The sequence below is a fragment of the Salmo salar genome, chromosome ssa20, assembly GCF_905237065.1.
Source record: "Salmo salar chromosome ssa20, Ssal_v3.1, whole genome shotgun sequence".
Lineage (NCBI taxonomy): Eukaryota > Metazoa > Chordata > Actinopteri > Salmoniformes > Salmonidae > Salmo > Salmo salar.
The window spans coordinates 86,903,781-86,970,423 of record NC_059461.1 but is presented as its reverse complement, the minus strand read 5'-3'; the positions used below and the strand labels follow the sequence as shown (position 1 = coordinate 86,970,423).

At 44.1% G+C, this 66,643-nt stretch overlaps 2 protein-coding genes and 1 pseudogene across 2 annotated transcripts; 2 read left to right on the top strand and 1 right to left on the bottom strand.

Annotated features, from left to right (window-relative positions):
* Positions 1 to 18,021: 18,021 nt before the first annotated feature.
* On the bottom strand, positions 18,022 to 22,357 carry LOC106581336 (extracellular calcium-sensing receptor). The gene is made up of 6 exons (XM_045704044.1): positions 22,028 to 22,357; positions 21,430 to 21,730; positions 20,256 to 21,044; positions 19,824 to 20,051; positions 19,468 to 19,591; positions 18,022 to 19,328 (listed from the first exon to the last, which is right to left on the bottom strand). The coding sequence occupies exons 1-6, from the start codon at positions 22,291 to 22,293 to the stop codon at positions 18,412 to 18,414; spliced, it is 2,625 nt and encodes an 874-aa protein (XP_045560000.1). The 5' UTR covers positions 22,294 to 22,357; the 3' UTR covers positions 18,022 to 18,411.
* A 26,355-nt stretch (positions 22,358 to 48,712) lies between these two features.
* LOC106581470 (extracellular calcium-sensing receptor) lies at positions 48,713 to 54,311 on the top strand. The gene is made up of 6 exons (XM_045704042.1): positions 48,713 to 49,042; positions 49,341 to 49,641; positions 50,099 to 50,887; positions 51,006 to 51,233; positions 51,652 to 51,775; positions 51,915 to 54,311. The coding sequence occupies exons 1-6, from the start codon at positions 48,777 to 48,779 to the stop codon at positions 52,829 to 52,831; spliced, it is 2,625 nt and encodes an 874-aa protein (XP_045559998.1). The 5' UTR covers positions 48,713 to 48,776; the 3' UTR covers positions 52,832 to 54,311.
* Positions 54,312 to 62,260: 7,949 nt separating this feature from the next.
* Positions 62,261 to 66,643, top strand: part of LOC106596638 (extracellular calcium-sensing receptor-like) — a 7,807-nt pseudogene continuing 3,424 nt past the window's right edge.

Genomic DNA, 66,643 nt, shown 5'->3' with positions numbered 1-66,643 from the left:
TCTAGTTACTGGGTAGGATTAGTAACCAGATTAAATCAGGTACATTTTTTTTATCCAGACGTGCAAATGCTGCCCCCTAGTCCTAACAGGTTAAATGATGGATGACATTTTAGCTAATCGGGTTGAACAAATAGAATGCCAGAGTTAGAGATACCAGAACAGGTAGACATAGAAGTTGAAGAAATACTATCAGAGCACATGAGAAGACTGTTTGTTAACCAAACTCGTATGTCCTAGATATTGTGTCCAACAGGTTAATTACAGGAGAAGGTGATTCACTCAATCCAACCAGGAGACTGGGTGTGGATCCAGTCCCTGAGGAGAAAAGACGGGAAGCAGCCCCGTTGGCAAGGCCCATACCAGGTTCTGTTAACCTCTCACATCTAGACATTCCGCTAGCGGAACACCTGCTCCAATATCCAATGATGGGCGTTGCGCGAAATACAAAGTCCTCAAAAATCCGAAAACTTCAATTTTTCAAACATATGACTATTTTACACCATTTTAAAGACTCTCCTTTAGATAACCACACTGTCCGATTTCAAAAGGGCTTTACAGCGAAAGCAAAACATTAGATTATGTCAGCAGAGTACCCAGCCAGAAATAATCAGACACCCATTTTTCAAGCTAGCATATAATGTCACAAAAAACAAAACCACAGCTAAATGCAGCACTAACCTTTGATGATCTTCATCAGATGACACTCCTAGGACATTATGTTATACAATACATGCATGTTTTGTTCAATCAAGTTCATATTTATATCAAAAAACAGCTTTTTACATTAGCATGTGACGTTCAGAACTAGCATACCCACCGAAACTTCCGGTGAATTTACTAAATTACTCACGATAAACGTTCACAAAAAAACATAACAATTATTTTAAGAATTATACATACAGAACTCCTTTATGCAATCGCTATTTCCAATTTTAAAATAGCTTTTCGGTGAAAGCACATTTTGCAATATTCTGAGTAGACCAAGTTTGGCCCTCACCAAAGTCAGATTTACTATAAGAAAAATTGGATTACCTTTGCTGTTCTTCGTCAGAATGCACTCCCAGGACTTCTACGTCAATAACAAATGTTGGTTTGGTTCAAAATAATCCATAGTTATGTTCAAATAGCGGCGTTTTGTTGTGCGTTCCAGACACTATCTGAAGGGTGACGAAGGGTTACGCGCCCGACGCGTTTCGTGACAAAAAAATTCTAAATATTCCATTACCGTACTTCGAAGCATGTCAACCGCTGTTTAAAATTTTAATGCGATTTTTCTCGTAAAAAAAGCGATAACATTCCGACCGGGAAACCCTGTTTTCGTTCAAAGACGAAAAAATAAAAACATGGTGTCGCCTCTTGCACGCGCCTCCAGTCTCATTGTTCTCTGATCGACCACTATCCAAATGCGCTACTGTTTTTCAGCCTGGGACACCAGAGTCATCATTCACCGTTTTGCCGCCTTCTGAGAGCCTATGGGAGCCGTAGGAAGTGTCACGTTACAGCAGAGATCCTCAGTTTTCAATAAAGAGAGTGTAGAAGGCCAGGAAATGGTCAGAGAGGGCACTTCCTGTAAGGAATCTTCTCAGGTTTTGGCCTGCCAAATGAGTTCTGTTATACTCACAGACACCATTCAAACAGTTTTAGAAACTTTGGAGTGTTTTCTATCCAAAGCTAATAATTATATGCATATTCTAGTTTCTGGGCAGGAGTAATAATCAGATTAAATCGGGTATGTTTTTTATCCCACAAATGACAGGTGAAAACTGGGCTACCTAAGTGTGACTCCCAATCAGCAACAACGATGTTCCTTATTGAGAGCCATACCAGGCCAACACAAAGAAATACATAACATAGACAGCACATAGAAATACAAAACATTGAACATAACCAAAAACCCCGAAATACTCTAAACAAACACCCCTCTACATAAACACAAATCCCAACACACCCCGAACCACATAAAACAAACACCCCACTGCCACATCCTGACCGAACTACAATAACAAATAACCCGTTTACTGGTCAGGACGTGACAACTACCTTCTCCTGCTGGCCCCCCCTCCTTTTTCCTGCTACTCCCCAACCCTCAAGGTTTCGGCAGTGCGGGGATGACTTCTCCATCTGTCCTTCCTTCTATCTGTCTGTCGCTCTTTCTCATAACAGTCAGTGATAAATACTGGTTGTTTCCCAATATTAACTAAATGTCTCACTGTCTCCCTGGTTGCACTCCTGGATTTTTAGAAAAATCGACATGTCTATAGTCTTAATATCAAGATTATTCCATAGCTACTTATACTTGCGTACTATTGTTTGTACAGATGAACGTGGTATCTTCATGCATTTGGAAATTGCTTCCAAGGACGAACCAGACTTGTGGAGGTCTCCAATTTTTTTTCTGAGGTCTTGGCTGATTTCTTTTGATTTTCCCATGATGTCAAGCAAAGAGGCACTGAGTTTGAAGGTAGGCCTTGAAATTCACCCACAGGTACACCTCCAATTGACTCAAATGATGTCAATTAGCCTATCAGATGATTCTAAAGCCATGATATCATTTTCTGGAATTTTCCAAGCTGTTTAAAGGCACAGTCAATTTAGTGAATTTCAACTTCTTACCAACTGGAATTGTGATACTGTAAATTATAAGTGAAATAATCTGTCTTTAAACAATTGTTGTAAAAATGACTTGTGTCATGCACAAAGTAGATGTCCTAACTGACTTGCCAAAACTATAGTTTGTTAACAAGATCTTTGTGGAGTGGTTGAAAAACAAGTTTTAATGACTTCAACCTACGTAAGTGTACGTAAACTTCCGACTTCAACTGGTCTTGGCATCCTTGCACTATACAATGGAGAGCGATGGAGCAGAATATTCTGTTTTTCTTTTCAAAACTTGTTGATTACTATTTTTAACCTGTACGCATGTGCAACTAACCCCAGGTGAGTTAAGTTACACAGTAAATGTAACGGCTGTCGTAAAGAGGGGACCAAGGTGCAGTGTGTTGAGTGTTCATAATTAATATTTATTTTAACTCAGAACACTAAAGCAAAAATAACAAACGGCCAGCAGTTCTGTCAGGTAACAGAATAACAAAATAGAAAATAACTACTTACAAACACAGGTGGGGAAAGGCTGCCTAAGTATGATTCCTAATCAGAGACAACGATAGACAGCTGCCTCTGATTAGGAACCACACTCGGCCCAAAACAGAGAAATACAAAACATAGAATGCCCACCCCACACCCTGACCAAACAAAATAGAGAAATAAACCGTCTCTCTCAGGTCAGGGCGTGACAGTAAACGAGTATCATTGCTTCCAACCAAATTACTTTGGACTTTTTCATTTCTATTGGTCCTGTGCACTTTTAAATCAAATGTGAACACCAAATGTTTCCATTTCAACTTCAACTTACTTTACAATAAATAGTGAATCATGCAAAGATGGCCAATATTTGACAGTATCTGTATATGATACTGTGTCCCTGGATGGGGAGCTGCTACTGTTGTTGTTGTATTAGAGGACGAGCTGGGGGCCTTGATGTGTTTCCTCCCCTGGGGTTGAGCTCTGTGGCATTAGCAGCAGCTCCTCTACCTGTAGAGAGTCATCCTACTGTCTGTCTGTCTGTCTGTCTGTCTGTCTGTCTGTCTGTCTGTCTGTCTGTCTGTCTGTCTGTCTGTCTGTCTGTCTGTCTGTCTGTCTGTCTGTCTGTCTGTCTGTCTGTCTGTCTGTCTGTCTGTCTGTCTGTCTGTCTGTCTGTCTGTCTGTCTGTCTCTCCATGTTGTTGAGCAGGTGCTGCAGTACCTGAAGGAGGTGAGGTTTAGAGTAAAGACAGGAGAGGAGATCTGGTTTGATGCTAACGGAGATGTGGTGGCGTGCTACGACCTAGTGAACTGGCAGCAGGAGGAGGATGGGACCCTGCAGTTCCATGCTGTGGGGCTGTATGATTCCTCGATGCCCCCTGAACAGCGCTTTACCTTCAACCAGGGAAAACTGGTCTGGGCAGGGGGCCAGGCAGAGGTACGACTAAATACATCTTGACTATGTTGCAAAAGCATAACACATGCAAACCTCAAACCACTGCAAATGTAAAACATGTATTCCATAATGTATACTTAATCCACATAGTCTATCTCAATTGTCTTGTTTTGTAGCTTTCCCTGATGCTCAGTTAGCTTTCCCTATGGCTCAGTTGGTAATTGTATAAAATACACCGATATTCAGATGCCCTGTGATTTTGTTTACATACAGTATTAACATCTGAGGTAGCCTGTCCGTCTTCGACAATGTCCTCATGTTCATGTTAGAATATCAATTATTTGACAAAAGGCAATAATCAATTCTCTTGTTGAATGTGAATTATTTAAATGCACACAACACTGAAAAACACAGTACTGACTTATATTATATTCTTCAAGGTGGAAACACGCAGCAGCTGTTGTCCTCACAGTTCATTACAGAACATTTCAGATATACGGTCTCAGTTAGTAGGCATTTTCTGAAATATGTTAATAACGTTATAATGGTATATGATATAATGTCATAATGTTATAACATACATCACTGGATGTCTTCCCCATTATTTGTTTCTTGGTGTTTTGCTCTGGCCTCAGCAACATAATGAAACATTTAGGAGCAAATATGCAGATAAGTTAACCAAAACTGGAGGCTAGAATAGCAAAGATCTCCACGGCTACAGTGAACTTCCCAGGAGAGATAATATAAGCTGGGATAAAGGTTATCCAGACTGCACAGAATATGAGCATGCTGAAGGTGATGAATTTGGCATAATTGAAGTTATCAGGCAGCTTTCGAGCCAGAAAATCCAGCACAAAGCACAAGACAGCCAGGAGTCCTATATCCACAGGCACCTGCAATGAAGCGTGGGTGATTTACTTTAGGGACCAATGTGACACAATCAACTACTCTGCATACTGTTACAAATGACAGCCTACAACACCTATCATGCATTTACAAAATTCTGTGTCCATACTAAGTAGCTGTTGTTGATAGTATTTTGCCTGTCTGCAGGTAGCGAGGCATCATAGAGACCCATAGTAACTCACTCCACACTGCCATCCTCCTTCAGATGCCAGTTGACAATGTCATAGCTGGCAGTCATGATCCCATTCTCATTGAAATACACTTCCTCGCCCGCCTTTGTCTTGAAACACTTTTTTCAATTGCTTGAGAATACTACCAAACCAAATACCACTACCACCATTAGGCCCTCTGCAACTAGGTCTATTACTACTACCACCACTACTACTACTACTACTACTACTACTAGGACTACTACTACTACTACTACTACTACTACTACTACTACTACTAGCACAACATTTTTTTTATATTTGACATTTTAGTCATTTAGCAGACACTCTTATCCAGAGCGACTTACAATTGTGAATGCAAACATTTCATACATTTCATTTCAAGCATTTTTTTTGTGTATTGGCCCCCCGTGGGAATCAAACCCACAACCCTAGTGCTGCACACACCATGCTGGCGTTGAAACACCACAATCTACCAACTGAGCCACAGGGAAGGCCTGCTACCACTACTACCACTAGGCCTACAACCACTACAACTACCACAAGTACTACTATCACTACTACCCCTACTACTACTACTACCACTAGGCCAACTACCACTACTACTACCACTACCACTAGGCCTACTACCACTAGGCCTACTACAACTACAACTACCACTACCACAAGGACTACTACCACTACTACTAATATCACTACTACTAATACCACTACCACTGCTACTAATACCACTAGGACTACTACCACTAGTACTACCACTACAACTAGTACTACCACTACAACTAGTACTACCACTACAACTAGTACAGCTACCACTACAACTAGTACACCTACCACTACAACTAGTACCGCTATGCCTGCTACCACTAGGCCTACTACCACACCTACCACTACCACTTGTACTACTACCACACCACTACTACTACTACTACAACTAGGCCTACTACCACTACTTCCACTACTACCACAACCACAAGTACTACTACCACTAGGCCTACTACCACTACTACTACTACTACCACTAGGCCTACTACCACTAGTACTACTACCACCACTACCACTACTACTACTACTACTACCATCACCACACAACTACTACTACTACCACTAGGCCTACTACCACACCTACCACTACCACTTGTACTACTACCACTACTACTACCACCACCACACCACTACTACAACTAGGCCTACTAACACTACCACTAGTAGTAGTACTACTACTACTACTACAACTAGGCCTACTACTACTACTACTACTACATTTACATTTTAGTCATTTAGCAGACGCTCTTATCCAGAGCGACTTACAGTTGTGAATGCAAACATTTCATACATTTCATTTCAAGCATTTTTTTTGGTGTATTGGCCCCCCATAGGAATCGAACCCACTACCCTGGCGTTGCAAACACCATGCTCTACCAACTGAGACACTAGGCCTACTACCACTACTACTACTACTACTACTACTACTACTACCACTAGGGCTACTAACACTACTGCAACTGATACTACTACCACCACCAGTACTACCACTAGGCCTACTACCACTAAGCCTACTACCACTGCTACTACTACCACCACTAATACTACTTCCAATAATACTACCACTACTACCACCACTACAACTACTACCACTACTACTAACCAATACTACCACTAGAACCACTAGATCTACTACCACTGCTAATTCCACTACTACCACTACCACAACTACCACTAGGCCTACTAGCATTACTACAACTACCACTACTACTACCACTACTACTACTACTACTTCCACTAGGCCTACTACCACTACTACTACCACTACTACTACTACTACCGCTACCACTTCTACTACCACAACTACTACTATCAATACTACTACAAATACAACTACCACTACTAACCCCACTACTACTACTACTACCATTATTACTTTAACCACTACTACAACCACTACTACTACTACCACTACTACTACCACCACTACTACTACTACTACTACTACCACTAGGCCTACTACCACTACTACTACCACTAGGCCTACTACCACTACTACTACCACTACTACTACAACCACTACTACTACAACCACTACCGTTACTACTTCTACTACTACTACCACCACTACTACTACTATCACTACCACTACTACAACCATTAATACTACTACAAATACTACTACCACCACTACTACTACTACCATTACTACTACAACCACTACTACTACCACTACTACCACTACTACCACTAGATCTCCTACCACTACTACTACCACTACCGCTTCTACTCCCACTACCACTACTACTACTACTACCACTACAACTACCATAAGCCTACTAGCATTACTACTACTACCACTACTACTACCACTACCACTACTACTACCACTACTACTACTACTACTACTACCACAACTTCTACTACCACAACATCTACCACTACTACTACTAATGCCACTACTATTACCACTTCAACAACAACTAGGCCTGCTACCACTACTACTACCACTACTACCACTACTACTACTTCTACTAATAATACTGCTGCTACTACTACTACTACCACTAAATCTAGCACTACTAAAACAAGTACTACTACTTCTACTACTACTACTACATCTACCACTACTACTACCACTGCATTTACATTTACATTTATGTCATTTAGCAGACGGTCTTATTCAGAGCGACATACAAATTGGTGCATTCACCTTATGATATCCAGTGGAACAACCACTTTACAATAGTACATCTATATCTTTTTTTGGGGGGAGGGTAGGGGGGGGATTAGAATGATTACTTAATCCTATCCCAGGTATTCCTTAAAGAGGTGGGGTTTCAGGTGTCTCCGGAAGGTGCTGATTGACTCCGCTGTCCTGGCGTCGTGAGGGAGCTTGTTCCACCATTGGGGTGCCAGAGCAGCGAACAGTTTTGACTGGGCTGAGCGGGAACTGTGCTTCCATAGAGGTAGGGAGGCGAGCAGGCCAGAGGTGAATGAACGCAGTGCCCTTCTTTGGGTGTAGGGACTGATCAGAGCCTGAAGGTACGGAGGTGCCGTTCCCCTCACAGCTCCGTAGGCAAGCACCATGGTCTTGTAGCAGATGCGAGCTTCAACTGGAAGCCAGTGGAGTGTGCGGAGGAGCGCGGTGACGTGAGAGAACTTGGGAAGTTTGATCACCAGACGGGCTGCGGCATTCTGGATGAGTTGTAGGGGTTCAATGGCACAGGCAGGGAGCCCCGCCAACAGCGAGTTGCAGTGATCCAGACGGGAGATGACAAGAGCCTGGATTAGGACCTGCGCCGCTTCCTGTGTGAGGCAGGGTCGTACTCTGCGAATGTTGTAGAGCATGAACCTACGCACGTGGTGCGGAGACGGATTCTCGCCACGCCACCTAGTAGGAGCGACCTGTCAGGTAGGACACAATCCAATGGTGAGCCGCGCCGGAGATGCCGAACTTGGAGAGGGTGGAGAGGAGGATCTGATGGTTCACAGTATCAAAGGCAGCAGATAGGTCTAGAAGGATGAGAGCAGAGGAGAGAGAGTTAGCTTTAGCAGTGCGGAGAGCCTCCGTGACACAGAGAAGAGCAGTCTCAGTTGAATGACCAGTCTTGACACCTGACTGATTTGGATCAAGAAGGTCATTCTGAGAGAGATAGCAAGAGAGCTGGCCAAGGACGGCACGCTCAAGAGTTTTGGATAGAAAAGAAAGAAGGGATACTGGTCTGTAGTTGACATCGGAGGGATCGAGTGTAGGTTTTTTGAAAGGGTGCAACTCTCGCTCTCTTGAAGACGGAAGGGACGTAGTCAACGGTCAAGGAAGAGTTGATGAGCGAGGTGAGGTAAGGGAGAAGGTCTCCGGAAAAGGTCTGGAGAAGAGAGGAGGGGATAGGGTCAAGCGGGCAGGTTGTTGGGCGGCCGGCCGTCCCAAGTCGCAAGATTTCATCTGGAGAGAGAGGGGAGAAAGAGGTCAAAGCATAGGGTAAGGCAATGTGAGCAGGACCAGCGGTGTCGTTTGACTTAACAAACGAGGATCGGATGTCATCAACCTTCTTTTCAAAATGATTGACAAAGTCATCCGCAGAGAGGGGGGGAGGGGGAGGAGGAGTCAGGAGGGAGGAGAAGGTGGCAAAGAGCTTCCTAGGGTTAGAGGCAGATGCTTGGAATTTAGAGTGGTAGAAAGTGGCTTTAGCAGCAGAAACAGAGGAAGAAAATGTGGAGAGGAGGGAGTGAAAAGATGCCAGGTCTGCAGGGAGGCTAGTTTTCCTCCATTTCCGCTCGGCTGCCCGGAGCCCTGTTCTGTGAGCTCGCAATGAGTCAACAAGCCATGGAGCAGGAGGGGAGGACCGAGCCGGCCGGGAGGATAGGGGACATAGAGAGTCAAAGGATGCAGAAAGGGAGGAGAGGAGGGTTGAGGAGGCAGAATCAGGAGATTGGTTGGAGAAGGTTTGAGCAGAGGGAAGAGATGATAGGATGGAAGAGGAGAGAGTAGCTGGAGAGAGAGAGCGAAGGTTGCGACGGCGCAATACCATCCGAGTAGGGGCAGAGTGAGAAGTGTTGGAGGAGAGCGAGAGGGAAAAGGATACAAGGTAGTGGTCGGAGACTTGGAGGGGAGTTGCAGTGAGATTAGTGGAAGAACAGCATCTAGTAATGATGAGGTCAAGCGTATTGCCTGCCTTGTGAGTAGGGGGGGAAGGTGAGAGGGTGAGGTCAAAAGAGGAGAGGAGTGGAAAGAAGGAGGCAGAGAGCAATGAGTCAAAGGTAGATGTGGGGAGGTTAAAGTCACCCAGAACTGTGAGAGGTGAGCCATCCTCAAGAAAGGAACTTATCAAGGCGTCAAGCTCATTGATGAACTCTCCAAGGGAACCTGGAGAGCGATAAATGATACGGATGTTAAGCTTGAAATGGCTGGTTACTGTGACAGCATGGAATTCAAAGGAGGCGATAGACAGATGGGTCAGGGGAGAAAGAGAGAATGTCCACTTGGGAGAGATGAGGATTCCAGTGCCACCACCCCGCTGGCCAGATGCTCTCGGGGTATGCGAGAACACGTGGGCAGATGAGGAGAGAGCAGTAGGAGTAGCAGTGTTATCTGTGGTAATCCATGTTTCCGTCAGCGCCAAGAAGTCGAGGGACTGGAGGGTAGCATAGGCTGAGATTAACTCTGCCTTGTTGGCCGCAGACAGGCAGTTCCAGAGGCTGCCGGAGACCTGGAACTCCACGTGGGTCGTGCGCGCTGGGACCAGCACGTTAGAGTGGCAGCGGCCACGCGGTGTGAAGCGTTTGTATGGCCTGTGCAGAGGGGAGAGAACAGGGATAGACAGACACAAAGTTGACAGGCTACAGAAAAGGCTACGCTAATGCAAAGGAGATTGGAATGTCAAGTGGACTACACGTCTCGAATGTTCAGAAAGTTAAGCTTACGTTGCAAAAGTCTTATTGACTAAAATGACTAAAATGATACAGTACTGCTGGCTGGTGAAGTAGGCTAGCTAGCAGTGGCTGCGTTGTTGACTTTGTTTGAAAGTGTAGCTGGCTAGGTAACCTCGATAGTTTCAGTACTACACCTTAATCATGGTACAAAGGCAACTATGTAGCTAGCTAACATAACACTACTACTACTACCACTAGGCCTACTACCACTACTTCCGCTACAACTACTACTACCACTACTACTACCAATAGGCCTACTACCACTACTTCCGCTACAACTACTACTACCACTACTACTACCACTAGGCCTACTACCACTACCACTACCACTAGTACTACTACCTTTACTACTACTACTACTACTACTACTACCACTAGGCCTACTACCACTATTATTACTACTACTACTACCGCTACTCTTCCTCTTCTACTACCACCACTACTACTGCTACTACCACTAGGCCTACTACCACTGCCACTACCACCAGTACTACTACCACTACTACTACTGCTACTACCACTAGGCCTAATACCACTACTACTACCACTACTACTACCACTAGGCATACTACCACTGCTACTACTACTACTACTACTACCACTAGGCCTACTACCAATACCACTACTACCAGTAGGGCAACTACCACTACTACTACTACCTCTACTACTACCACTTCTACTACCACTACTACTACTACCACTTGCTCTACTACCACTACAACCACTCCCACTTCTACCACTACTACTACCACCACTACTACTACTTGGCCTACGACCACTACTTCCACCAGTACTACTACTACTACTACTACTACTAACACTACCACCACTACTACTACTTCCACTACTACCACTTCTACTTTCACTAGGCTTACTACCATTACTACTACTACCACTACCATTACCATCACTACTACCACTACTTTCACTACCTACTACTACTACCACTACTGCTACTACTACCACTACTGCTACTACTACTACCACTACCACCACTACTACTACCACTACTACTACCACGACTACCACTACTAGTACTATCACTACTACTACCACTAGGCCAACTACCACTACTTCCGCTACTACTACTACTACCACTACTACACCCACTAGGGCTACTACCACTACTACTACCACTAGTACAACTACCTTTACTACTACTACTACTACTACCACTAGGCATACTACCACTATTATTACTTCTACTACCGCTACTCTTCCTCTTCTACTACCACCACTACTACTGCTACTACCACTAGGCCTACTACCACTGCCACTACCACCAGTACTGCTACAACTACTACTACTGCTGCTACCACTAGGCCTACTACCACTACTACTACCTCTACTACTACCACTAGGCCTACTACCACTACTACTACTACTACTACCATTAGGCCTACTACCACTACCACTACTACTACTACCACTACTACTACCACTTCTACTACCACTACTACTATTACCACTACTGCTCCTACCACTACTGATACTACCACTACTACTTCTACCACTACTACTACTACCACTACTACAATCACCACTACTACCACTACTACTATTACCACTACAACTACTATCACTACCACTACTACTGCTACCACTACTACTACCACTACTACTACTACTACTACTACTTCTACGACTAGTCCTACTACCACTACTACTACTACCACTGCTACGCAAAACACGTCTCAACGTCAACAGAGAACTTCCGGTTTGGAGCGAGCAGTCGCACTACGCTTCGCTCCACAGGTAATATTACACTTCACTACATTACAACGGCTTGATTTGTTTGATCTGAGCAATTCTTCTTAGCTAGCTACATAGCTGTCTTTGTATCAAAGATAATTGTGTAGTTTAGAGTAATTACAGTAATTATTGAGGCTAGCTATCTTCGTCCTCCTAACGTAGTCAACACTGCTAGCTGCTAGCTAGCTAGTCATCACTGCTAGCTAGCCAACTTCTACCGACTAGCAGCACTGTAGAAACTATTACATTACAACGTAACGACTTGATTAGTGTGGTGTTAGTGTTAGTTAGCCAGCTACATAGTTGTCTTTGCTGTCTCTGTATCTAAGATAATTGTGTAGTTTGAGTAATTATCGAGGTGAGCTAGCCAGCCGCGGCGCCAGACTTAGTCAATACACCTAGTCGTCATTAACCCACTGCTAGCTAGCCAACTGTTACCAACTAGCAGCGCTATAGATACTAAGACTTTACAACGGAACGATTTGACTAGTGCAGTGTTAGCTAGCTAGCTACTTAGTTGTCTTTGTCATAGCTTGATAATTGTGTAGTTTAGTAATTATCGAGGTTAGCTAGCCAGCCATCGAGGTTAGCTAGCCAACTATTTCCATCCCCCGCGACGCCATTTTTCCTAACCCAGCCAACTATTACCGACGAGCAGCATTGTAGAAACTAAATACATTACAAGGAATGTCTTGATTAGTGTTATGTTAGCTAGCTAGCTACAAAGTTGCTTTGTATCATGACAAGGTGTAGTACTGAAACTATCGAGGTTACCTAGCCAGCTACACGTTCAAAGTCAACAACGCAGCCACGGCTAGCTAGCCTACTCCACCAGCCAGCAGTACTGTATCATTTTCGTCATTTTAGTCAATAAGATTTTTGCAACGTAAGCTTAACTTTCTGAACATTCGAGACGCGTAGTCCACTTGTCATTCCAATCTCCTTTGCATTAGCGTAGCCTCTTCTGTAGCTTGTCTACTATGTGTCTGTCTATCCGTGTTCTCTCCCCTCTGCACAGGCCATACAAACGCTCCACACCGCGTGGCCGCTGCCACTCTAACCTGGTGGTCCCAGCGCGCACGACCCACGTGGAGTTCCAGGTCTCCGACTGCCTCTGGAACTGCCGGTCTGAGTTCATCTCAGCCTATGCTACCCTCCAGTCCCTAGACTTCCTGGCGCTGACGGAAACATGGATTACCACAGATAACACTGCTACTCCTACTGTTCTCTCCTCGTCTGCCCACGTGTTCTCGCATACCCCTAGAGCATCAAGCCAGCGGGGTGGTGGCACTGGAATCCTCATCTCTCCCAAGTGGACATTCTCTCTTTCTCCCCTGACCCATCTGTCTATCTCCTCATTTGAATCCCATGCTGTCACAGTTACCAGCCCTTTCAAGCTTAACATCCTTATCATTTATCGCCCTCCAGGTTCCCTTGGAGAGTTCATCAATGAGCTTGACGCCTTAATAAGTTCCTTTCCTGAGGATGGCTCACCTCTCACAGTTCTGGGTAACTTTAACCTCCCCATGTCTACTTTTGACTCATTCCTCTCTGCCTCCTTCTTTCCACTCCTCTCCTCTTTTGACCTCACCCTCTCACCTTCCCCCCTACTCACAAGGCAGGCAATATGCTTGACCTCATCTTTACTAGATGCTGTTCTTCCACTAATCTCATTGCAACTCCCCTCCAAGTCTCCGACCACTACCTTGTATCCTTTTCCCTCTCGCTCTCATCCAACACTTCTCACTCTGCCCCTACTCGGATGGTATTGCGCCGTCCCAACCTTCGCTCTCTCTCTCCCGCTACTCTCTCCTCTTCCATCCTATCATCTCTTCCCTCTGCTCAAACCTTCTCCAACCTATCTCCTGATTCTGCCTCCTCAACCCTCCTCTCCTCCCTCTCTGCATCCTTTGATTTCCTCTGTCCCCTATCCTCCAGGCCGGCTCGGTCCTCCCCTCCTGCTCCGTGGCTCGACGACTCACTGCGAGCTCACAGAACAGGGCTCCGGGCAGCCGAGCGGAAATGGAGGAAAAGTCAACTCCCTGCGGACCTGGCATCCTTTCACTCCCTCCTCTCTACATTTTCCTCTTCTGTCTCTGCTGCTAAAGCCACTTTCTACCACTCTATACTCCAAGCATCTGCCTCTAACCCTAGGAAGCTCTTTCCTACCTTCTCCTCCCTCCTGAATCCCCCTCCCCCCCTCCTCCCTCTCTGCGGATGACTTCGTCAACCATTTTGAAAAGAAGGTTGACGACATCCGATCCTCGTTTGTTAAGTCAAACGACACCGCTGGTCCTGCTCACATTGCCCTACCCTATGCTTTGACCTCTTTCTCCCCTCTCTCTCCAGATGAAATCTCGCGTCTTGTGACGGCCGGCCGCCCAACAACCTGCCCACTTGACCCTATCCCCTCCTCTCTTCTCCAGACCATTTCCGGAGACCTTCTTCCCTACCTCACCTCGCTCATCAACTCATCCTTGACCGCTGGCTATGTCCCTTCCGTCTTCAAGAGAGCGAGAGTTGCACCCCTTTTGAAAAAACCTACACTCGATCCCTCTGATGTCAACAACTACAGACCAGTATCCCTTCTTTCCTTTCTCTCCAAAACTCTTGAACGTGCCGTCCTTGGCCAGCTCTCTTGCTATCTCTCTCAGAATGACCTTCTTGATCCTAATCAGTCAGGTTTCAAGACTGGACATTCAACTGAGACTGCTCTTCTCTGTGTCACGGAGGCTCTCCTCACTGCTAAAGCTAACTCTCTCTCCTCTGCTCTCATCCTTCTAGACCTATCTGCTGCCTTTGATACTGTGAACCATCAGATCCTCCTCTCCACCCTCTCCGAGCTGGGCATCTCCGGCGCGGCCCACGCTTGGATTGCGTCCTACCTGACAGGTCGCTCCTACCAGGTGGCGTGGCGAGAATCTGTCTCCGCACCACGTGCTCTCACCACTGGTGTCCCCCAGGGCTCTGTTCTAGGCCCTCTCCTATTCTCGCTATACACCAAGTCACTTGGCTCTGTCATATCCTCACATGGTCTCTCATATCATTGCTATGCAGATGACACACAATTAATCTTCTCCTTTCCCCCTTCTGACAACCAGGTGGCGAATCGCATCTCTGCATGTCTGGCAGACATATCAGTGTGGATGACGGATCACCACCTCAAGCTGAACCTCGGCAAGACGGAGCTGCTCATCCTCCCGGGGAAGGACTGCCCGTTCCATGATCTCGCCATCACGGTTGACAACTCCCTTGTGTCCTCCTCCCAGAGTGCTAAGAGCCTCGGCGTGACCCTGGACAACACCCTGTCGTTCTCTGCTAACATCAAGGCAGTGACCCGATCCTGTAGGTTCATGCTCTACAACATTCGCAGAGTACGACCCTGCCTCACACAGGAAGCGGCGCAGGTCCTAATCCAGGCACTTGTCATCTCCCGTCTGGATTACTGCAACTCATTGTTGGCTGGGCTCCCTGCCTGTGCCATTAAACCCCTACAACTCATCCAGAACGCCGCAGCCCGTCTGGTGTCCAACCTTCACAAGTTCTCTCACGTCACCCCGCTCCTCCGCTCTCTCCACTGGCTTCCAGTCGAAGCTCGCATCCGCTACAAGACCATGGTGCTTGCCTACGGAGCTGTGAGGGGAACGGCACCTCCGTACCTTCAGGCTCTGATCAGGCCCTACACCCAAACAAGGGCACTGCGTTCATCCACCTCTGGCCTGCTCGCCTCCCTACCTCTGAGGAAGCACAGTTCCCGCTCAGCCCAGTCAAAACTGTTCGCTGCTCTGGCACCCCAATGGTGGAACAAGCTCCCTCACGACGCCAGGACAGCGGAGTCAATCACCACCTTCCGGAGACACCTGAAACCCCACCTCTTTAAGGAATACCTGGGATAGGATAAAGTAATCCTTCTAACCCCCCCTTAAAAGATTTAGATGCACTATTGTAAAGTGGTTGTTCCACTGGATATTATAAGGTGAATGCACCAATTTGTAAGTCGCTCTGGATAAGAGCGTCTGCTAAATGACTTAAATGTAAATGTACTTCCACCACTACTACTACCACTACTACTACCAACACTACTACCACTACTACCACTACTACTACCACTACTACTACTACTACTACTACTGCTACTACCACAACTGCTACTATTACTACTACTACCACTAGTACTACTACTACTACCACTACTACTACTACTACTACTACCACTCCTTCTTCTCCTCCTCCTCCCCGGGAAAACATAGTGTTCTTTGGCTGTCTCCACAGGAGACACCGCTGCTACCTTCTGTTGTCATCATCTATTCATAGTGACTTTAATAACTTTACCTACATGTACCTATTTCCAAAGCTAACCGGTGCCCCCGCACATTGACTCTGTACCGGTACCCCCCTGTATATAGTCTCACTATTGTTATTTTACTGCTGCTCTTTAATTACTTGTTACTTTTGTCTCTTATTCTTAGCTGTATTTTTTTAAACTGCATTGTTGGTTAGGGGCGCGTAAGTAAGCATTTCACTGTAAGGTCCAGACCAGTTGTATTCAGCGCATGTGACTAATAAAATTTGATTTGAATTGATTTACTATTACTATTGTTTCTACTACTACTACATACAGATACATTTGGCAAGTCACACAATTCATAGAAAATGACCATTCTAGTTTTTTAATTTATTTGTGTCTTTCTCTAGCGTTGTGATAATTCAAGTAAGACTGGAGATCCAGAGATATTAGACAGCTGAATGTTTTATGACAACAACTGTAATATTACATGAAGGGTAGCCAATACATTACACAATACATGCAGAATACACATATATTCATTATAACATTTTTCACTGACACCTTGCTTTGTGTTGATGGTGGTATGAATGCCACATGCCCATTGGTGTATTGACAGACACTGGGTTGTGGCCCACAGGCCTATGAGGAGAGGTTTAAGAAGTCAATGTCGTTTTTGATGAGATAGTAGACCATGCTTGTCCAGAGCAGGCCTGTGAGACAGAGGCTCAGTAAGGGGCTTGTGTGTAGGCTCCTGATCTGGACCTGGACAGCAGCTGTCACTGAGGGGGTCACTGAGGGGGCCTGTGGAAGCACACCAGGCTGTCAGTGGCCACTGGAGTAGAGCAGTGAGAAACATAGGCTATGTCAAAAAAAAAAAAAATCTTTCTGCTTCATTATTGTCTTGACTCTCATAATGTGCGACCACACCCATGTAGATATGGCTGCTTGGCATAATGTGCTGTTGGATGTGTGTTCAGGACTTATTGGACTTATTGAACATCCATGTACCCATGACAGATCTGGTCCACCAGCCAGATCTTTCTCTTTCGAACCGTCTCTCACAATGTCTCATGAAGAGACAGGAAAGGAGCCCATGTCAGGAGCGGATTTACATTGGCTGATATCTCAGTCCATCACCGTCCAACAAAACCCTTAGAACCTACCATCTACAAACGAATTAGGTTAAACAAGGAAGAGAGTTTGGGAAGTCAGAAAGTATGCACCTAGTTCTCACATGTAAACTTCATATTTTCTTTCTTTTCACCCCAGTATCTCTACTTGCACACTCATCTCCTGCACATCTATCACTCCAGTGTTTAATTGCTATATTGTAATTATTTCACCACTATGGCCTATTAATTGCCTTACCTCCCTTATCCTACCTCATTTGCACACACTGTATATAGATAGATCTTTTCTATTGTATTATTGACGCCATGTTTGTTTATTCCATGTGTAACTCTGTGTTGTTGTTTGTGTCGCACTGCTTTGCTTTATCTTGGCCAGGTCGCAGTTGTAAATGAGAACTTGATCTCAACTAGACTACCTGGTTAAATAAAGGTCAAATAAATAAAAAAATGAACATGCCCAAACTCAGAATCAGTTGGGGCTTCCTAAAAGTAATATGATCATTGTGAGATTTTCTGCATTTTTTAAAGTCAAACTGTGGCAGGATCTCTCTCTCCTGCCTTGATTTGAACCCTTCCCCTTTCAAGTCCCACTTCATTGCACTGTGTTTCCAGGCTCCATTTTTTGGTATCAATTGAGTCTGGGGATGAGGTTAACCCATGAATGACTTTGAAATGATGTGTCCGTATTTATTATAGAAAGACTTTGAATAGGCCAATGGTCAGTATTCATCCTAAAGGGCTTTGGTTGACGCCTTTCCCAAATTATGTTTCTTTAATATCGTATGTCATTGGATGTCTTCCCCATCATATGTTTCTTGGTGTTTTGCTCTGGCCTCAGCAATATAATGAAACATTTAGGAGCAAATATGCAGAAAAGTAAACCAAAACTAGAGGCCAGAATAGCAAAGATCTCCACAGCTACAGTGAACTTCCCAGGAGAGCTGACATAAGCTGGGATAAAGGTGAGCCAGACTGCACAGAATATGAGCATGCTGAAGGTGATGAATTTGGCCTCATTGAAGTTATCAGGCAGCTTTCGAGCCAGAAAAGCCAGCACAAAGCACAAGACAGCCAGGAGTCCTATATACCCCAACACAGCCCAGAAACCAACAGCTGAACCCACATCACACTCTAGAATGATCTTTTCCTTATAGGTCTTCATGTTCTTGTAGGGGAAAGGAGGTGAGACTGTTAACCAAAGAACACAGATCAGGACCTGTATGAGAGTGAAAGCCAGAACACTGAGTCTCTGCTGTGGAGGACCAAACCATTTCATGACATTACTGGCTGGAAGTGTAGCCCTGAAGGCCATCAACACCACTATTGTTTTCCCCAGAACACAAGAGATGCAGAGGACGAAGGTGATCCCAAACGCTGTGTGACGCAGCGTACAGGACCACTCAGAGGGCCGGCCAATGAAAGTAAGAGAACACAGAAAACATAGAGTCAAGGAGAAAAGCATCAGGAAGCTCAGCTCAGAGTTGTTGGCCCTGACGATGGGGGTGTCCTTATGAATTGAAAACACAACAACTACCAGAGTAGTAACACCGGACCCCAGTAAGGAGAAAAATACCAGAACTATGCCCATCATTTCTTCATAGGAGAGGAATTCAACTGGTTTCAACACACAGCGGTCCCTTTTTTCATTTGACCAATACTCCAAGTCACATCGATAGCAGCCATTAGAATCTGTAAGGAGATTAGAACGTCATTCATTCCATGAATCAGTGTGTCACCGTGACATTTGTTTTTTGATATCTATTAGTCCTATTGGGCAGTGACAGAGCTTGAAAGTATTGTAGGTAGCCCTAAATGCATTATATATCACCTGTGATATTGCTGATCTCTCCCTCCGCACATGGTACACAGTCATAACAGCATACAGGCTTTCCTTTCTGTACAGCCTTACGAGTGCCTGTGGGACAGCTCTCACTGCACACTGCTGCAGGTGCCTGTAGAGAAATACAACACATCTGAATATTGGTGTATTTTATATAAATAAACGTGCAGAAATGTTTTAATGTTACTACTTGTGGAAGTGCTTTTACCAACACAAAACAAGACAATTGAGATAGACTATGTGGATTATGTATACATTATAGAATGCATGTTTTACATTTGCAGTAGTTTGAGGTTTGCATGTGTTATGCTTTTGCAACATAGTCAACATGCATTTAGTCCTACCTCTGCCTGGCCCCCTACCCAGACCAGTTTTCCCTGGTTGAAGGTAAAGCGCTGTTCAGCGGGCATCGAGGAATCATACAGCCCCACAGCATGGAACTGCAGGGTCCCATCCTCCTCCTGCTGCCAGTTCACTAGGTCGTAGCACGCCACCACATCTCCGTTAGCATCAAACCAGATCTCCTCTCCTGTCTTTACTCTAAACCTCACCTCCTTCAGGTACTGCAGCACCTGTTCAACAACATGGAGAGAGGGAGAGAGAGAGAGAGAGAGAGAGAGAGAGAGAGAGAGAGAGAGAGAGAGACACACACAGGGAGAGACACAGAGAGAGACACAGAGAGAGACACAGAGAGAGACACAGAGAGAGACACAGAGAGAGTGGGATGATTCATATGATATGTTATTTATGTTTTGTTGTATCTGGAGTTTGCTCACCTGCTGTGGTGTGTAGACTAGTCTGTTGCCGCTGTCTGTGTTATTCTTTAAGTCTGTCAGTAGGTTGTGTAGAGCATGTGCAATGGCATATACAGCTGTGTACACTTTACTGGATATTCTCAGCTCTGACACATCAGTGTATTGGTTCTTAAGCTTTGCTAAGCTCTCTGCTCCTGTGCACAGCGTGCTGCTGCCCCCTTCATAGGAGCACTGGAACACAGTCTCCCAGAACTCCCTGAGCAGGGTGTTGTCTGGCGCCTGGGAGGGGTGCACCTTGTCTAGAAACCCTTCTAGACCATCCAGCCTGGCATTCCTGATGGCAAAGCCCACCGCCCCCCTCAGGAAGCCGTAGGCCTTGTTATCCGCCAGCACTCTGGCTGTGATCCAGGCCTCGCTGCCCACCCACTGCAGCCCTGGGTCTCCCTCCAGAGCCAGCTCATTCAGCAGGGGGATGAGGTCCCCCAAGCCCAGGAACAGTACCACCACCCTGGCTGTTGCCCTCCGGATCACCCTGACAGTTTCCAGGAGCTTCTCTCGGGGGTCTGTGCGGTAGATGGACTCTTGGTACTCTACACAGACCCCTTCATGCCACGCTGCCTCCATGAATGTGGCCATGCCATTGTTTCCATAGTCATTGTTGCTGTTCACCACTCCCACCCAGTTCCATCCAAAGTGTTTGACCAGCTTTGCCAGGGCTCTGCTCTGGTTGAAGTCACTGGGGATGGTTCTGAAGAAGGAAGGGAACTTTTCTCTGTTACTCAGACAAGCACAGGTGGCGAAGTGGCTGATCTGTGTGGAAGAAACAGGAAGATTTGAGTTGATCTTTCATACATAGCTGACATTGACTATTCTACCTCTAAAGAGCCAAAACCAGAAGGGAAGATTTGAGTTGATCTTTCATACATAGCTGACACTGACTATTCTACCTCTAAAGAGCCAAAACCAGAAGGGAAGATTTGAGTTGATCTTTCATACATAGCTGACACTGACTATTCTACCTCTAAAGAGCCAAAACCAGAAGGGAAGATTTGAGTTGATCTTTCATACATAGCTGACACTGACTATTCCACCTCTAAAGAGCCAAAACCAGAAGGGAAGATTTGAATTGATCTTTCATACATAGCTGACACTGACTATTCTACCTCTAAAGAGCCAAAACCAGAAGGTGTCTCACCACAGGGATGCTGAATGGTCCGACCAGGGATGATATTCCGATGGTGGATGTGGAGGTTGATTCTCCTACAATGCCCAACACGGCTGGAGATCTGGAGCAGGAGGAGGGGTCTCCCAGGCTGTTCTCAGGCCCAGGGCTGTTCATCATGGCCAAGGCTGAGTGGATGGCCAGGGTGGCAGAGCCACAGGAGTCATAGACCTGGTAACCCAGAGACAGCCCTGGCAGCAGATCACTGCTGTTGTTGATCTCCTCCAGGGCAAAGATCAGGGTCTGTGCAAACTGGAACTCACGTGGGTTGAAACTGGACAACGGTAACAAACCAAATAAATTAGTTCGTTGACGCCAGGAATCACATATGCCACAATCACATATGCCAGCAAAACTGATATACTCGGTCGAGATTAGTTGAGTATTGTGTTTAGCATAACAGAAACAATTTGTATACTTGATTTGTCCAAGAATAAATTCACAGATCGTCTACAGTAGTGTTATTAAGCACTGTGCCTAATTTCAGTGAGAGACAAAAAAAATCTATCCTGATGAGAAATATTCGCAAACAGCTAAAAGTTCCCACAGATAGTTGTTTTTCAACACCTACCTGATACAGGGTGTTTTCTCTGGTCTGGAGGTGAACGGATGGACCTTGAAGAGGGCATTCCTATGTAGAGCGAACACTGCTCCAATGTTGATGTCCCCCTCAGCAGATAGGAGAGGCAGAGCGGGTTGGCCCAGCAGAGAGCAGATTGTGGCTGGAGCAGCCATACCCCTCATCACCACCACCAGCAGCCGGAGAACCACGTCTGTTCTCAGTGCCATACCACTCTTCAGCAGGGCAGCTGTGTCTGAAAGGGCAGATAGAAGCATTCCTCTTTTGTAGAGGTGAAAATGCCCCCTAAGACGCTGGAACTGCCCATACACTCCCTCTCAACGAGTGGGATGTGGTTCTAGTGTTTATTGTGTCCCCGGAGTACAGGATGAGAGAAGGAGGTGGGATATTGAAAGAGGCTGGGATATGCTGCTATTATGAGCAAGCAGTGGATAGATAAGTGCAGGCTTCTGACATTGTGGATATAAAACATCATATCCGTCATGCTTTCCCATAGGTTTTTTTTCTATGACATTATAAACTCATACATATAACAATAGAACAATTACATTTTATTTCAAACAGAAATAATACAAAATAATATCTGTCATGCTTTCACATGTTTTTTTGTGTATGACAATTTAAACACATACATAAAACAATAGAACAAGTATGGTATTGAAATAAATAATTCATTGTTTTATTATTTTACATGTGTGTTGAAATTGTCATCCCCAAAAAAACATCTGGAAAAGCATGACACATATACATTTTCATTTCCACAATGTCAGACGTCTGCACTTATCTATCCACTATTTGCTCATATTAACAACATAGCCCATCCTCTGTCAGTATCCCAACTCCCTCTCTCATCATAGACAAGGTCTAGCTCCTGGTTTGTCCCGGCGACGTAACCTGAAGGTCGCAAAGAAGGCCCTGATTGGTGAACCACTCATTCACATCACCACTTGTTGCTGTTGCAAGGCCCTGATTGGTGAACCACTGATTCACATCACCACTTGTAACTGTTGCAAGGCTCTGATTGGTGAACCACTGATCCAGCCCTTTGTCTTTTGGTAATCCTAGGGACAAGCCCACACAGTGCTTTAACATAGTGTTTTCAAACATATTTGACTCACTTCAACAGACAGTACCAGTCCAAAGTTTGGACACATCTATATATTCAAGGCTTTTTGTTTATTTTGACTATTTTCTAAATTTTAGAATAATATTGAAGACATCAAAACTATGAAATAACACATATGGAATCATGTGTAGTAACCCCTAAAATTTTTGTAAACAATATATTTTATATTTGAGGTTCTTCAAAGTAGCCAACCTTTGCCAGTTGTTTCCACTTCTGGCAGTTGTTTATTTGGCTCCTGAGTGCCGCAGCGGGCTAAGGCCCTGTATTTCAGCGCAAGAGGTGTCACTACTGTCCCTGGTTCGATTCCAGGCTATATCACATCTGGCTGTGATTGGGAGTCCCATAGGGCGGCGCACAATTGGCTCAGTGTTGTCTGGGGTAGGACGTCTTTGTAAAAAATATTTTATTATTAAATGACTTGCCTAGAGTTAATTAGTCGACAAATTCCAGGGATATTGGAGGGCGCGCAATTCAAATAAATATTTGTAATATTAAACATGAATTAACATACAAGTGTCTTACATCATTTAAAAGCTTAATTTCTTGTTAATCTAACTGCGTTGTCAGATTTCAAAAAGGCTTTACGGCAAAAGTATACCATACGATTGTCTGAGGAAGGCGCCCCACATCAACATCTTTTTCAACCAGCACAGGCTTCACAAAATCACAAATAGCGATTAAAGAAATCACTTACCTTTGAAGATCGTCCTCTGTTTGCAATCCCAAGGGTCCCAGCTACAACATTATTGGTAGTTTTGTTCGATAAAATGCTTCTTTATATCCCAAAAAGTCAGTTTAGTTGGCGCCATTGATTTCAGTAATCCACTCGTTCAACATGCAGACAAATGAGTCCAAAAAGCTACTGGTAAACTTCGTCCAAACAACTCAAACGACATTTCTATTTAATCCTCAGGTACTCTAAAATGTAAATAAACTATAAAATTTAATAATGAAAGTAGTATGTTCAATAGGAAAGGAAAATTTGTCAGGGTGCTCCCTCTTCCTCGTGAGCCGAAAGACTGATTTTTCTTCAGGTGGTCTTCTAACAAAAACTCCAAATACTTGTTTGTTTTTCAAAAAATCAGCCTGAAACCTTGAATAAAGACACTTGACATCTAGTGGAATCCATAGGAATTGCAATCTGGAATACAGATGTACATGGAAACAATTGATTTCCATAATAAGATAAAATAACATTCTTGTCGGATGTTCATCGGATTTTTGCCTGCCATATCAATTCTGTTATAGTCTCACACATTATTTTAACAGTTTTAAAACCTTCAATGTGTTTTCTATCCAATGCTACCAATTATATGCATATCCTGTTTGGGATAGGGGTCAGTATTTTCACGGCTGGATAAAAAACGTACCCGATTTAATCTGGTTACTACTCCTGCCCAGAAACTAGAATATGCATGTAATTAGTAGATTTGGATAGAAAACACCCTAAAGTTTCTAAAACTGTTTGAATGGTGTCTGTGAATATAACAGAACTCATATGGCAGGCCAAAACCTGAGAAGATTCCATACAGGAACTGCCCTGTCTGACAATTTGTTCTCCTTCAAGGGCATCTCTATCAAAAATGCAGCATCTCTGCTGTAACGTGACATTTTATAAGGCCTCCATTGGCTCTCAGAAGGCGCCAGAAAGTGGAATGACGTCTCTGCAGTCTCTGGGCGAAAAAAAGCAGGAGTTTTTGTGAGTGGTCAGGCAGGGAACAATGACACTGGAGTGCGCGTGCACGAGACGACTCCATGTTTTTCTTTCAGTCTATGAATGAATATAACGTCGCCCGGTTGGAATATTATCGCTATTTTACGAGAAAAATAGCATAACCTGTTGGGGATAGGGGGCAGTATTTGCACGGCCGGATAAAAAACGTACCCGATTTAATCTGGTTACTACTCCTGCCCAGTAACTAGAATATGCATATAATTATTGGCTTTGGATAGAAAACACCCTAAAGTTTCTAAAACTGTTTGAATGGTGTCTGTGAGTATAACAGAACTCATATGGCAGGCCAAAACCTGAGAAGATTCCTTACAGGAAGTGGCCTGTCTGACAAGTTCTTGTTCTTCTTGGCTCTGTTTATTGAAAACTGAGGATCTTTGCTGTAACGTGACACTTCCTACGGCTCCCATAGGCTCTCAGAACCCGGGAAAAAGCTGAATGATGTAATTCCAGCCTCTGGCTGAAAAACATTAGCGCGTTTGGATAGTGGCCGGTCAGAGTACCATCAGACTGAGGCTCATGCACGAGGGGATCCCATGTTTTTATTTTCTCTCTCTTTGGACGTAAACACGCTTTCCCGGTCGGAATATTATCGCTTTTTTGCGAAAAAAATTGCATAAAAATGGATTTTAAACAGCGGTTGACATGCTTCGAAGTACGGTAATGGAATATTTAGATTTTTTTTGTCACGAAATGCGTCGTGCGCATCACCCTTCTTTACCATTCGGATAGTATCTTGAACGCACAAACAAAACAGAGGATATTTGAACATAACTATGGATTATTTTGAACCAAACCAACATTTGTTATTGATGTAGAAGTCCTGGGAGTGCATTCTGACGAAGACAAGCAAAGGTAATAACATTTTTCTTATAGTAAATCTGACTTTGGTCAGGGCTAAACTTGGTGGGTGTCTAAATAGCTAGCCCTGTGATGCCGGGCTATCTACTCAGAATATTGCAAAATGTGCTTTCACCGAAAAGCTATTTTAAAATCGGACATAGCGAGTGCATAAAGGAGTTCTGTATCTATAATTCTAAAAATAATTGTTATGTTTTTTGTGAACGTTTATCGTGAGTAATTTAGTAAATTCACCGGAAGTTTGCGGGGGGTATGCTAGTTCTGAACGTCACATGCTAATGTAAAAAGCTGTTTTTTGATATAAATATGAACTTGATTGAACAAAACATGCATGTATTGTATAACATCATGTCCTAGGGTTGTCATCTGATGAAGATCATCAAAGGTTAGTGCTGCATTTAGCTGTGGTTTGGGTTTATGTGACATTTTATTAAGCTATCTTGAAAAATGGGTGTCTGATTATTTCTGGCTGGGTACTCTGCTGACATAATCTAATGTTTTGCTTTCGTTGTAAAGCCTTTTTGAAATCGGACAGTGTGGTTAGATTAACGAGAGCCTTGTCTTTAAAATGGTGTAAAATAGTCATATGTTTGAGAAATTGAAGTTATAGCATTTTTAAGGTATTTGTATTTCGCGCCACGCTCTACCATTGGATATTGGTGAGGCGTTCCGCTAGAGGAACGTCTGTCCCTAACAGGATATCCTGGCGTCTGGGCCTGAGTAACAGGCAGTTTACTTTGGGCACGTCAGTCAGGCGGAAATTCAGGAAACTCAACCGTATCCCAGAGAGGTTTTAAATGTAAAACAAATACGTTTTACATTTCCTTGATGACAGCTTTGCGCACTCTTGGCATTCTCTCATCCCCTAAGTTCCCACATACTTTGAGCATGTGTTGGCTGCGTTTCCTTCACTCTGCAGTCCAACTCATCCCAAACCATCTCAATTGGGTTGAGGTGGGGTGATTGTGGAGATCAGGTCATCTAATGCAGCACTCCATTGCTCTCCTTGGTCAAGTAGCCCTTACACAGCCTGTTTTGGGTCATTTTCCTGTTGAAAAGCAAATGATAGACCCACTAAGCGCCAACCAGATGGGATGGCGTATCACTGCAGAATCCTGTGGAAGCCATTCTGGTTAAGTATGCCTTGAATTCTAAATTGAATTCTAACACCATCCTACTTCCTCCTCCATGCTTCACGGTGGGAACCACACATGCGGAGATCATTCATTCACCTGCTCTACATCTAACAAAGACTCAGCAATTGGAAACAAAAATCTCAAATTTGGACTCATCAGACCAAATGACAGACTTCCACCTGTCTACTGTACATTGCTTGTGCTTCTTGGCCTAAGCAAGTCTCTTCTTCTTCTTGGTGTCCTTTAGTACTAGCAGCAATTCGACCATGAAGGCCTGATTCACACAGTCTACTCTGAACAGTTGTTGTTGAGATGTGTCTGCTACTTGAACCCCGTAAAGCATTTATTTGGCTGCAATTTCTGAGGCTGGTAACTCTAATGAACTTATCCTCTGCATCAGAGGTAACTCTGGGTCTTCCTTTCCTGTGGCGGGCCTCTTGAGAGCCAGTTTCATATTGACTGACCTTCATGGATTAAAGTAATGATGGACTGTTGTTTCTCTTTGCTTATATGAGCTGTTCTTGTCATAATATGGAATTGGTATTTTACCAAATAGGGCTATCTTCTGTATTCCACCCCTACCTTGTCACAGTTTAACTGATTGTCTAAAATGCATAAAGAAGGAAATAAATTCCACAAATACATTTTTAACAAGGCACACCTGTTATTAACTCAAATGCATTCCAGGTGACTACTTCATGAAGCTGGTTGAGAGAATGCCAACAGTGTGCAAAGCTGTCATTAAGGCAAAGGGTGGCTATTTTGAAGAATCACAAATATAAAATATATTTTGATTTGTTTAACACTTTTTTGGTTACTACATGATTTTATATGTGTTTATTCATAGTTTTGATGTCTTCACTATTATTCTACAATGTAGAATATAGTAAAAAATAAATAAAAACCCTTAAATGAGTAGGCGTGTCCAAACTTTTGACTGGTAATGTACAGTTGATGTCGAAAGTTTACATACACCTTAGCCAAATACATTTAAACTCAGTTTATCACAATTCCTGACATTTAATCCTAGTAAAAATTCCCTGTCTAAGTTCAGTTAGAATCACCACTTTATTTTAAGAATGTGAAATGTCAGAATAATACTAGAGAGAATGATTTATTCAGCTTTTATTTCTTTCATCACATTCCCATTTGCGACCAAGCTTTAACTTCCTGACTGATGTCTTGAGATGTTGCTTCAATATATCCACATCATTTTCCGTCTCCATGATGCCATCTTTTTTGTTAAGTGCACCAGTCCCTCCCGCAGCAAAGCACCCCCACAACATGATGCTGTCACCCCCGTGCTCCACGGTTGGGATGGTGTTCTTCGGCTTGCAAGCCTCCCCCATTTTCCTCCAAACATAACGATGGTCATTATGGCCAAACAGTTCTATTTTTGTTTCAGAAGATCAGAGGACATTTCTCTAAAAAGTACGATCTTTGACCCCATGTGCATTTGCAAACCGTAGTCTGGCTTTTTAATGGCGGTTTTGGAGCAGTGGCTTCTTTTTTGCTGAGCAGCCTTTCAGGTTATGTCGATATAGGACTCGTTTTACTGTGGATATAGATACTTCTGTACCTGTTTCCTCCAGCATCTTCACAAGGTCCTTTCCTATTGTTCTGGGATTGATTTGCACTTTTTGCACCAAAGTACGTTCATCTCTAGAAGATAGAACGTGTCTCCTTCCTCAGCGGTATGATGGCTGCGTGGTCCCATGGTGTTTATGGAGATGTTTATCTTTCAAAGGGTGTAAGATGGTTGTATGTTTGAGAAATTTGAATTATGACATTTAATTGTTTTCAAATTTGGCGCTCTTGATATTTCACCTGTTGTTGATAGGGTGTACCAGGGGTGGGACGCTTGCGTCCCACATAGCCCATAGAGGTTAAAACCTGTTGAGGACCTGATCCCGGTATTGGGATTTATTGACAAGAGACCATGGCGGGAAATTCAAAACTGCAAGAATCTAATAATTTTAATTTCTCAAACAATCAACTATTTTTCACCATTTGAAAGATAAACATCTCCTAAATCCAACCACATTGTCCGATTTCAAAGAGGCTTTATGGCGAAAGCATAAAGTTAGGTTATGTTAGGAGAGTACATTGAAAATAACTGTGTGTAATGTTTTGTCAATTCAAAGACAGGCATCACCAAAAGCAGATAACCAGCTAAAATTATGCACTAACCTTTGACAATCTTCATCAGATGACACTCCTAGGACATTATGTTATACAATACATGCATTTTTTGTTCCATCAAGTTCATATTTATATCCAAAAATAGCATTTTACAGTAGCGGTGAAATTCAGATTTTTTTTTCCCTCAAATGCTTCCGGTGATCAGCGTTACAATTTACAAAATTACTATTCGAAAACTTTGGTAAATTATAATATTGTCATTCAAAGAATTATAGATTAACATCTCGTAAATGCTACCGCATTGCCAGATTTCAAAATAACTTTACTGGGAAATCACACTTTGCAATAAATGGGGTGCTATGCTAAGAACAATAGGCTAGGATATACAGGTTAGCACCATCTAATATCAATAATACTATTGTAAATAATCCCTTACCTTTGATTATCTTCATCAGAAGGCACTTCCAGGTATCCCAGGTCCACAACAAATGTGGTTTCTTTCGACAAAGTTCATAATTTATGTCCAAATAACTCCAAGTTGTTCCATGTTGTTAGGCGTTCAGTAGGCTCCTCAAAATGTAGGGCGGGGGAGGGGAAAGTCACGACGAAAAGTTTAAAAAAAAATCTATTTACGTTCGTTCAAACATGTCAAACGTTGTTTAGCATCAATCTTTAGGGCCATTTTTAACGTGAAACATCAGTAATATTTCAACCCGACCTCTCCTGTGTCTTGAAAAACGTTTTTGAAAAATTTCTCGCCTCACATGCACGCGCAGGTGCGCACAATAATGAAGTGACGACCTCCCAGGGACGTCAACTTCCCTGCATTCTAATTCGGTCTCTGTTCATCATAGACGCTTCAAACAACTTTATAAAGATCGTTGACATCTAGTGGAAGCCGTAGGAAGTGCAAAATGAATCCTTTGTCACTGTGTGATCTATTAGCAATGACTCGAAAATAGTACAGCCACAAAATTCTCATTTCCTGGTTGTATTTTTCTCAGGTTTTTGCCTGCCATATGAGTTTTGTTATACTTACAGACACCATTCAAACAGTTTTAGAAAATTCAGAGTGTTTTCTATCCAAATCTGTTAATGATATGCATATCCTAGCTTCTGAGTTGGTGTAGGAGGCAGTTAAAAATGGGCACATATTTTTTTCAAAATTCTCAATACTGCCCCCTAGCCCGTAGAGGTTACATTTATTTCGATACCCTCAATGATCCTGGATCACCTACATATGTCATATAATCCTATCCTGTTGGCTTAGAATATATCCTAAATATTTGACATAAGTCTACCATTATTAAACTTTTCTTGCTAACTCAATAACCTTGTTCAATAGCAAAATATAATAATACTTATTATATCAATTCCACAGCCTTGTTGTGTTAAATCTCTTACACTGAATACAAGAACAGCTGACTACCTAAAGGAAAATACTTATCTAAATAATGTATAAAAATACTACTACTGGTCAAAAGATATTCAAACAACATAATCAGATCTGAACAATTCTACAAAGAAAAATCATTGTACCCTTATCGTCATTCTGCCTTCTCATTGGTTCAAATTACCAATATGTGTCATGTCCTGACCAGTAAAGGGGTTATTTGTTATTATAGTTTGGTCAGGACGTGGCAGGGGGTATTTGTTTAGAGTGTTTGGTGGTTTGTTGGGTATGTGTTTAGGTAGAGGGGTGTTTGTTTGGAGTGTTCTGGTTTTTTGGTTACGTTCTATGTTAGTATATTTCTATGTTCTGGTCTAGTCTTTTTAGTTCTATGTTTAGGGTTATTGGATGGGCCTTCAATTGGAGGCAGCTGTTCCTTGTTGCCTCTGATTAAAGGTCCTATATAGAGGGGTGTTTTTGTAATGGGTTTTGTGCGAAGTTGTTTTTGCATAGCTGTGTGTAGCCTGCACTACTGTTCGTTTGTTCGTTTTCTTGTTTTGTTTTTTCAGTGTTCTAATAAACATTAAAATGAGCACTCAACCCGCTGCGCCTTGGTCCATTACATACGACGATCGTTACAGAACTTCCCACCACCAAAGGACCAAGCAGTGGGGTAAGGAGCAGCAGAGGAACTCTATGGACTATGGGGAATAATGGACATGGGAGATTTTAGCCGGAGAGGGACCATGGAGGAAGGCTGGAGAGGACCGGGACTGTTATATTGGAACACGACTGGCATGGAAGCCTGAAAGGCAGCCCCAATAAATGTATTTTGGGGGGGCACACGGGTAGTTTGGCTGGGCCAGTGTTAAGCCCCAAGCCAACTTCCCGTGCTTACCGGAGGCAGCATGTTACTGGTCAGGCCCCGTGCTATGGGGTGATGCTCACGGCGTCGAGGCCGAGCATTCACAGGCCGGTGTGCACGGTGCCAGCATCCCGTATTTGTCAGGGGGAAGCGGCATCCAGCCAGTAAGGGTGGTGCCAGTACTGCGCTCGAGACTGCCAGTGCGCCTTCACGGCCCAGTGTATCCTGTTCCCGCTCCTCGCACTAGCCCTGAGGTGCGTGTATCCAGTCTTGCGTCTCCAAAGCCAGCACCACGCACCAGGCCTTCAGTGAGTCAGCCCAGTCCAGGATGTCCTGTTCCCGCTCCTCGCACTAGCCTTGGGGTGCCTGTCTCCAGTCTGGTACCTCCACTACCAGCACCATGCACCAGGCCTCCAGTGTGTCAGCCCAGTCCAACTCGTCCTGTTCCTGCTCCTCGCAATAGCCCTGAGGTGCGTGTTTCCAGTCTGGCACCTCTAAAGCCAGCACCACGCACCAGGTATGTTAGTATATTTCTATGTTCTGGTCTAGTCTTTTTAGTTCTATGTTTAGGGTTATTGAATGGACCTTCAATTGGAGGCAGCTGTTCCTCGTTGCCTCTGATTGAAGGTCCTATATAGAGGGGTGTTTTTGTAATGGGTTTTGTGGGAAGTTGTATTTGCATAGCTGTGTGTAGCCTGCATTACTTTTCGTTTGTTCGTTTTCTTGTTTTGTTTTTTCAGTGTTCTAATAAACGTTAAAATGAGCACTCAACCCGCTGCGCCTTGGTCCATTACATACGACGATCGTTACAATATGTCTAAGAACTTTAACCTGTTATGGCTAGGGGGCAGTATTTTCACGGCCAGATAAAAAACGTACCCAATTTAATCTGATTATTACTCCTGCACAGAAACTAGAATATGCATATAATTATTAGCTTTGGATAGAAAACACTCCAAAGTTTCTAAAACTGTTTGAATGGTGTCTGTGAGTATAACAGAACTCATTTGGCAGGGCAAAACCTGAGAAGATTCTGTACAGGAAGTACCCTGTCTGACCATTTCTTGGCCTTCTTGATTATCTCTATCCAATACAGGGGATCTCTGCTGTTACGTGACACTTCCTACGGCTCCCATGGGCTCTCAGAAGGCGGCAAAAAGCTGAATGATATCGAGGCAGCCCCTGGTTGAAAAACATTAGCGCGTTTGGATAGTGGCCAGTCACAGTACTATGAGACTCAGGCTCGTGCACGAGGGGATCCCATGCTTTTATTCTCTCTCTCTTTTGTACGTAAACATGCTTTCCCGGTCGGAATATTATCGCTTTTTTACGAGAAAAATGGCATAAAAATTGATTTTAAACAGCGGTTGACATGCTTCGAAGTACGGTAATGGAATATTTCAGATTTTTTTGTCACGAAATGCGGCGTGACCCTTATTTACACTTCGGATAGTGTCTTGAACGCACAAACAAAAAGCCGCTATTTGGATATAACTATGGATTATTTTGAACCAAACCAACATTTGTTATTGAAGTAGCAGTCCTGGGAGTGCATTCTGACGAAGAACACCAAAGGTAATCAAACTTTTCTAATAGTAAATCGGAGTTTGGTCAGGGCTAAACTTGGTGGGTGTTTAAATGGCTAGCCCTGTAATGCCGGGCTATCTACTGAGAATATTGCAAAATGTGCTTTCACCGAAAAGCTATTTTAAAATCGGACATATCGAGTGCATAGAGGAGATCTGTATCTATAATTCTTAAAATAATTGTTATGCTTTTTGTGAACGTTTATCGTGAGTAATTTAGTAAATTCACCGGAAGTTTGCGGGGGGTATGCTAGTTCTGAACATCACATGTAATGTAAAAAGCTGGTTTTTGATATAAATATGAACTTGATTGAACAAAACATGCATGTATTGTATAACATAATGTCCTAGGGTTGTCATCTGATGAAGATCATCAAAGGTTAGTGCTGCATTTAGCTGTCTTCTGGGTTTATGTGACATTATATGCTAGCTTGAAAAATGGGTGTCTGATTATTTCTGGCTGGGTATTCTGCTGACATAATCTAATGTTTTGCTTTCGTTGTAAAGCCTTTTTGAAATTCGACAGTGTGGTTAGATTAACGAGAGTCTTGTCTTTAAAATTGTGTAAAATAGTCATATGTTTGAGAAATTGAAGTAATAGCATTTCTGAGGTATTTGAATAACGCGCCACAGGATTCCACTGGCTGTTGCGTAGGTGGGACGATTTCGTCCCGCCGACCCTAGAGAGGTTAAGATATCGTGGCTTCTCGGTGTACAGAAGGAACACTATTAGCTCTCCAATTTAGCTTCTTGCGATATCTATCGGTTGAGGGACTGTGTTGATCTCCACTAATCATGTCTACCCAGTCTGTGATTTTCCTCCCCTGTGACACCCACTGGCCCATGTCCTCCCCCCTTTCTGAGGGCTCCCTGGCGAGAGATACATGGGGGCTCCACCTTTCTCTGAACAATGTCTGGTTCTGTTGAAGTAGCTCCACTTCCGCAGCAACATGAGTGCTGTCATAGTGTAACCACTTTAACCCTATAGTTCTCTCTGGGGTTTTAAGTAATGCTTCCTCATAGACAGGATCTGGACCTGGGTGTTTGTTATACCAGAGAGTACAGTGTAAGTCATCGGGAGACATTTTAATGAGTCCTGGTACTAGTTGTTCTGAGAGATCCATCAAGGTTTTAGGAATATCTGTTATCCCCCCCTCAGCAAATCCTGACTGTACCAATAACATGGTTCCCCGTCACCACAGACGACCATATTGTCTCTAACAATGTTTGCCTTCATTCCCCTCTCAGTGGGAGTGACTGCCACATTTAGTTTCCTTATCACATCTTTGCCCAACAAGTTTACTGGGCATAGTTTAGATATTAGAACAGGGACAGTGGCTTCTCCCCCAGATGACTCATGTTTCAGGGTTATACATTTAACATTTACATTTAAGTCATTTAGCAGACGCTCTTATCCAGAGCGACTTACAAATTGGTGCATTCACCTTATAATATCCAGTGGAACAACCACTTTACAATAGTGCATCTAAATCTTTTAAGGGGGGGGGTAGAAGTATTACTTTATCCTATCCCAGGTATTCCTTGAAGAGGTGGGGTTTCAGGTGTCTCCGGAAGGTGGTGATTGACTCCGCTGTCCTGGCGTCGTGAGGGAGCTTGTTCCACCATTGGGGTGCCAGAGCAGCGAACAATTTTGACTGGGCTGAGCGGGAACTGTGCTTCCTCAGAGGTAGGGAGGCGAGCAGGCCAGAGGTGGATGAACGCAGTGCCCTTGTTTGGGTGTAGGGCCTGATTAGAGCCTGAAGGTACGGAGGTGCCGTTCCCCTCACAGCTCCATAGGCAAGCAACATGGTCTTGTAGCGGATGCGAGCTTCGACTGGAAGCCAGTGGAGAGAGCGGAGGAGCGGGGTGACGTGAGAGAACTTGGGAAGGTTGAACACCAGGCGGGCTGCGGCGTTCTGGATGAGTTGTAGGGGTTTAATGGCACAAGCAGGGAGCCCAGCCAACAACGAGTTGCAGTAATCCAGACGGGAGATGACAAGTGCCTGGATTAGGACCTGCGCCGCTTCCTGTGTGAGGCAGGGTCGTACTCTGCGAATGTTGTAGAGCATGAACCTACAGGATCGGGTCACCGCCTTGATGTTAGTGGAGAACGATAGGGTGTTGTCCAGGGTCACGCCGAGGCTCTTAGCACTCTGGGAGGAGGACACAAGGGAGTTGTCAACCGTGATGGCGAGATCATCCACACTGATATGTCTGCCAGACATGCAGAGATGCGATTCGCCACCTGGTTGTCAGAAGGGGGAAAGGAGAATATTAATTGTGTGTCATCTGCATAGCAATGATATGAGAGGCCATGTGAGGATATGACAGAGCCAAGTGACTTGGTGAATAGCGAGAATAGGAGAGGGCCTAGAACAGAGCCCTGGGGGACACCAGTGGTGAGAGCACGTGGTGCGGAGACAGATTCTCGCCACGCCACCTGGTAGGAGCGACCTGTCAGGTAGGACGCAATCCAAGCGTGGGCCGCGCCGGAGATGCCCAGGTCGGAGAGGGTGGAGAGGAGGATCTGGTGGTTCACAGTATCAAAGGCAGCAGATAGGTCTAGGAGGATGAGAGCAGAGGAGAGAGAGTTAGCTTTAGCAGTGCGGAGAGCCTCCGTGACACAGAGAAGAGCAGTCTCAGTTGAATGCCCAGTCTTGAAACCTGACTGATTAGGATCAAGAAGGTCATTCTGAGAGAGATAGCAAGAGAGCTGGCCAAGGACGGCACGTTCAAGAGTTTTGGAGAGAAAGGAAAGAAGGGATACTGGTCTGTAGTTGTTGACATCGGAGGGATCGAGTGTAGGTTTTTTCAGAAGGGGTGCAACTCTTGCTCTCTTGAAGACGGAAGGGACGTAGCCAGCGGTCAAGGATGAGTTGATGAGCGAGGTGAGGTAGGGGAGAAGGTCTCCGGAAATGGTCTGGAGAAGAGAGGAGGGGATAGGGTCAAGTGGGCAGTTTGTTGGGCGGCCGGCCGTCACAAGACGCGAGATTTCAACTGGAGAGAGAGGGGAGAAAGAGGTCAAAGCACAGGGTAGGGCAGTGTGAGCAGGACCAGCGGTGTCGTTTGACTTAGCAAACGAGGATCGGATGTCGTCAACCTTCTTTTCAAAATGGTTGACGAAGTCATCCGCAGAGAGGGAGGAGGGGGGAGGGGAGGAGGATTCAGGAGGGAGGAGAAGGTAGCAAAGAGCTTCCTAGGGTTAGAGGCAGATGCTTGGAGTTTAGAGTGGTAGAAAGTGGCTTTAGCAGCAGAGACAGAAGAGGAAAATGTAGAGAGGAGGGAGTGAAAGGATGCCAGGTCCGCAGGGAGGCGAGTTTCCCTCCATTTCCGCTCGGCTGCCCGGAGCCCTGTTCTGTGAGCTCGCAGTGAGTCGTCGAGCCACGGAGCAGGAGGGGAGGACCGAGCCGGCCTGGAGGATAGGGGACAGAGGAAATCAAAGGATGCAGAGAGGGAGGAGAGGAGGGTTGAGGAGGCAGAATCAGGAGATAGGTTGGAGAAGGTTTGAGCAGAGGGAAGAGATGATAGGATGGAAGAGGAGAGAGTAGCGGGAGAGAGAGAGCGAAGGTTGGGACGGCGCAATACCATCCGAGTAGGGGCAGAGTGAGAAGTGTTGGATGAGAGCGAGAGGGAAAAGGATACAAGGTAGTGGTCAGAGACTTGGAGGGGAGTTGCAATGAGATTAGTGGAAGAACAGCATCTAGTAAAGATGAGGTCAAGCGTATTGCCCGCCTTGTGAGTAGGGGTCGGAATTTGAGTGGGTGAGGTCAAAAGAGGAGAGGAGTGGAAAGAAGGAGGCAGAGAGGAATGAGTCAAAGGTAGACGTGGGGAGGTTAAAGTCACCCAGAACTGTGAGGGGTGAGCCATCCTCAGGAAAGGAACTTATCAAGGCGTCAAGCTCATTGATGAACTCTCCAAGGGAACCTGGAGGGCGATAAATGATAAGGATGTTAAGCTTGAAAGGGTTGGTAACTGTGACAGCATGGAATTCAAATGAGGAGATAGACAGATGGGTCAGGGGAGAAAGAGAGAATGTCCACTTGGGAGAGATGAGGATTCCAGTGCCACCACCCCGCTGGCTCGATGCTCTAGGGGTATGCGAGAACACGTAGGCAGACGAGGAGAGAGCAGTAGGAGTAGCAGTGTTCTCTGTGGTAATCCATGTTTCCGTCAGCGCCAGGAAGTCTAGGGACTGGAGGGTAGCATAGGCTGAGATGAACTCAGCCTTGTTGGCCGCAGACCGGCAGTTCCAGAGGCTGCAGGAGACCTGGAACTCCACGTGGGTCGTGCGCGCTGGGACCACCAGGTTAGAGTGGCAGCGGCCACGCGGTGTGGAGCGTTTGTATGGCCTGTGCAGAGTGGAGAGAACAGGGATAGACAGACACATAGTAGACAAGCTACAGAAGAGGCTACGCTAATGCAAAGGAGATTGGAATGACAAGTGGACTACACGTCTCGAATGTTCAGAAAGTTAAGCTTACGTTGCAAAAATCTTATTGACTAAAATGACGAAAATGATACAGTACTGCTGGCTGGTGGAGTAGGCTAGCTAGCAGTGGCTGCGTTGTTGACTTTGAACGTGTAGCTGGCTAGGTAACCTCGATAGTTTCAGTACTACCCCTTGTCATGATACAAAGCAACTTTGTAGCTAGCTAGCTAACATAACACTAATCAAGACGTCCTTGTAATGTATTTAGTTTCTACAATGCTGCTCGTCGGTAATAGTTGGCTGGGTTAGGAAAAATGGCGTCGCGGGGGACGGAAATAGCTGGCTAGCTGACCTCAATGGCTGGCTAGCTAACCTCGGTAATTACTAGACTACACAATTATCAAGCTATGACAAAGACAACTAAGTAGCTAGCTAGCTAATAGGAGCAGATAACCGTTCCATGAATTGATGTCCTGATGCTGACCGTACTATTATCTGTTCCCCATTGCTTTTTATCCCTTTGGGAGCCTCGTCTGCACAGATTGCTGTGCGACACACCCCAGTATCACACAGAAATTTGATTCTCTCTCCCATTACTGTTAGTGTCAAATAGGGTTTCTGTTCCTGTTGTAATGCCAAATCAATCGTAGCCAATTCAAAAACTTCACAATCACTGTTTATAACTAAATCCCGAAAATCCTTCACTAGTGTCTGCTCCCCCGCTCTCCATAGTTAGTCATGCGTCATCTTCCTCTTAGTCTGGCTGTGGGTGCCTGACCTTTTTTTCTCAGTATTTGTCTCGACACCCTCTCTTGCCTCTCCTGTCTTCTTTATTCTTACAATCTCGGTGATTATGGCCTCCTTCATTGCAGCGGTTACACGGTGCTTCACAATTCCTAGCATAATGTCCTGGTTTGTCACAATTGAAACATTTGAATCTCTCTCGAAACTTTTTCTATAGAATTGTTTGATCGGACATTAGGTCGCATAGGTATGCATTTATAAGCTACTTTCCAGGGTCGTAAAGTCCTAGTTAATGGCCTATTTATCTATTGCTCCCTTGAAACAGTAATATCTCTTATCTCACTCCGCCATATTAGGTTTCCCTTCTTCCATGGATATCAGACCTAAATGGACTCCCCCTTAAAGATCTGACTATCCCCTTATGTCTGTTGACCTTTTTTTTACGTTTTCAGGTCTCACCATAAGTGCTAGTTTAGTTTTATGCAGTGGCCATAGATGCCCAGGGTCATTACGGACCCTGTTTTGCGGTTTTTTAATTTACAACTAATTCCTGTCTTCCATTCGCACAGAATACTTGGTTGTCTTTAAAACATTTTTCTCTATGCGAACTTATACTGACAGGTCACCAGCTATGAACTTTCCCGATTTCAGCGTCTAACACCCAGAGTACATTCAAATCCTCTAATCGCTCCTGCCTTTCACTCTCACATCAATCACTTTTGCCTTTCACTCTCACATCAATCGCTTTTGCCTTTCACTCTCACATCAATCGTTTCATCATTTAATGCCAACATCACGGTGTATTGCTCATTTCATTATGTAATGCAGGCATACAGGTGTATTACTCATTTCACTATGTAATGCAGACATACAGGTACTATCACTCATTCATCATTTAATGTAATCATACAGGTGCTATTCCCCAAAACAATGAATAAAGCAAACTGACCTTGTTATTTGCAGCTGAGGTTTCAATGTTGGTAAAATCTCGTCACAGCCTCTGTCGCATACCAGTTTGCCACTGGCCTGTAAAGAACCCTCAGCAAGGGGCCAGGTCTTTGATCTACGGATATTTCATCCGCCCGTGCACGGTTTCGGTGTCTTCCTGGACCGACAGAGGCAGATATTGAGATCCGAGCTCGGAGGACCAATTGTCAAAGAAATGTTCTGTCCTAATGATAATAATTAACAATCAATAAGCCTTGACTAATTCCCAAGGTTTGTAAGACAATGGGTTAATAATTAGGCAAGGACTCAGCTTTCTGCCAAAGGTTCATTCGGCTTTATTCAGAGAACGTTCTACCCAACATGCACAAAGATGTTCATTTTATCCTCTCTCTCCGCTTACGCACACACCTCCACACCAACAGTAGATAACCTATGCACACACATACGCACAGACAGTAGGTGAACAGTATCTCTTCCTTGACCTCCCGCCACAGTTCCACTACTGTTCAAGCACTGCCTGTTCCTTTCCCCATAGATTAGGAGAACCTTGAAGGCTACTCCCGGTATCTCACACACACATGTCTAGCCTCTATGGGCTAGGTGGGACGCTTTAAAAATCCTATTACTTCAATTTCTCAAACATATGACTATTTTACAGCTATTTAAAGACAAGACTCTCGTTAATCTAACCACACTGTCCGATTTCAAAAAGGCTTTACAACGAAAGCAAAACATTAGATTATGTCAGCAGAGTACCAAGCCAGAAATAATCAGACACCCATTTTTCAAGCCAGCATATAATGTCACCAAAACCCAGAAGACAGCTAAATGCAGCACTCACCTTTGATGATCTTCATCAGATGACAACCCTAGGACATTATGTTATACAATACATGCATGTTTTGTTCAATCAAGTTCATATTTATATCAAAAACCAGCTTTTTACATTAGCATGTGACGTTCAGAACTAGCATACCCCCCGCAAACTTCCGGGGAATTCGCTAACATTTTACTAAATTACTCACGATAAACGTTCACAAAAAGCATAACAATTATTTTAAGAATTATAGATACAGACCTCCTCTATGCACTCGATATGTCCGATTTTAAAATAGCTTCTTGGTGAAAGCACATTTTGCAATATTCTAAGTACATAGCCCAGGCATCACGGGCTCGCTATTTAGACACCCGGCAAGTTTAGCACTCACCATAATCATATTTACTATTATAAAAGTTTGATTACCTTTTGTTGTCTTTGTCAGAATGCACACCCAGGACTGCTACTTCAATAACAAATGTTGGTTTGGTCCAAAATAATCCATCGTTATATCCGAAAAGCGGCGTTTTGTTCGTGCGTTCCAGACACTATCCGAAATGGTAAAGAAGTGTCGCGCGCATGGCGCAATTCGTGACAATAATATTCTAAATATTCCATTACCGTACTTCGAAGCATGTCAACCGCTGTTTAAAATCAATTTTTACGCCATTTTTCTCGTAGAAAAGCGATAATATTCCGACAGGGAATCTCCTTTTCGGCAAACAGAGGAAAAAATCACAAAGGCGGGGGCGGTCGGGTCACGCGCATAAGCCCAGAGTCCCTTGATCGGCCACTTGAGAAAGGCGATAATGTGTTTCAGCCTGGGGCTGGAATGACGACATTCTGTTTTTTCCCGGGCTCTGAGCGCCTATGGAAGACGTGGGAAGTGTCACGTTAGAGCAGAGATCCTTAGTAAAAGATAGAGATGGAAAAGAAGTTCAAGAAATGGTCAGACAGGCCACTTCCTGTAAAGGAATCTCTCAGGTTTTGACCTGCCATTTGAGTTCTGTTATACTCACAGACACCATTCAAACAGTTTTAGAAACTTTAGGGTGTTTTCTATCCATATGTAATAAGTATATGCATATTCTAGTTACTGGGTAGGAGTGGTAACCAGATTAAATCGGGTATGTTTTTTATCCAGCCGTGTCAATACTGCCCCCTAGCCCTAACAGGCTAGACTTTATGGAACTAACGTTTAGTACATTGATTATTCATTATCCATGCTACATAACTACTAATTCATAATGGATTATTGATTCATTTACCTTTATCAGATAATTCTCTTATCAACTTCTGGCCCTTCTTTGGACACTGCGTTAACAACCCTCCAGACGAGCTTCAATGCCATACAACTCTCCTTCTGTGGCCTCCAACTGCTCTTAACCTGTTGGGTCTAGGGGGCAGCATTTGCACGTCTGGATAAAAAAAAATGTACCCGATTTAATCTGGTTACTAATCCTACCCAGTAACTAGAATATGCATATACTTATTATATATGGATAGAAAACACTCTAAAGTTTCCAAAACTGTTTGAATGGTGTCTGTGAGTATAACAGAACTCATTTGGCAGGCAAAACCCTGAGACATTTTCTGACAGGAAGTGGATACCTGATGTGTTGTATTGACTTTAAACCTATCCCATTGAAAAACACAGGGGTTTAGGAATATTTTGGCACTTCCTATTGCTTCCACTAGATGTCACCAGCCTTTACAAAGTGTTTTGAGTCTTCTGGAGGGAGATCTGACCGAACAAGAGCCATGGAACGGTGATGTCCCATTAGACACCTGGCGCGCTACTTCATGTTGGGTACCCTCGTTCCAATACGTTATAAAAGACTATGCATTCGTCCACCTTGAATATTATTCATGTTCTGGTTAAAAAGGCCCTAATGATTTATGCTATACAACGTTTGACATGTTTGAACGAACGGAAATATATTTTTCCCCTCGTTCATGACGAGAAGTCCGGCTGGCTTACATCATGTGCTAACGAGACGGAGATTTTTGGACATAAATGATGAGCTTTTTTGAACAAAACTACATTCGTTATGGACCTGTGATACCTGGAAGTGACATCTGATGAAGAGAATCAAAGGTAATGGATTATTTACATAGTATTTTCGATTTTAGATCTCCCCAACATGACGTCTAGTCTGTATCGCAACGCGTATTTTTCTGGGCACAGTGCTCAGATTATTGCAAAGTGTGATTTCCCAGTAAGGTTATTTTTAAATCTGGCAAGTTGATTGCGTTCAAAAGATGTAAATCTATAATTCTTTAAATGACAATATAATATTTTACCAATGTTTTCTAATTTTAATTATTTAATTTGTGACGCTGACTTGACTGCCGGTTATTGGAGGGAAACGATTTCCTCAACATCAATGCCATAGTAAAACGCTGTTTTTGTATATAAATATCAACTTGATAGAACTAAAAATGCATGCATTGTCTAACATAATGTCCTAGGAGTGTCATCTGATGGAGATTGTAAAAGGTTAGTGCATCATTTTAGCTGGTTTTATGGTTTTGGTGACCCTGTCTTTGACTTGACAAAACATTACACACAACTCTTGTAAATGTACTGTCCTAACATACTCTAAATTTATGCTTTCGCCGTAAAACCTTTTTGAAATCGTAAAACGTGGTTAGATTAAGGAGATGTTTATCTTTCAAATGGTGTAACATAGTTGTATTTTTGAAAAATTTGAATTTTGACATTTATTTGGATTCAAATTTGCCGCTCTTGAAATGCACCTGCTGTTGATGGAGTGCACCACGGGTGGCACGCTAGCGTCCCACCTAGCCCCAAGAGGTTAAATACTAGTAAAACTAAATGCATGCTCTTCAACCGATTGCTGCCTGCACCTGCACGCCCGTCCAGCATCACTACTCTGGACGGTTCTTACTTAGAATATGTGGACAACTACAAATACCTAGGTGTCTGGTTAGACTGTAAGCTCTCCTTCCAGACTCGCATCAAACATCTCCAATCCAAAGTTATATCTAGAATTGGCTACCTATTTTGCAACAAAGCATCTTTCACTCATGCTGCCAAAGATACCCTCGTAAAACTGACCATCCTACCGATCCTCAACTTCGGCGATGTAATTTACAAAATAGCCTCCAATACCCTACTCAATAAACTAGATGTACTCTATCACAGTGCCATCTGTTTTGTCACCAAAGCCCCTTATACTAGCCACCACTGCGACCTGTACGCTCTCGTTGGCTGGCCCTCACTTCATACTCATCGCCAAACCCACTGGCTCCAGGTCATCTACAAGACCCTGCTAGGTAAAGTCCCCCCTTATCTCAGCTCACTGGTCACCATAGCAGCACCCACCTGTAGCACGCGCTCCAGCAGGTATATCTCTCTGGTCACCCCCAAAGCCAATTCCTCCTTTGGCCATCTCTCCTTCCAGTTCTCTGCTGCCAATGACTGGAACGAACTACAAAAATCTCTGAAACTCTAAACACTTATCTCCCTCACTAGCTTTAAGCATCAGCTGTCACAGCAGCTCAAAGATCACTGCACCTGTACATAGCCCATCTATAATTTAGCCTTGGGAGCAATTTCCAAATGCCTGAAGGTACCACGTTCATCTGTACAAACAATAGTACACAAGTATAAACACCATGGGACCAATCAGCCGTCATACCACACAGGAAGGAGACGCATTCTGAAACGAGTCCTATATCGACATAACCTGAATGGCCGGTCAGCAAGGAAGAAGTCACTGCTCCAAAACCGCCATGAAAAAGCCAGACTACAGTTTGGAACTACACATGGGGACAAATATTAAACTTTTTGGAGAAATGTCTTCTGGTCTGATGAAACAAAAATAGAACTGTTTGGTCATAATGACAGTCCTTAAGTTTGGAGGAAAAGTGAGAGGCTTGCAAGCCAAAGAACACCATTTCAACCATGAAGCATGGGGGTGGCAGCATCATGTTGTGGGGGTACATTGCTGCAGGAGGGTCTGGTACACTTCACAAAATAGATGTGTCATGACGTGGCCCTCTTTGGGTATAGCGAGCACCATCCCCCTCTCTCTCTCACCACCTCTCTCTTCCCCCTACACCCAGGCTCTGTTATCGCAGGTCATAAATTCCTAGAGGAGTCTCTCTCCTCATGGCCAGAGAGTATAGAGAGAGAAGGTTTAACAGGAGAACAAAATATCCTCTTCTCCATCATAGAACTTGAGAACTGGACAATGTCTATGTTTTGGAGAATGTGTACATGGTGTGGGGAGAATCCAGCTACGACCGGTCCATTTCGTTTAATGTTTGTGAAACTCATGAGAAACAATACAGCCACATTACCATAACTCTGTTTATTCAAGAGTCTCAGTTGTGAGGCTTGCATCTAATTGTTGTATAAAATGAATGAGTAAAGATTAAACTATTTGTGAAATTATGCAATGTGATTTTAAACTGTTTAATGAAGGAAACTCCAATTCCCTTCGGAGTTTAACCTCTCTGGGCTAGGCGGGACGAAATCGTCCCACCTACGCAACAGGCAGTTGAATCCCGTGGCGCGATTTTCAAATACCTTAGAAATGCTATTACTTCAATTTCTCAAACATATGACTATTTTACAGCTATAAAGACAAGACTCTCGTTAATCTAACCACACTGTCCGATTTCAAAAAGGCTTTACAACGAAAGCAAAACATTAGATTATGTCAGCAGAGTACCCAGCCAGAAATAATCAGACACCCATTTTTCAAGCTAGCATATAATGTCACTTAAACCCAGAAGACAGCTAAATGCAGCACTAACCTTTGATGATCTTCATCAGATGACAATCCTAGGACATTATGTTATACAATACATGCATGTTTTGTTCAATCAAGTTCATATTTATATCAAAAACCAGCTTTTAACATTAGCATGTGACGTTCAGAACTAGCATACCCCCCGCAAACTTCCGGTGAATTTACTAACAATTTACTAAATTACTCACGATAAACGTTCACAAAAAACATAACAATTATTTTAAGAATTATAGATACAGAACTCCTTTGTGCAATCGAGGTGTCCGATTTTAAAATAGCTTTTCGGTGAAAGCACATTTTGCAATATTCTGAGTAGATAGCCCGGCCATCATGGTTTGCTATTTTGACACCCACCAAGTTTGGCACTCACCAAACTCAGATTTACTATAAGAAAAATTGGATTACCTTTGCTGTTCTTCGTCAGAATGCACTCCCAGGACTTCTACTTCAACACCCAATGTTGTTTTGGTTCCAAATAATCCATAGTTATATCCAAATAGCGGCGTTTTGTTCTTGCGTTCAAGACACTATCCGAAAGGTGACGCGCCGGCGCATATCGTGACAAAAAATGTCAAAATATTCCATTACCGTACTTCGAAGCATGTCAAACGCTGTTTAAAATCAATTTTTATGCGATTTTTCTCGTAAAATAGTTATAATATTCCGACCGGGAGACGTTGTTTTTGTTCAAAGACTGAAAGAAGAAAATGGTGTCTTCACATGCACGCGCGCACCGGGTCATTGTTCTCAGATCGACCACTATCCAAATCCCCTACTTTTTTCCGCCCAGGGACTGCAGAGTCATCATTCCCCGTTCTGGCGCCTTCTGAGAGCCTATGGGAGCCTTAGAAAATGTCACGTTACAGCAGAGAGCCTCTGTTTTCAATAAAGAGGCTATAGAAGGCCAAGAAATGGTCAGAGAGGGCGCTTCCTGTATGGAATCTTCTCAGGTTTTGGCCTGCCATATGAGTTCTGTTATACTCACAGACACCATTCGAACAGTTTTAGAAACTTTAGGGTGTTTTATATCCAAATAAAATAATTATATGCATATTCTAGTTTCTGGGCAGGAGTAATAACCAGATTAAATCGGGTACATTTTATATCCGGCCGTGAAAATACTGCCCTATCCTAAACAGGTTATCTAAGTCATCGGCCCGCCCCATGAGCACAGACATTGATCTGGCATCATGGGACAGCCCTTTCCTACTGGTCTGGATATAACCCCCACCTTGGGAATTTCCCAGCAGACCAAGCTTACCTTGATTCCCGAGAAGGCTAAGGTTTGAGTAGAGACCATAAAACCTGAGTATAAGCTAAGGTTGTAATGGTTGTTGAAACTCTGAGGCTATCGATACCGACAGAATAAGAGCAAATCTTCGATACTAATTACTAGTCTGCAGCTAGGAATTGTGTACCATTGAATGCGAAGGCCGACAACCGCCGAAATATCTACAGTGGGGGAAAAAAGTATTTGATCCCCTGCTGATTTTGTACGTTTGCCCACTTACAAAGAAATTATCAGTCTATAATTTTAACCTGTTGGGGCTAGGGGGCAGTATTTGCACGGACGGATAAAAAACATACCCGATTTAAACTGGGTAAACTGGTTGAAAAATATTTCTGATTCTTCAAAATAGCCACCCTTTGCCTTGATGACAGCTTTGCACACTGTTAGCATTCTCTCCACCAGTTTCATGAAGTAGTCACCTTGAATGAATTTTAATTAATAACAGGTGTGCCTTGATAAAAATGTATTTGTGATATTTATTTCCTTCTTTATGCATTTGAGACAATCACTTATATTGTGACAAGTTAGGGGTGGAATACAGAAGATAGCCCTATTTGGTAAAAGACCAAGTCCATATTATGACATGAACAGCTCAAATAAGCAAAGAGTAACAACAGTCCATCATTACATTAAGACATGAAGGTCAGTCAATACGGAAAATTTGCAAAAACCATCATGCGCTATGATGAAACTGGCTCTCATGAGGCCCGCCACAGGAAAGGAAGACTCAGCTTTACCTCTGCTGCAGAGGATACATTCATTAGAGTTACCAGCCTCAGAAATTGCAGCCAAATAAATGCTTCACAGAGTTCAAGTAACAGACACATCTCAACATCAACTGTTCAGAGTAGACTGTGTGAATCAGACCATCATGGATGAATTGCTGCTAGTACTAAAGAACACCAACAAGAAGAAGAGACTTGCTTAAGCAAAGAAGCACAAGCAATGGACACTAGACTGATGGAAATCTGTCATTTTGTCTGATGAGTCCAAATGTGAGATTTTTGGTTCCAACCGCTTTGTCTTTGTTAGATTTAAGAGCAGGTGAATGAATGATCTCTGCATGTGTGGTTCCCATCGTTAAGCATGGAGGAGGAAGTGGGATGGTGTGGGGGTGCTTTGCTGGTGACACTGTCAGTGATTTATTTAGTATTCAAGGCACACTTAACCAGAATGACTTCCACAGCATTCTGCAGTGATACGCCATCCCATCTGGTTGGCGGTTAGTGGGTCTATCATTTGTTTTTCAACAGTACAACGACTCAAAACAGGCTGTGTAAGGGCTATTTGACCAAGCAGAGTGATGGAGTGCTGCAACAGATGACCTGACCTCCACAATCACCCCATCTAATCCAATTGAGATGGTTTGGGATGAGTTGGACAGCAGAGTGAAGGAAAAGCAGCCAACATGTGCTCAACAAATGTGGGAACTCCTTCAAGACTGTTGGAAAAGCATTCCTCATGAAGCTGGACGAGAGAATGCCAAGAGTGTGCAAAGCAGTCATCAAGGCAATTTAAAAAATATTTGTTTTAGATTTAACTAGGCAAGTCAGTTAATAATAAATTCTCATTTACAAAGATGGCCTACCCCGGCGAAACTGAGCCAATTGTGCACCGCCCTATGGGACTCCCAATCACGGAGAGATGTGATAAAGCCTGGAATCGAACCAGGGACAGTAGTGACACCTCTTCTATTATAATGCAGTGTCTTAAACCGCCGTGCCACTCAGGAGCCAAATAAACAACTGCCAGAAGTGGAAACAACTGGCAAAGGGTGGCTACTTTGAAGAACCTCAAATATAAAATGTATTGTTTAACACTTTTTTGGTTACTACATGATTCCATATGTGTTATTTTATAGTTTTGATGTCTTCAATATTATTCTAACATGTAGAAAATAGTAAAAATAAACAAAAAGCTTTGAATATGTAGGTGTGTCCAAACGTTTGACTGGTACTGTCTGTTGAAGTGTGTCAAATATGTTTGAAAACACTATGTTAATAGCACTGTGTGGGCTTGTCCCTAGGATTACCAAAAGACAAAGAGCTGGATCAGTGGTTCACCAATCAGGGCCTTGCAACAGTTACAAGTGGTGATGTGAATCAGTGGTTCACCAATCAGGGCCTTGCAACAGTAACAAGTGGTGATGTGAATCAGTGGTTCACCAATCAGGGCCTTGCAACAGTAACAAGTGGTGATGTGAATCAGTGGTTCACCAATCAGGGCCTTGCAACAGTAACAAGTGGTGATGTGAATCAGTGTTGCACCAATCAGGGCCTTCTTTGCGACCATCAGGTTACGTCCCCGGGACAAACCACGAGCAAGAGAAAAACCTTGTCTATGATGAGAGAGGGAGTTGGGATACTGACAGAGGCTGGGCTACGTTGCTAATACGAGCAAACAGTGGAAAGATAAGTGCAGACTTCTGACATTGTGGAAATAAAAATGTATATGTGTATTGCATTTCCAGCAATTATTATTTACTTCAAACCCATTCTTGTTATATTGTTTTATGTATGTGTTTAAATTGTCATACACAAAAAAACATGTGAAAGCATGACAGATATTATTTTGTATTATTTCTGTTTGAAATAAAATGTAATTGTTCTATTGTTTTATGTATGAGTTTATAATGTCATAGAAAAAAAACCTATGGGAAAGCATGACGGATATGATGTTTTATATCCACAATGTCAGAAGCCTGCACTTATCTATCCACTGCTTGCTCATAATAGCAGCATATCCCAGCCTCTTTCAATATCCCACCTCCTTCTCTCATCCTGTACTCCGGGGACACAATAAACACTAGAACCACATCCCACTCGTTGAGAGGGAGTGTATGGGCAGTTCCAGCGTCTTAGGGGGCATTTTCACCTCTACAAAAGAGGAATGCTTCTATCTGCCCTTTCAGACACAGCTGCCCTGCTGAAGAGTGGTATGGCACTGAGAACAGACGTGGTTCTCCGGCTGCTGGTGGTGGTGATGAGGGGTATGGCTGCTCCAGCCACAATCTGCTCTCTGCTGGGCCAACCCGCTCTGCCTCTCCTATCTGCTGAGGGGGACATCAACATTGGAGCAGTGTTCGGTCTACATAGGAATGCCCTCTTCAAGGTCCATCCGTTCACCTCCAGACCAGAGAAAACACCCTGTATCAGGTAGGTGTTGAAAAACAATTGTCTGTGGGAACTTTAAGCTGTTTGGGAATATTTCTCATCAGGATAGATTTTTTTTAGTCTCTCTCTGAAATTAGGCACAGTGCTTAATAACACTATTGTAGATGATCTGTGAATTTATTTTTGGACAAAACAAGTATACAAATTGTTTCTGTTATACTAAACACAATACTCAACAAATCTCGACTGAGTATATCAGTTTTGCTGGCATATGTGATTGTGGCATATGAGGTTCCTGGCGTCAAATAACTCTGTTTTTTGGTTTGTTACCACTATCCAGTTTCAACCCACGTGAGTTCCAGTTTGCACAGACCCTGATCTTTGCCCTGGAGGAGATCAACAACAGCAGTGATCTGCTGCCAGGGCTGTCTCTGGGTTACCAGGTCTATGACTCCTGTAGCTCTGCCACCCTGGCCATCCACTCAGCCTTGGCCCTGATGAACAGCCCTGGGCCTGAGGACAGCCTGGGAGACCCCTCCTCCTGCTCCAGATCTCCAGCCGTGTTGGGCATTGTAGGGGAGTCAAGCTCCACATCCTCCATCGGAATATCATCCCTGGTTGGACCATTCAGCATCCCTGTGGTGAGACACCTTCTGGTTTTGGCTCTTTAGAGGTAGAATAGTCAGTGTCAGCTATGTATGAAAGATCAACTCAAATCTTCCCTTCTGGTTTTGGCTCTTTAGAGGTAGAATAGTCAGTGTCAGCTATGTATGAAAGATCAACTCAAATCTTCCCTTCTGGTTTTGGCTCTTTAGAGGTAGAATAGTCAGTGTCAGCTATGTATGAAAGATCAACTCAAATCTTCCCTTCTGGTTTTGGCTCTTTAGAGGTAGAATAGTCAATGTCAGCTATGTATGAAAGATCAACTCAAATCTTCCCTTCTGGTTTTGGCTCTTTAGAGGTAGAATAGTCAATGTCAGCTATGTATGAAAGATCAACTCAAATCTTCCCTTCTGGTTTTGGCTCTTTAGAGGTAGAATAGTCAGTGTCAGCTATGTATGAAAGATCAACTCAAATCTTCCCTTTTCTTCCACACAGATCAGCCACTTCGCCACCTGTGCATGTCTGAGTAACAGAAAGGAGTTCCCATCCTTCTTCAGAACCATCCCCAGTGACTTCTACCAGAGTAGAGCCCTGGCAAAGCTGGTCAAACACTTTGGATGGAACTGGGTGGGAGTGGTGAACAGCAACAATGACTATGGAAACAATGGCATTGCCACATTCATGGAGGCAGCGTGGCATGAAGGGGTCTGTGTAGAGTACCAAGAGTCCATCCATCGCACAGACTCCCGAGAGAAGCTCCTGGAAGTCGTCAGGGTGATCCGGAGGGCCACAGCCAGGGTGGTGGTACTGTTCTTGACCTTGGGGGACCTCATCCCCCTGTTGAATGAGCTGGCCCTGGAGGGAGACCCTGGGCTGCAGTGGGTGGGCAGCGAGTCCTGGATCACAGCCAGGCTGCTGGCGGATAACAAGGCCTACGGCTTCCTGAGGGGGGCGGTGGGCTTTGCCATCAGGAATGCCAGACTGGATGGTCTGGAGGGGTTCCTAGACAAGGTGCACCCCTCCCAGGCGCCAGACAACACCCTGCTCAGGGAGTTCTGGGAGACTGTGTTCCAATGCTCCTTCGAGGGGGTCAGCAGCACGCTGTGCACAGGAACAGAGAGCTTAGCAAAGCTGAAGAACCAATACACTGATGTGTCAGAGCTGAGAATATCCAGTAAAGTGTACACAGCTGTGTATGCCATTGCACACGCTCTACACAACCTACTGACAGACTTAAAGAATGACACAGACAGCGGTAACAGACCAGTCTACACATCACAGCAGGTGAGCAAGCTCCAGATTCAAAAAAAAAAAAGACATATCATATGAATCATCCCACTCTCTCTGTGTCTCTCTGTCTCTCTGTCTGTCTGTGTGTCTCTCTCTCCATGTTGTTGAGCAGGTGCTACAGTACCTGAAGAAGGTGAGGTTTAGAGTAAAGACAGGAGAGGAGATCTGGTTTGATGCTAACGGAGATGTGGTGGCGTGCTACGACCTAGTGAACTGGCAGCAGGAGGAGGATGGGACCCTGCAGTTCCATGCTGTGGGGCTGTATGATTCCTCGATGCCCCCTGAACAGCGCTTTACCTTCAACCAGGGAAAACTGGTCTGGGCAGGGGGCCAGGCAGAGGTACGACTAAATACATCTTGACTATGTTGCAAAAGCATAACACATGCAAACCTCAAACCACTGCAAATGTAAAACATGCATTCCATAATGTATACATAATCCACATAGTCTATCTCAATTGTCTTGTTTTGTAGCTTTCCCTGATGCTCAGTTAGCTTTGCCTGTGGCTCAGTTGGTAGGGCATGGTGTGTGCAATGCCAGGGTTGTGGGGTCGATTCCCATGGGGGCACAGTACAAAATAAATGCATGAAATGAAATGTATGCATTCACTACTGTAAGTCGCTCTGGCTAAGAGTGTCTGATAAATGACTAAAATGTATTGGTAATATAACTTCCACAACTAGTAACATAAAATAATTTCTGCATGTTTAATTATATAAAATACACCAATATTCAGATGTGTTGTTTTTCTCTACAGGCACCTGCAGCAGTGTGCAGTGAGAGCTGTCCCACAGGCACTCGTAAGGCTGTACAGAAAGGAAAGCCTGTATGCTGTTATGACTGTGTACCATGTGCGGAGGGAGAGATCAGCAATATCACAGGTGATATATAATGCATTTAGGGCTACCTACAATACTTTCAAGCTCTGTCACTGCCCAATAGGACTAATAGATATCAAAAAACAAATGTCACGGTGACACACTGATTCATGGAATGAATGACGTTCTAATCTCCTTACAGATTCTAACGGCTGCTATCGATGTGACTTGGAGTATTGGTCAAATGAAAAAAGGGACCGCTGTGTGTTGAAACCAGTTGAATTCCTCTCCTATGAAGAAATCATTGGCATAGTTCTGGTATTTTTCTCCTTACTGGGGTCTGGTGTTACTACTCTGGTAGCTGTTGTGTTTTCAATTCATAAGGACACCCCCATCGTCAGGGCCAACAACTCTGAGCTGAGCTTCCTGCTGCTTTTCTCCTTGACTCTGTGTTTTCTGTGTTCTCTTACTTTCATTGGCCGGCCCTCTGAGTGGTCCTGTATGCTGCGTCACACAGCGTTTGGGATCACCTTCGTCCTCTGCATCTCTTGTGTTCTGGGGAAAACAATAGTGGTGTTGATGGCCTTCAGGGCTACACTTCCAGCCAGTAATGTCATGAAATGGTTTGGTCCTCCACAGCAGAGACTCAGTGTTCTGGCTTTCACTCTCATACAGGTCCTGATCTGTGTTCTTTGGTTAACAGTCTCCCCTCCTTTCCCCTACAAGAACATGAAGACCTATAAGGAAAAGATCATTCTAGAGTGTGATGTGGGTTCAGCTATTGGTTTCTGGGCTGTGTTGGGGTATATAGGACTCCTGGCTGTCTTGTGCTTTGTGCTGGCTTTTCTGGCTCGAAAGCTGCCTGATAACTTCAATGAGGCCAAATTCATCACCTTCAGCATGCTCATATTCTGTGCAGTCTGGATCACCTTTATCCCAGCTTATGTCAGCTCTCCTGGGAAGTTCACTGTAGCTGTGGAGATCTTTGCTATTCTGGCCTCCAGTTTTGGTTTACTTTTCTGCATATTTGCTCCTAAATGTTTCATTATATTGCTGAGGCCAGAGCAAAACACCAAGAAACATATGATGGGGAAGACATCCAATGACACACGATATTAAAGAAACATATTTTGGGAAAGGCCTTTAGGATGAATACTGACCATTGGCCTATTCAAAGTCTTTCTATAATAAATACGGACACATCATTTCAAAGTCAGTCATGGGTTAACCTCATCCCCAGACTCAATTGATACCAAAAAATGGAGCCTGGAAACACTGTGCAAAGAAGTGTTACTTGAAAGGGGAAGGGTTCAAATCAAGGCAGGAGAGAGAGATCCTGCTACAGTTTGACTTTGAAAAATGCAGACAATCTCACAATGATCATATTTCTTTTAGGAAGCCCCAACTGATTCTGTTTGGGCATATTTATTTTTTTATTATTTTCACCTTTTTTTTGTCAGGTAGGCTAGTTGAGAACAAGTTCTCATTTACAACTGCGACCTGGCCAATACAAAGCAAAGCAGTTCGACACAAACAACAACACAGAGTTACACATGGAATAAACAAGCATGGAGTCAACAATATAATAGAAAAGGTCTATATACAGTGTGTGCAAATGAGGTAGGTGAAGGGAGGTAAGGCAATAAATAGGCCATAGTGGCGAAATAATTACAATATAGCAATTAAACATTGGAGTGATATATGTGCAGAAGATGAGTGTGCAAGTAGAGATACTGGGGTGCAATGGAGCAAAATATGAAGTTTACATGTGAGAACTAGGTGCATACTTTCTGAATTCCCGAACTCACTTCCTTGTTTAGCCTAATTCGTTTGTAGAGGGAAGGTTCTAAGGGTTTTGTTGGACGGTGATGGACTGAGATATCAGCCAATGTAAATCCGCTCCTGCCATGGGCTCCATTCCTGTCTCTTTATGAGACATTGTGAGAGACGGTTCAAAGGAGAAAGAGCCGGCTGGTGTACCAGATCTGTCATGGTTACATGGATGTTCAATAAGTCCAATAAGTCCTGAACACACATCCAACAGCACATTATGCCAAGTGGCCATATCTACATATGTGTAGTCGCACATTATAAGAGTCAAGACAATAATGAAGCAGAAAGAAAATATATTTTTTTGACATAGCCTATGTTTCTCACTGCTCTACTCCAGTGGCCACTGACAGCCTGGTGTGCTTCCACAGGACCCCTCAGTGACCCCCTCAGTGACTGCTGCTGTCCAGGTCCAGATCAGGAGCCTACACACAAGCCCCTTATTGAGCCTCTGTCTCACAGGCCTGCTCTGGACAAGCATGGTCTACTATCTCATCAAAAACAACATTGACTTCTTAAACCTCTCCTCATAGGCCTCTGGGCCACAACCCAATGTGTGTCATTACACCAATGGGCATGTGGCATTCATACCACCATCAACACAAAGCAAGGTCTCAGTGAAATGTGTTATAATGAATATATGTCTGTACTGCATGTATCGTGTAATGTATTGGCTACCCTTCATGTAATATTACAGTGATTGTCATAAACAGTTCAGCTGTCTAATATCTCTGGATCTTCAGTCTTACTTGAATTATCACAATGCTAGAGAAAGACAAAAATAAATTTAAAAACTAGGATGGTCATTTTCTATGAATTGTGTGACTTGCTTCAGCTGGCCAATTGTATCTGTATGGTGTAGTGGCAGTAGTAGGATCAATAGTAATAGTAAATCTATTCAAATCAAATTGTATTAGTCACATGCGCTGAATCCAACTGGTCTGGACCTTACAGTGAAATGCTTACTTACGAGCCCCTAACCAACAATGCAGTTTAAAAAAATACATCTAAAGAATAAGAGATAAAATGTACAAGTAATTAAAGAGCAGCAGTAAAATAACAATAGTGAGACTATATACAGGGGGGTACCGGTACAGAGTCAATGTGCGTCAACGGTTAGTTGAGGAGATATGTGCATGTACCGTAATTTCCGGACTATTAAGCGCACCTGAATATAAGCCGCACCCACTGAATTGAAATGTTTTATTTATTTTGAACATAAATAAGCCGCACATATCTATAAACCGCAGGTGCCTACCGGTACATTGAAACAAATGAACTTTACACAGGCTTTAACAAAATACGGCTTGTAACAAAAATAAATAGGCTTTAATGAAACACGGCTTGTAACAAAAATAAATAGGCTTTAACGAAACACGGCTTGTAACAAAAAAATAAAAAATTAGCAGTAAGCTTTAGTTGTCTTTTTGCACTGAGTCAATTACTTACTCTGCTGTTTCCAACGTCTTATCATCGACTCATTAAGACCAAGCTCCCGTGCAGCAGCTCTATTTCCTTTTCCAACAACCAGATCAATCGCCTTCAACTTGAAAGCTGCATCATATGCATTTCTCCGTGTCTTTGCCATGATGAGGGTGACAAAATGACTACCATAATCAGAATGATGGGAAGTTTGAGAGCGCTCGATTTAATCTAAACAGTAAACAAAAAAGTTGTTTGACCTTAACCCGTTCGGCAATTTCATTGGTCTAATGAAAGCTTCATGCCGCCAAAAAACTGAGCACGTCACAGAATGTGTTTTTTTGTTGAAAAAAAAAAATGAAAGCGGGAAAAATCCATGTATTAGCCGCGTCATTGTTTAAGCCGCGAGGATCAAAGCCTGGGAAAAACGTTGCGGCTTATAGTCCGGAATTTACGGTAGGTAAAGTTATTAAAGTGACTATGCATAGATGATGACAACAGAGAGTAGCAACGATGTAAAAAAGGGTTCTCCTATGGAGACAGCCAAAGAACACTTTTGGAACTAAATTTTTTCCTGTGAGAATTAGGAGGAGGAGTAGAACTGGTAGTAGTAGTAAGCCTAGTGGTAGTAGTAGTAGCTGCAGTAATAGTAGTGGTAGTAGTGGTAGTGGTAGTATGCCTAGTGGTAGTAGCAGTTGTAGTAGGCCTAGTAGTAGTGGTAGTGGTAGTGGTAGTAGGCCTAGTGGTAGTGGTAGTGGTAGTAGTACTAGGCCTAGTGGTAGTAGTAGTGGAAGTAGGCCTAGTGGTAGTATTAGTGGTAGTGGTAGTAGTAGTGGTAGTGGTAGTTGTGGTAGTAGTACTAGGACTAGTGTTGGTAGTAGTGGTAGTAAGCCCAGTGGTAGTGGAAGTAGGCGTAGTGGTTGTGGTAGTTGTGGTAGTGGTTGTAGTACTAGGAATAGTGGTAGTAGTAGTGGTAGTAGTAGGCCTAGTGGTAGTAGTTGTAGCAGAATAAGTGGAAGTAGTGGTAGGCCTAGTAGTAATAGTAGTAGTAGTGGTAGTAGTAGTAGGCCTAGTGGTAGTAGTAGTAATAATAGATAGGCCTAGTTGTAGTAGTGGTAGTAGGCCTAGTGGTAGTAATAGTACTGGTAGGCCTAGTGGAAATACTTGTAGCAGTTGTAGTGGTAGGCCTAGAGAAATAGTTGTATTAGTAGTAGTAGTAGTGGTAGTAGGCCAAGTGGTAGTGGTAGTAGTGGTAGTAGTGGTAGTAGTGGTAGTGGTAGTAGTAGTAGTAGTAGTAGTGGTGGTAGTGGTAGTGGTAGTAGTAGTGGTAGTAGGCCTAGTGGTAGTGGTAGTAGTGGTATTAGGCCTAGTGGTAGTAGTAGTGGTAGTGGGCCTAGTGGAAGGAGTAGTGGTAGTAGTAGTAGTGGTAGTAGTAGTGGTAGTGGTAATAGTAGTAGTGGTAGTAGGCCTAGTGGTAGTGGTAGTAGTGGTATTAGTCCTAGTGGTAGCAGTAGTGGTAGTGGGCCTAGTGGTAGGAGTAGTGGTAGTAGTAAAGGTAGTGGTAGTAGTGGTAGTGATAGTAGTAACGGTAGTGGTAGTAAATCAAATCAAATGTATTTATATAGCCCTTTGTACATCAGCTGATATCTCAAAGTGCTGTACAGAAACCCAGCCTAAAACCCCAAACAGCAAGCAATGCATGTGAAAGAAGCACGGTGGCTAGGAAAAACTCCCTAGGAAAAACTCCCTAGAAAGGCCAAAAACCTAGGAAGAAACCTAGAGAGGAACCAGGCTATAAGGGGTGTCCAGTCCTCTTCTGGCTGTGCAGGGTGGATATTATAACGGAACATGGTCAAGATGTTAAAATGTTAAAATGTTCATAAATGACCAGCATGGTCAAATAATAATAATCATAGTAGTTGTCGAGGGTGCAACAAGCACGTCCGGTGAACAGGTCAGGGTTCCATAGCCGCAGGCAGAACAGTTGAAACTGGAGCAGCAGCACGGCCAGGTGGACTGGGGACAGCAAGGAGTCATCATACCAGGTAGTCCTGAGGCATGGTCCTAGGGCTCAGGTCCTCCGAGAGAAAGACAGAAAGAGAGAAAGAGAGAATTAGAGAGAGCATATTTAAATTCACACAGGACACCGGATAAGATAAGAGAAATACTCCAGATATAACAGACTGACCCTAGCCCCCCGACACATAAACTACTGCAGCATAAATACTGGAGGCTGAGACAGGAGGGATCAGAAGACACTGTGGCCCCATCCGATGATACCCCCGGACAGGGCCAAACAGGCAGGATATAACCCCACCCACTTTGCCAAAGCACAGCCCCCACACCACTAGAGGGATGTCTCCAACCACCAACTTACCGTCCAAGACAAGGCCGAGTATAGCCCACAACGATCTCCGCCATGGCACAACCCAAGGGGGGGGCGCCAACCCAGACAGGAAAACCACGTCAGTGACTCAACCCACTCAAGTGACGCACCCCTCCCATGGACGGCATGGAAGAACACCAGTAAGCCAGTGACTCAGCCCCTGTAAAAGGGTTAGAGGCAGAGAATCCCAGTGGAAAGAGGGGAACCGGCAAGGCAGAGACAGCAAGGGCGGTTCGTTGCTCCAGCCTTTCCGTTCACCTTCACACTTGTCGTGACGTTGTATTAGTTAATGTGACGACTGTTGCTCATCGAATGATTAACGGTTTATAATTGCGTGATTAAATGAATTAAGTAATGAATCAAGCAATTATTAACTCATCAACCTGGGGCACCATGGGAACAGTATTTTGATTGAGTTTCTATTTCCCAAATTAACTCAAAGGATATCAGAATATCGATTTTACAACAGTCGCTAAATTAATCAATTTCCTCTACAGTCTCATTCTGAACGTCGCATAATCCGGGAATCTGCACGGACCCGGGCTTCACCCATGAGTTTACCACACCAATCTTAGTTGATTATTTATTTACTAGCAAGCTAAAATGATGATAAAAATACACATACACAAAACACAGTCTAGCTATTGATTAGGACTTAGTATAACGGGCCAACACACTATGGCGCGTGTTACCCAAAATGGGGATTTAAAAGAGAGAGAAACCAAGAAAGTACACGAGAGAAATATACATTTGGGTTCATTTGTCAGCCATGCTTATTTAAACCTAGCATTGCCCCGAACTGCCGCTCTTATGGGTCAGAATATAATGATGTAATTACGTGTTGCAGGTCTCAGGTGGGAAGCTCCGCGTGGGTCGTTTAGGCTTCTCAATGACGCACTTCTCCGGTGCAACTCTCTGGTTGTCCTCACGATGTCAGTGTCCTTCTTGGCTTAGTGGTCTGATCCCTCGCGGTCTTCTGAGGACAGACAGCTCTGTAGCTCAGAGCTCACAGCTTCGGACTCGAACGGTGTATATACCACGATTCAATGAAGAGTGGAGGCTGGGTGGTTCAGCTTGAATTCACCTGCTTAGACACAGCTACTCGTCCATAGCTCGTGTAGAAAAATATTTCTTTGTCTTCACCTTGTGTTTCGTTTTGGGGTTCGTTGACTTTGTTAGACCTTCGCTGCAGCTTGGGGTCAATTAGTCTCCTATGTTAATTCTTCACTCTCCTGTCTTATACCCTCGGGTCAGAAGTAGGCGTAACCGCCTTTAGGGCAATTCTCTGGGCGGACCAAGTTAAGGGGCAAGGCCTAGATTTGACTAAAATCCTATTTTAGACACTACCTTCACATCTCATCTTTACCAAAACATTCTCTTTGATTTGGATATTTTCCACACAACTTACAATGTATAAACATCAGGCATATACTGGGAAAACTCTTAAAGGTACAATGTTTTCATAATAACGTCATCTCTTAACCTTTAATAACAATTCAAAAGTTACATACATTTTCATATTCCACCTCTCGTCATGACCACCGTTGTGGCTGACGGAAACCATTGTTCCAAAGTCCCTTTTATTGCATGTTTAATGTTCTGAGGCCAGAATTCCATTGTGAGGACAAAGGAATTTCTCTGTGGCCTAAGGTTTATTATGGCGTGAGGGGTCATAAAACCCCCACATCTTCAGACCCCTAGATCTCTCCTCCTCTGTTGGGGTTTTGGGAGATAATCTGTAGGGTGGTGGTCTCCTGTACCCTGACCTGATCAGGACAGTCATGACACACTCCTGGGCCAGACTATATTTAATCATAGGACCTACTGAAGAGATAAGTCTTCAGTAAAGACTTAAAGGTTGAGACTGAGTCTGCGTCTCTCACTTGGTAGGCAGACCATTCCATAAAAATGGAGCTCTATAGGAGAAAGCCCTACCTCCAGCCGTTTGCTTGGAAATTCTAGGGACAATTAGGAGGCCTGCGTCTTGTGACCGTAGCGTACGTGTAGGTATGTACGGCAGGACCAAATCGGAAAGATAGGTAGGAGCAAGCCCATGTAATGCTTTGTAGGTTAGCAGTAAAACCTTGAAATCAGCCCTTGCCTTAACAGGAAGCCAGTGTAGGGAGGCTAGCACTGGAGTAATATGATCACATTTTTTGGTTCTAGTCAGGATTCTAGCAGCCGTATTTAGCACTAACTGAAGTTTGTTTAGTGCTTTATCCGGGTAGCCGGAAAGTAGAGCATTGCAGTAGTCCAGCCTAGAAGTAACAAAAGCATGGATTAATTTTTCTGCATCATTTTTGGACATAAAGTTTCTGATTTTTGCAATGTTACGTAGATGGAAAAAAGCTGTCCTTGAAACAGTCTTGATATGTTCTTCAAAAGAGAGATCAGGGTCCAGAGTAACGCCGAGGTCCTTCACAGTTTTATTTGAGACGACTGTACAACCATCCAGATTAATTGTCAGATTCAACAGAAGATCTCTTTGTTTCTTGCGACCTAGAACAAGCATCTCTGTTTTGTCCGAGTTTAAAAGTTGAAAGTTTGCAGCCATCCACTTCTTTATGTCTGAAACACAGGCTTCTAGCGAGGGCAATTTTGGGGCTTCACCATGTTTCATTGAAATGTAGAGCTGTGTGTCGTCCGCATAGCAGTGAAATTTAACATTATGTTTTCGAATGACATCCCCAAGAGGTAAAATATATAGTGAAAACAATAGTGGTCCTAAAACGGAACCTTGAGGAACACCGAAATTTACAATTGATTTGTCAGAGGACAAACCATTCACAGAGACAAACTGATATCTTTCCGACAGATAAGATCTAAACCAGGCCAGAACTTGTCCATGTAGACCAATTTGGGTTTCCAATCTCTCCAAAAGAATGTGGTGATCGATGGTATCAAAAGCGGCACTAAGATCTAGGAGCACGAGGACAGATGCAGAGCCTCGGTCTGACGTCATTAAAAGGTCATTTACCACCTTCACAAGTGCAGTCTCAGTGCTATGATGGGGTCTAAAACCAGACTGAAGCGTTTCGTATACATTGTTTGTCTTCAGGAAGGCAGTGAGTTGCTGTGCAACAGCTTTTTCTAAAATTTTTGAGAGGAATGGAAGATTCGATATAGGCCGATAGTTTTTTATAATTTCTGGATCAAGATTCGGCTTTTTCAAGAGAGGCTTTATTACTGCCACTTTTAGTGAGCTTGGTACACATCCGGTGGATAGAGAGTCATTTATTATGTTCAACATAGGAGGGCCAAGCACAGGAAGCAGCTCTTTCAGTAGTTTAGTTGGAATAGGGTCCAGTATGCAGCTTGAGGGTTTGGAGGCCATGATTATTTTCATCATTGTGTCAAGAGATATAGTACTAAAACACTTTAGTATCTCCCTTGATCCTAGGTCCTGGCAGAGTTGTGTAGACTCAGGACAATGGAGCTTTGGAGGAATACCCAGATTTAAAGAGGAGTCTGTAATTTGCTTTCTAATGATCATGATCTTTTCCTTAAAGAAGTTCATAAATGTATTACTGCTGAAGTGAAAGCCATCCTCCATTTGCGAAGGCTGCTTTTTAGTTAGCTTTGCGACAGTATCAAAAAGAAATTTCGTATTGTTCTTATTTTCCTCAATTAAGTTGGAAAAATAGGATGATCGAGCAGCAGTGAGGGCTCTTCGATACTACACGGTACTGTCTTTCCAAGCTAGTCGGAAGACTTCCAGTTTGGGAGCTAGTTTCTTATGACAGATGTTTTTAGGGGTGCAACTGCATCTAGGGTATTGCGCAAGGTTAAATTGAGTTCCTCGGTTAGGTGGTTAACTGATTTTTGTCCTCTGACGTCCTTGGGTAGGCAGAGGGAGTCTGGAAGGGCATCAAGGAATCTTTGGGTTGTCTGAGAATTTATAGCACGACTTTTAATGCTCCTTGTTTGGGGTCTGAGCAGATTATTTGTTGCGATTGCAAACGTAATAAAATGGTGGTCCGATAGTCCAGGATTATGAGGAAAAACATTAAGATCCACAACATTTATTCCATGGGACAAAACTAGGTCCAGAGTATGACTGTGGCAGTGAGTAGGTCCAGAGACATGTTGGACAAAACCCACTGAGTCGATGATGGCTCCGAAAGCCTTTTGGAGTGGGTCTGTGGACTTTTCCATGTGAATGTTAAAGTCACCAAAAATTAGAATATTATCTGCTATGACTACAAGATCCGATAGGAATTCAGGGAACTCAGTGAGGAACACTGCATATGGCCCAGGAGGCCTGTAAACAGTCGATATAAAAAGTGAGTGAGTAGGCTGCATAGATTTCATGACTAGAAGCTCAAAAGACGAAAACGTCATTGTTTTTTTTTTTTTGTAAATTGAAATTTGCTATCGTAAATGTTAGCAACACCTCCGCCTTTGCCGGATGCACGGGGGTATGGTCACTAGTGTAACCAGGGGGTGAGGCCTCATTTAACACAGTAAATTCATCAGGCTTAAGCCATGTTTCAGTCAGGCCAATCACATCAAGATTATGATCAGTGATTTGTTAATTGACTATAACTGCCTTGGAAGTGAGGGATCTAACATTAAGTAACCCAATTTTGAGATGTGAGGTATCACAATCTCTTTCAATAATGGCAGGAATGGAGGAGGTCTTTATACTAGTGAGATTGCTAAAGCGAACACCGCCATTTTTAATTTTGCCCAACCTAGATCGAGGCACAGACACGGTCTCAATGGGGAAAGCTGAGCTGACTACGCTGACTGTGCTAGTGGCAGACTCCACTAAGCTGGCAGGCTGGCTAACAGCCTGCTGCCTGGCCTGCACCCTATTTCATTGTGGAGCTAGAGGAGTTAGAGCCCTGTCTATGTTTGTAGATAAGATGAGAGCACCCCTCCAGCTAGGATGGAGTCCGTCACTCCTCAACAGGCCAGGCTTGGTCCTGTTTGTGGGTGAGTCCCAGAAAGAGGGCCAATTATCTACAAATTCTATCTTTTGGGAGGGGCAGAAAACAGTTTTCAACCAGCGATTGAGTTGTGAGACTCTGCTGTAGAGCTCATCACTCCCCCTAACTGGGAGGGGGCCAGAGACAATTAATCGATGCCGACACATCTTTCTAGCTGATTTACACGCTGAAGCTATGTTGCGCTTGGTGACCTCTGACTGTTTCATCCTAACATCGTTGGTGCCGACGTGGATAACAATATCTCTATACTCTCTACACTCGCCAGTTTTAGCCTTAGCCAGCACCATCTTCAGATTAGCCTTAACGTCGGTAGCCCTGGCCCCTGGTAAACAGTGTATGATCGCTGGATGATTCGTTTTAAGTCTAATACTGCGGGTAATGGAGTCGCCAATGACTAGGGTTTTCAATTTGTCAGAGCTAATGGTGGGAGCCGTCGGCGTCTCAGACCCCACAACGGGAGGAGTAGAGACCAGAGAAGTCTCGGCCTCCGACTCCGACTCGCTTAATGGGGAGAACCGGTTGAAAGTTTCTGTCGGCTGAATAAGCAACACCGGTTGAGCATTCCTACAGCGTTTCCCTCCAGAAGCCATGAGAAAGTTGTCCGGCTGCAGGGACCGTGCGAGGGGGTTTATACTAACGTTACTATCTGTACTTACTGGTGCCACAGACGCTGTTTCATCCTTTCCTACACTGAAATTGCCCTTGCCTAACGATTGCGTCTGAAGCTGGGCTTGCAGCACAGCTATCCTTGCCGTAAGGTGATCGTTCTCCTGTATATTATAAGTACAACGACTGCAATTAGAAGGCATCATGTTAATGTTACTTAGCTTCGGCTGTTTGAAGTCCTGACGAACGATGTCCAGATAAAACCTCCGGGGTGAAAAAGTTGAATGAAAAAAAAGTAGTACTAGTAGTGGTAGTGACAGTAGGCCTAGTGGTAGTAGGCCTAATGGTAGTAGTAGTGGTAGTAGTGGTAGTGGGCCTAGTAGAAGTAGTAGAAGGAGTAGTAGTGGAAGTAGGCCTAGTAGTAGTAGTAGTAGTAGTAGTAGTAGTAGTAGGCCTAGTAGTAGTGGTAGTAGTGGTATTAGGCCTAGTGGTAGTAGTAGTAGTAGTAGTGGTAGTGGTAGGCCTAGACGTAATAGTTGAAGTAGTAGTGGTAGTAGTAGTAGTGGTAGTAGGCCTAGTGGTAGTAGTAGTAGTGGTAATAGGCCTAGTAGTGGTAGTGGTGGTAGTAGGCATAGTGGTAGTAGTACAAGTGGTAGTAGGTCTAGTGGTTGTGGTAGTAGTGGTAGTAGTAGCCCTAGTGGTAGTAGTAGTAGTACTAGTAGTAGTGGTTGGTCTAGAAGTAATCGTTGTAGTAGTAGTGGTATTTGTAGTAGTGGTAGTAGGCCTAGTGGTAGTAGTAGTATTGGTAGTGGCCTAGTGGCAGTAGTAGTAGTAGTGGTAGGCTTAGTGGTGATAGTTGTAGTAGTAGAGGTAGTAGTCTTCAACAAGTTTTGAAAAGAAAAACAGAACATTCTGCTCCATCGCACTAATTTGTATAGAGCAATGATGCCAAGTACAGTTGAAGTTGGACGACCTCCACAAGTCTGGTTCATGCCATGGAGCAATTTCCAAGCGCCTGAAGGTACCACGTTCATCTGTACAAACAATAGTTTGCAACTAAAAACACCGTGGGGCCACGCAGCCGTATTTCCGCTGAGGAAGGAGACGTGTTCTGTCTCCTAGAGATGAACGTACTTTGGTGCGAAAATAGTGAAAATCAATCCCAGAACAACAGCAAAGGACCTTGTGAAGATGCTGGAGGAAACAGGTACAAACGTATTTATATCGACAGTAAAATTAGTCTTCTATTGACATAACCTGAAAGGTTGCTCAGCAAAGAAGAAGCCACTGCTCCAAAGCCGCCATAAAAAAAACAGACTACGGTTTGCAACTGCACATGGGAACAAAGATCGTACTTTTTGGAGGAATGTCCTCTGGTCTGATGAAACAGAAATAGAACTGTTTGGCCATAATGACCATCGTTATGTTTGGAGGAAAAAGGGTACGCTTGCAAGCCGAAGAACACCATCTCAACCGTGATGCACGGGGATGGCAGCATTATGTTGTGTGGGTGCTTTACTGCGGATGGGACTGGTGCACTTCACAAAATAGATGGCATGATGAGGACGGAAAATTATGTGGATATATTGAAGCAACATCTCAAGACATAAGTCAGGAAGTTAAAGCTTGGTGTCACGACTTCCGCCAAAGTCGGTCCCTCTCCTTGTTCGGGTGGCGTTCGGCGTCACCGGTCTTCTAGCCATCGCTGCTCCACCTTTCATTTTCCTTTTGTTTTATCTTGTTTTCTGCACTCCTGGTTTACATCTCCTCATAATTACTATGTGTATTTAGCCCTCTGTTCCCTCAATGTCTGTGAGGGGTATTGTTTATTGTCAAGGTTGGCACGCTTCCAGCTGGTTTGCGCCGGGTTTTGTACCCATGCTTTGTGGCAGCCGGAACTTTGTACAAGGTTTGTTATACTTTGTGCTGCTTCACTTGTTCTTTGGGCATTTTGTTTTTGTGACGTGGTTGTGTATGTTCTAATAATTGCCTCAGTAAAGTGCTTTGTCCACTCATCTCTGCTATCCTGCACCTGACTTCCATGCACCAGCTACACCCACCGTTTGACACTTGGTCACAAATGGGAATTTATTGAAAGAAATAAAAGCTGAATAAATCATTCTCTCTACTATTATTCTGACATTTCACATTCTTAAACTAAAGTGGTAATCCTAACTGACCTAAGACAGTGAATTTTTACTAGTATTAAACATCAGGAATTGTGATAAACTGAGTTTAAATGTATTTGGCTAAGGTGTATGTAAACTTCAACTGTACCTTACCAGGGAACGTGTAAACTCATCTTCTTATTTTATTATAGAAGGAAAACAAAATAAACACGTATACAAAAACAACAAACAACACTAAACAGTCCCGTCAGGTGCACGAACACAAAACAGGAAACAACTATCCACAAATCCAATAGAAAAACACCCCTCTTAAATAGGACCTTCAATTAGAAGCAACGAGGAGCAGCTGCTTCCAATTGAAGGTCAAACCAATAAACATCACATAGAAATAGACATACTAGAACTAACATAGAAATAGACTAACAAAGAACATAGCCCAACAAACCCCGAAACACTCTAAACAAACACCCCCTGCCACACCCTGACCAAACTACAATAACAAACAACCTCTTTTACTGGTCAGGACGTGACAGTACCGCCCCCCCCCCAAAGGTGCAGACCCCGGAAGCACCTTCCACAAAAAATAAACCCGGTTCTTGTGCTACACCCCCCCCCTCGCCAACCTCCTACTACGGAGGTGGCTCAGGCTCCGGCCTTACTCCCCAACCTAACCTGTCCATCCCCACTAAATGATTATTATATTTTACCCCTCGCGAAGTCTCTGGGCTATGGCGCATCGCTGGGGACCTCGGGCTGATGCACGTCGCTGGAGACCACGGGCTGATGCGTGTCGCTGGAGACCTCGGACTGGAGGGCGACTCTGGGAGCTCCGGACTGTGAGCCGTCTCTGCTGGCTCCGGACTGTGGGCCGTCTCTGCTGGTTCCGGACTGTGGGCCGTCTCTGCAGGCTCCGAACTGTGGGCCATCTCTAGACGGGGAACTGTCGCCGGAAGCTCTGGACGGGGCACTGTTGCCGGACACTCTGGACGGGGCACTGTTGCCAGACACTCTGGACGGGGCACTGTTGCCAGACACTCTGGACGGGGCACCGTTGCCGGACACTCTGGACGGGGCACCGTTGCCGGACACTCTGGACGGGGCACCGTTGCCGGACACTCTGGATGGGGCACTGTTGCCAGACACTCTGGACCGGCCACTGTTGCCGGACACTCTGGACGGGGCACCGTTGCCGGACACTCTGAACGGGGCACTGTTGCCGGACACTCTGAACGAGGCACTGTTGCCGGAGGCTCTGGACGAGGACTGCGCACTGAAGGCCTGATGCGTGGGGCTGGCTTAGGAGGCGCCAGACTAGGGACACGCACCACAGGGCTAGTGCGAGGAGCAGGAGCAGGACGAGCTGGACTGGGCTGACGCACTGGAGGCCTGGTGCGTGGGGCTGGTACTGGAGGTACCAGACTGGAGACACGCACCCCAAGGCTAGTGCGAGGAGCGGGAACAGGACGTACTGGACTTGGCTGACGCACTGGAGGCCTGGTGCGTGGTGCTGGATTTGGAGGTGCCAGACTAGAGACACGCACCTCAGGGCTAGTGCGAGGAGCAGGAAATGGATACACCGGGCCATGAGTAGGCACTGGAGGTCAGG

Excerpts from the sequence above, each read along its gene's own strand:
- LOC106581336 (XM_045704044.1), bottom strand. The coding sequence starts at position 22,293 with ATGCTTCTATCTGCCCTTTCAGACACAGCTGCCCTGCTGAAGAGTGGT. Across the intron at positions 21,045-21,429 it reads GACCATTCAGCATCCCTGTG|ATCAGCCACTTCGCCACCTG; the intron begins GTGAGACACCTT and ends TCTTCCACACAG. Across the intron at positions 19,592-19,823 it reads GGGTAGGGGGCCAGGCAGAG|GCACCTGCAGCAGTGTGCAG; the intron begins GTAGGACTAAAT and ends ATTTCTCTACAG.
- LOC106581470 (XM_045704042.1), top strand. The coding sequence starts at position 48,777 with ATGCTTCTATCTGCCCTTTCAGACACAGCTGCCCTGCTGAAGAGTGGT. Across the intron at positions 49,043-49,340 it reads GAGAAAACACCCTGTATCAG|TTTCAACCCACGTGAGTTCC; the intron begins GTAGGTGTTGAA and ends ACCACTATCCAG. Across the intron at positions 49,642-50,098 it reads GACCATTCAGCATCCCTGTG|ATCAGCCACTTCGCCACCTG; the intron begins GTGAGACACCTT and ends TCTTCCACACAG.